The sequence below is a fragment of the Gracilinanus agilis genome, chromosome 2 (assembly GCF_016433145.1).
Source record: "Gracilinanus agilis isolate LMUSP501 chromosome 2, AgileGrace, whole genome shotgun sequence".
NCBI lineage: Eukaryota > Metazoa > Chordata > Mammalia > Didelphimorphia > Didelphidae > Gracilinanus > Gracilinanus agilis.
In genome coordinates this window covers 366,625,022-366,680,441 of record NC_058131.1, presented here as the reverse complement: position 1 = coordinate 366,680,441, position 55,420 = coordinate 366,625,022, and the positions used below count along the sequence as shown (strand labels likewise).

The 55,420-nt window shown below is 37.4% G+C and overlaps 1 protein-coding gene across 2 annotated transcripts; it reads left to right on the top strand.

Annotated features, from left to right (window-relative positions):
• Positions 1-16,768: 16,768 nt before the first annotated feature.
• On the top strand, positions 16,769-52,716 carry LOC123235542 (gamma-aminobutyric acid type A receptor subunit pi). 2 transcript variants are annotated; one of them, XM_044661690.1, is made up of 9 exons: positions 16,769-16,824; positions 17,569-17,687; positions 23,596-23,663; positions 25,679-25,896; positions 27,409-27,491; positions 47,609-47,746; positions 49,858-50,010; positions 50,699-50,886; positions 52,414-52,716. In XM_044661690.1, exons 1-9 carry the CDS (start codon positions 16,769-16,771, stop codon positions 52,714-52,716), a joined length of 1,326 nt encoding a protein of 441 aa, XP_044517625.1. The 2 variants fall into 2 exon arrangements, with proteins under 2 accessions (XP_044517625.1, XP_044517627.1); XM_044661692.1 differs by lacking the exon at positions 50,699-50,886 and having other exon boundaries at positions 52,414-52,424.
• Positions 52,717-55,420: the final 2,704 nt, after the last annotated feature.

The window sequence follows — 55,420 nt, the reverse complement described above, 5'->3', positions numbered from 1 at the left end:
GAAGGAAGAGAGAGAGAGAGAGAGAGAGAGAGAGAGAGAGAGAGAGAGAGAGAGAGAGAGAGAGAGAATGAGAATGAGAATGTAGGGAGAGAAAGAATGCCAGAGCAGACATTCTGGATTTAGATAAAAATGTAATGATGGGAATGAGGGTGAGTGATCCACACCACACACAGCCCTGTCTGCTGTATCAGGGAGTAAGATGTCAAATACTAGACTCCAGAAGGAGATCCAACATTTCATAATGATTAACTTCTGGTTATTTTCTTCCTGTTCAAGTTGAAGATTTGTGGTTTAATCAATAATCTGATTTACTTCTCAGTTTAAGAGGATTAGATCCTAGATATAAACTGGAAAAGGCAATCTTCTTGTACCTTGTTCCATTTGTCAACACCTTGGATAGTGAATTGAGTGCCAAATAAGCAATTATGGTATATAAATGTAATGGAATTGTATTCTATCACTAGAAATTGCAAAATGGAGAGAGAAATTGGAACAACTTCTATGAATTGATGTGGAGTAAATAGAACCAAAAGAAAGATTTCTACAATGACAATGACTTTATAAAAAAAAACAACTTTGAAAGACTTTAGAGTTCTGATCAATATATTGACAAATCACAATTCCAGAGGAACAGAGATGAAGCATGCTACCCAATTCCTATCAGAGAAGTGATGGACTTACCAGGAAGATTGAGATATATATTCTGGGACATGGCTAATGTAAAGTTCCTTTTGTTGCTTATTCCTATTTGTTCTGAAGTTCTTTTTTTTTTTTTCAGTTGGAGGGAGAGAAGTAGAGGAAACAAAGTTGTTAATAGTAAAATATTTAATTAAAAACTCTTCCAAATGCAAAAAAGATAATTTTTGTAAGTGCATAGGGGCAATAGGTTAGGTAATAAGTTAGAGTCTGGAAACTAATGAGTAGAGTCCACTTTAGATGACTATTTTCCTCTGTGGCTTCTGAAGCGAAACTTCTAGAAACCCATGATCTTTCAGTTACTCCTATTGACTCATATGTCTGTAAACCTTACATTTATCTCAGAGTCATCCATGACCCTAGTATGGAGTGATTAGGCCCTCATCACAGTAGTAAATGACCTGACCATTGCCTGTAAAAGGGGAAGGAGGAATATTCCCCTGACCCAACATAGTATTATTAGAACAGAATCCAGAAGACCAAAGTTCAAATCCTTTTATTCTACCACTCAGTAGTTATATGACTTTGAGTAAAGTACCCATTGGCTTCCATTTTCCTCATTTGTAAAATGAATGGGTTAGAGAAGTGATTCCCAAAGTGGGCACCACCGCCCCCTGGTGGGTGCTGCAGCAATCCAGGGGGAGCAGTGATGGCCATAGGTGAATTTGGGGGTGGTGAATAACTGTAAGGGAGTGGTGATAGTATGTGACAGGGGGTGCTAAGTAATATTTTTTCTGGAAAGGGGGCAGTAGGCCAAAAAAGTTTGGGAAATAAATGGTCTCTAAGATCTCTTCTGGAGCAGCCAAGAGGCAACTTAATGCTAAAACACTTCTAGGCATAACATCCTGGTGTTTAAGCCATTATTGTCTCTTCCCTTCCAGGGAAGTTCTAATTAATGACATGGTCTTAGAACACTGTCCCACACTCCAGTATCATGTTCTCTTCCCAGGAAAAATCCACTTGATTAGTGTGAATAATGAATGCTGTGAAGTGGTCTCATGTTTTTGAATATGCACTATTTGAAGTTTGAAATATGTAAAATGTGGTGGTGGCAGATAGGTGGTATAATGAATACAGTGCCATGTCTGGACTCAAGAAGACTCATCCTCCTGATTTCAAAACTGTTCTAATATTTCCTAGCTGGGTGACTCTAAGCAAGTCGTTTAACGCTTTTTGCTTCAGCTTCCTTATCTGTAAAATGAGTTCAACAAGGAAATGGCAAAACCACTCCAGTATCTTTGTTAAGAAGCTCCAAATGCAATCACAAAGAGTTGGCCATGACTGAAAATGACTGAACAAAAGATTCTTTCTTTTGTTTGTATTCTATGATTCTATCATCCTTACTTGGAACCAATTCAGTGATGTTCTCTGCCATTTGAGCTGACCAACTTTGATCAAAATGCTGAGATAAAATTGTTAGGTGTCAGGAGTTTAAATTCATTCAGCAGGAAATAAGTAACAGGGGTTAATAATGTTACTTATAGATGGTTTTCATGCTGTGGAAAAAATAAAATGACATCAATCCAAGGGCATTTTAAGTGATAAAGAAACATGAATGGAAGCAATTTAGTAGCTAATCTAAAGAAAGGAGGTTGTGGAAAAGCCCAAGAGAGTTGTAGATCTCAGAATTTTGTCTTTCCTGAAAGTTCCTTAGACTCATTTTAGATTTAAAAGGGATTTCAGCAAATAGTCAGATCTAACTCTCTCATAAACTCCCTCTGATTTACAATGAGATAACTGAAGTCTAAAGATGATTATTGGCCAAACAGATGAAGGTGTTCATCTCTTTAGTGCTATACTAGTTCAAAGGCAAGCATAGCTTACAGGATGAGAGATTTGTAATTGAAAAGCACCATAAGATTAGCTAGTCAGACACCTTCATTTCACAGATAAGGAAATCAAGGCACAGAGTACTAAAGTAATTTTCTTTAGCTGAGATTAGAAACCAAGACTTCTGGCTCCAGTGATCTAACTAGTAAGTTTAGGGTCTCTTTGCAGGCATGGATTGAAATCCAATTATACTTTTAGAAAATTTGTTCAATACAATTTCTCAGTGCTCTAGACAACTTTCTAAGGCTGTAAATTGCAGAGAAAATACCACTTTATTGACCGGAGGAGTTTTGTTTGTTTTTTGACAAAGAGTTCCCTGTAGCAATGACATTACAGTTCCAGTCCCTGCCCTGACATTACTTCAGTGGAAAAAAAAAAGCCATTCTGTTGGGAAAAGGGAGAAAAATGCTAAAATAGAGACATTTTTTGATTTATGAATGTTGGGCATGGAATGCTAAAAGATAAAAGTCATAAAAAAATTTCCTTGGTAGGACACCGAATATTCTGAGAGACTCTTAGGACCTGGGAGAATATGGAATGTGGAATAGTTTATGGAATAGTTTAGTTCAAAATAAGTCTAGAAATAATGAAACTCAGATTTCTATATCTGTTTAAAATTGGCAAAGCACGTTAGCTCATGTGATCCTCACAACTCTATAGAGTGGGAATTTATAATTATCTTCATTTTACAGGTGACAAAACTGAGGCTCAGAAAAGTTAAGTGATTTGCCCAGGGACACAGAACAAAAAGAAGGTAGTGAGTGATGTCATTATTTTTGAGGCCACTTGCTACCTGGTCCTTGAAATTCTAGGCTCTAATAAAAAATGCAGTCATTTCAAAAAGAATCTCCCCCTGAGGATATTGCAAAAGACCACAGAGTTAATCAATAGTTCAAAGAAGGGAAGAAGAGGCCAATATATTACACTCTTTTGGAAAAAGACACTATGGCCTATCATATCAAAGGAAGTCCTCCCCAACTGGTACCTTGGAATCGATAAAGTCTCAAAATGTTGTCTAATCCATCCTCATGGTAGCTGTCACCACCATACAGAAGAACTCCTTAGGGTTGGTGAGGAGGAAGGAAATCAAACCCCTCTCTCAACAATTTGTATCTAAAACATTGTGACCCTTCCCAATCATTTTATGGTCATAAGACTTCTGAGAATGCCTTTACTTGGTCCAATAATTGGATCTCAGACTAGATAAAGAATGGCTGATTTCCACCATTTTATCTGACTCTCACAAAATTCTGTGAGATAGGTCAGAGGAGAATCAGGATTATTCCAATCTCTGTGTAAGAAAACTTCCCTCTGAAGGGATTAAATAAGTAGTGGAAGATCACACAAAGCTAGAAGGTGAATTCAAGTCTCCTGACTCATAAGACAGGGTTTCTCACAATCACTGATAAGTGCTGCATTAATTTCCCAACAGTGAGAAATGTGAAGGTCTGTTGGAAAGAGTTTCTGGAAATCTTTAAGATGAAAAAGAGATATCATTCTGAGTTTATTTAGTGGCAATCTTGCCTAAAGCCTGGAGGAATGAACTGTGTGACCTCAAGAGAATTCTTCTAGCTTGAACCTTCCATGTTTTCATCTTTCCCCCCCCCCAAGTCACCACATTGGCTTTAAAAATATCTTCAAAGTTGTCCTACTTTCTGACCTAGGCTGTATAGGTAACCTTGCAAACAGTTAAATCAATTTGCCTGGAAGACTCCCAGGCTGCCTCCTCTAAGAAAGAGGGCTCCCCGTGTGGGAGGAGGGTCTATTCAAATGGGAGGGACTTTCAGGGGAGGAGAACTGAGGGGACTGGCAGAAAGCATTCAAAAGCCCTAAAAGCCCAACAGTCCCTGAAGTTGATCTATGACTGCCTGAGCTGGCAAGCTAGGGGTCGATGTTGATTGGCAGTTCCTGGTCAGCAGGTTTGCCAAGGGAACGACACTGCTGGCCTTGGAGCATGACGGTGATCTAAGGAGCACTGACTTCTACTTTCCAGGGGGACAGAGCTTCTGCATCACTGGACACAGGATGCTGCCAGCTCTGGCTAATGAGCTGCACTGATAGAACTATTGGGCTCTGAAGGGGAATCCTGGACACCCAAGCGACCAGCCACTGGATAGCAGGTCCAGCTGGTGGCCCTACCTTGCCCCATTTTGAGGAAGAGCTGATTTCCTGTGAGTAAAGTTCAGTGTTGGCAAGAATACCTGATTCTGGTTGGCTCCGCTGGTTTGGAAACCAAGACCAGATCTCCCAGTCCTCACCTCATTGTTGGGCTCTGAGTGGCTGTCTCAGTGGCTTTCTAATTTATCCCATTTAATTTATAATGTTGGAGGTGGGGGAGCAGGGGGAATGAGTACTAATGCCTTGAGTGGTTCTGAGCTACTAACATCAGCCTAGACGCCTCGTGAACCCTATTTACTCTGCCAAAACGCTTTCGGAATTCACTGCCATTTTTTAATAAACCTGGACTAGGCAGGGCGGAGAGAGGGGGGATAGTGAGGGGAGGAGGGGAATATACTTTTTTTAGAAACAAACAAACCTGGAGATGATCGCTCAGGCACATTCCATGGGACTGAATAATCCTAGCCACAAAATGGGGCCGGGGTTGCTTAGTGAGTCTCACAAGGGAGAAGTGGAAGAAGGTAGGACACACCTGTGTGCTCAGGTCGCACTGAGACTGCAAGCTAAAATTCAAGGAAGAGTCAAGCCACTGGAAATTTTCTGTAATAGGAGGAAAACTGTGAGATAAAAAGGACACAGAAGGTGAGATAGGAAAGAATATCCAAAAAGAGAAAGAGCATGGCCAGAAGAGTCAAAAGTTGCAGAAAGGGCTAAGGAGAACTGAGAAATGCATTTATAAGGCTTAGCAAATGAAAGGTCATATTTAACCTATGAGTTAAAATTTCCATAGAACAGTTTCCATAGAATGGTGAAATTAAATGCCAGATTTCAAGGGGTTGTGTAATGCAGGGTTTTTGATGAGTGACTGGGCAATAAAGAACTGACAGCAAGTGTAGATATTCTTTCTAGGAGTTTTGTAAACACAGGAAAGATGTAGTATAATAGTTTAACACGGTGAGTTGTAATGGAAAAAGTGATGAACTTGGAGTTGCAAAACCTGAATTTGAAAGTTGGTTCTCTTTTACTCCATTTGTGACCTTGGGGAAGTTGATTCACCTCTCCCAATACCAGTTCCCTTATCTATAAAATGAGAGAGTTTGACTAAATCAAATCTAAGATTCCTTCCTGCTCTAAATCTATGGTTCTGTGTCTCTTGAAAGATATAAAAGCAGAGATAAGGGTGTTTGGTGATCCTCTGATTTTTAATATCAAATTCAGCAAAAATTAGTATTCTCATCAACAAGAAGCAGAAGAACATATACTTCTTTGATTGTTAATGACATGGATCCCATACAATTGTGGAGTATATCATAAATGAATTTTAGACTTTGCCTAATTCTTTCATTTAATAGATGGTGGTAATGGGATAGAGTAAAAGAAAAGTTTGCTTAGGCATTCAGTAAGCAAATCTAGGTGACTATGTTGAACCTTGTGAACCTGGATGGACCTGGATAATTAGCTGTCCTGTGTTTTTAATTTTTTCTTTCTTATAGGTACTGACTACCCTCCTGTGTTAGCAGTAAAGAATATCCATACTTTCCAAAGGACAGGATACTCCAGGCCCCTGGCTCCTTGTCTCTTCCATCTTCAAAGGTTCTACTAACCCTCTGAATGAGAGAATCAGGGACTTGTAATAGCAACTACTAATAGGACTAAGGAAAAATTTAGGAAAAAGTTCACATGGGCAGAATAATAGGGCGAATGTATAGGATGGCAAATGGTGTTCTGACAGTGTTCCAATTTGAAGAAAGTGTATGTTAGGCTAAGGCTACTTTAGTTGAATCACTGATCACTGAGACTAGAATCTTAGGAAGTCCTGGGGACAACTCCAGTTCATCTCTTTGACTCTGGGAAGTGGGCTCAATCTTGTCTTTAGTCACTGTTATCTCCTGTTCCTCCAAACTTTACACTATGTCTGGATTTAGTTCTAGGCTTGCATTTGTGGAAGGACTGAATTTTTCCAAGCCCTTGGCAATGTTATCTCACTGCAGCCCTGAGAGGAACCTATGATAAGTACATGCCATGTTCAACTCAGAAGCAATGGATTTTGGACCAGAGCATGATATCACTCCAAGAGAATAACAAATTTAAATGTTTTCCTTGCTTAAAATTGTAAGACAAACTACTTCCTCCCACAAGTTCAAGTAGGAGTCATTTTTTGGACATTTTTTTAAACTTTTTAATTACATGTAGAAACAATTTTCGACAATTTTTTGACATTTTAGAATTCAAGTTTTCTCCCTCTCACCTCCTCTCCATCCACAAAGCAATAAATAGTCTGATATAGATTATATCTGTACTTCCATATTGTTCATGTTATGATAGAGGTCACAAAACACACATATAATAGAAATCTCATAAGAGGAATATAGTAGAAGATGACATGCTTTGATCTATACTCTGCCTCCAACAGTTACTTCTTTGAGGATAGCATTTTCATCATGAATCCTTTGTGGTTATCTTGAAGACTTGCTTTTCTGATGATAGTCTAGTCCTTCACACGTGATTATTTTATAATATTTCTGTTTGTGTATACATTGTTCTCCTGGTTCTGTTCACTTCACTTTTTATCAGTTGATATGTCTTTCCAGGTTTTTCTAAACTCATCCTGTTCATCATTCCCTATGATGCAATATACCATATTGCAATCATATACCACAACTTGTTCATCCGTTCCTCAAGTGATTGGCCTTGGTTTCCAATTCTCTGCTACTGAAAGAGCTACTAAAATATTTGGGTACAAATAGTTTCTTTTCTGTTATCTCTAGTCTCTTTGGGATCCAGTAGTGGTATTGCTGGGTCATTTAACCAGTTCTCTATACTTTTGAGAGATGAGTCTTTTATAGGATATACTTACTATACATTTTTTTCCCAAATTTGTTGTTTCCCTTCTAATCTTGGTTGCATTGGTTTCATTTGTATAAAGTCTTTTTAATTTAATATAATCAAAATTATCCATTTCGTTTTTTGTAATGTTCTCTATGTCTTGTTTGGTCATAAATTCTTCCCTTATCCATATGTCTGACAAGGTAAATTTTTCCATGTTCCCCTAATCTGTTTATAGTATCACCCTTCATTTCTAGATCAAGTACCCATTTTGACATATGTATACTGTATGGTATGAGTAGTTGTTCTATACCTAGTCTCTGCCATACTACTTTCCAGTTTTCCCAGCAGTTTTTGTCATACACTGAGTTCTTTCCCCAAGTTTCTATGGACATTAAATGCCATGTGTTGATTGCTTAATCTACTACACTGATCTTTCATTCTTATTTCTTAGCTAATACTAGATTGTTTTGATGATTACCATTTTATAGTATAATTTAAGATCTGGTACAGCCAGGTCTCCTTCTTCTTTATTTTTTTATTAATTCCCTATATTCTTGGCCTTTTGTTTTTCCAGATGAACTTTGTTGTTACTTTGTCTAGTTCTATGAAATAATTTTTGGGTAGTTTGATTGGGAGTAACTTCTGATTGAGGTTACTAATAGGAGCATTCAGTCCTATAATTTATGAGAATTACACTCAAGGTTTCTACTCCTGATTGATTGAATCTTAATTCTTCCTTGAGAGATGTGATGGAACTACAAGCTGTATTTATAGAAAGAAGAACTGACTCCAAATTTCATGTATGCATCAAATTTTAGCTGAGTCTTAAAAACATAAGTAGGATGAAGAAAGAAGGAAAGGTATTCCAGGAAGAGAAAACAAGATGAACAAAGCCAGAGATGGAAGCTTGAAAGTAGTTCTCATAAACTGAGAAAAAGTGATTTTCCATCATTTTTCCATGTACAAATATGAGTACTTTACAACTAGAGGTAGACAGCTAGAAGGGTGGAGGGAATAGGGAGATTGGAAGCATTAAGGAATGTGCTGACCTAGCTCATTTCACAGACTAGATCTGAGATGAGAAACAGACCCAGACATGTAAATCTACACCTTATAATTAACTGACTGAGGTTTTCTCAGGACAGACTGTGGAATTGGCAGGTGTGGGGGAATATGCTTTCCTAAAGCATAAGCCAATCCATAGAGTTACAGAGGGGTAACATTACAAAGAGGTAACTATATGAATGGGCTCAGTCAGTCATAACCTTGTTTCCTGTTTCAGGAGAGGCAGAACTCCCATCCTGTACAGGCCTTCAGTGTGGGCAGTGTGGGGAGGAGGTTGACCCTGTCTAATATAACTGGGAAAGAGCAGTATAGAGGAGCAGTGGAAAGTGTGTTAGGCTTGGAGGGTGATCAGAATGGTGAGGAGGCTGAAAATCCTCCCAAGAGGATCCAGGGTTAGTTGAAGGAGCTGTGGATGTTTATTTACCCTGTAGAATAAAAGACTTAGGGGGAACAGGATCTCTGGCTGCAAGTATTTAAAAGGTTATCATGGGGGAACGGGATTCAGTTTGTTTTGCTTGGCCCCAGAGGGCAGAACTTGTGGTTTGGGGTGGAAGTTAGAGAGAGGCAGATTTGGGGTCATCCCCTGAAGAACTTGCTAATAGTTCAAACTGTCCCAAAGTGGAATAGAATTACTCATGAAGTAAAGAGGTCTTCAAGTAGAAGCTTTATGATTATTTGTTGGGAATAGAGGTGAATCCTGTTCAGATATAGCTTGGACCAGATGATGTCTGAGGTTCCTTTCAGCAGATTATGTAGTTTTCTCACTCAAAAGACCTTGGTTCATATCCTAATGGATACTAGTTAGCTGTGTAACTATAGAAGAATCATTTAACTTCTCTAAGCCTCACCTGGAGGGTATTATCTTATCCAGAGATCATAATATTTACTACTTATTTCAAATGGAGGTAGCTAGTTCAGATTAGCAGTAGAAGAGAAAAAGGAATGTGGTGGGGAGAGGGCAGAGAACATGGTGTTCCTCCCTGCTTCGTAGGGATGTTGCAAGGAAAGTACTTTGTAAACCCAAAAGTGCTACATAAATATTATTATTGTTATTACTATCATTATCTAGCAGGCCACCAAAGCCACTACTTTCTTGGCAATATCATCATTTGGCAAGAAATACTTTCAGAGGAAGAACCAAAAACCTGACAAGGCACATAATTATTCCCTTACACGTCTAAGTCTTTCAAATATCTATAGAGTCATGTAAATATTAAATTAAATATTTTATAAAGTTTTATTAATAATAACTAAAGTAAAAAACTACCTCAACCAGCCCCAGGTTGGGAGAAAAAAAAAAAAGCAAGAGACAGGGCCACGCCCAACTACATACAAAACATGACCACGAAACATGGTGGAGAAATAAAAGGGAATTTGGGGAAATACTAAAAGGAATTCTGGGGGACGTAGTTCAAAAGATATAAAATTTCCACTTATACAGTCACAAGTCAAGTCTTTTTTTTCCTCTAAAAAAGATATAAGGAAATATTAAACAGTGGTAGCTCATTTTTTCCAACAAATACTTAGTGGATGCCTTCTATATGTAAAACATTGAGTACCATGTCAAGCAAAGCACACCAGTAGAATCACAGAACAGGGGGGTTGGCTTCTGACTTCTTGTTGTTATCAGCTGAACCATACCCAGGAGGTAAAAGCGAGGCACCTATGTATACTATTTGAGGGAACCTGAGTAGACCTCCCTGCTTCCAAATACTTCCTCATTATGTTGTCTGAAATCTTCTATGGTACTCCCCGATGATAGCGTCAACCCCTCTAAGGTCAGATTCCATCTATGTATTTAGCTTGTATTTTTTGTTTAATACATGTTGCCTTCCCCATTAGAATAAAAGCTTCATGAGGACAGGGATTGGTTTTGATTTTTCTTTGTATTCTAAGCATTTTATACTGTTCTTGAGACAAAGTAAATGGTCCATAAATACTTTCTGGCTGATTCTCAAAGAATCATAAAGTAGCAGGTATCACTGTGAAGTATGGAAAGTCTGTGCTCTCCTTCCAAACTGAAAGGGCTAGAGTTGAAATCCTTTCACACTATACCTAGTGGGCATGCTCTAGGGTAGGACTTTCTCCTCTAGCCCCATCTAGCTTCCCCTCTCCCTTTGGCTAACAGGGACAGTGTTTAGCTCCCATATCCTGAGTAGGCAGACTCAGTGGCAAGAGAGTTCCAATCAGTTTATTCCTTTTTGGAAAATTTAAGTGAATCCCAAGTCCAAATTTTAGAGTTTTGTTTGGGAGATTTAAAGCATAATTTGTAAACCTAAACTAGTCATCAGAAAAGTCTCATAACTTCCTATGCCAGAACTACAGGTCTTAGCATATATAGATAGTCTGTCAAAGACGAACACTTCCACAGGCCTTCTCCCCATGTGCACACTGATCACAAGTCCCATTGAAATGATGGGAACAGACTTACTTATTAAAAGAGAATCAGAGGGGGCAGCTGGGTAGCTCAGTGGAGTGAGAGTCAGGCCTAGAGACAGGAGGTCCTAGGTTCAAACCCGGCCTCAGCCACTTCCCAGCTTTGTGACCCTGGGCAAGTCACTTGACCCCCATTGCCCACCCTTACCAATCTTCCACCTATGAGACAATACACCGAAGTACAAGGGTTTAAAAAAAAAAAAGTAAAAAAAAAAAAAAAAAAGAGAATCAGACTAACAAACTACCATTGGAGAAGAGGGAATAGGACAAAGATTTTTATTACTTGCATCTAAGTGGGTAGAGGAAGATGGGCAAAGCAGATAGAGTATAACCAACAGGCTGGAAATCCATCAGTGAGTCAGAGGATGTCTACTCCAATCATGGGAAAATTTCCCACTGCAAAATGAGCAGAGGAGAACAGTGGTCATGAAGATGACTGAAGCCAGCACTATGGAGCACTTGGTCAGACATTGAAGAAATCAGGGTCACCCTCTGTATCCCAGGCCATGGCCTCTCAGCTTGACTTTTGTCCTGCCACTGGACTTCAGTGACTCTGGAAGAGAGAGTGAGGCTGATGACTTTGCACAACTCTGCCTCATTTAAATCCAACTCATGCAGGAGTTGAGATATCACCCTGTTATGTAATCTATCCTCTTCAAAATGAAAGACAAGCAACACAGCATCCTAGTTTGCCTCCATGTTAACCCCTGATCATAGTAGCAAATGAGTTTATCAATCCCTTTCCTCCCCCTGCAGATAGTGTAAGAATACTGGGATCCACAAGGAAGGATATTGGAAAAGTGAGGAAATTGTGCATGGAAGTGAGAATCATAGGATTATCAATTTTGAGTAGGAAAGGACTTGGGCATCAAGAGGAAACTGGTTAAAGAGATGTTAAATGATTTCCCCAAGGTCACAAAGTAAATAATAGAGGCAAAATGGAATCCAGATTCTCTGCCTCCAAATCTATCCACTGTACCAAGCTGCACCTCCAAAAGAAGAAATTTGTGTACTGTTATAGAGAAAATAAGTCTGCTAACTAAATCTGCAATGTATATTTTCTCTATAACAGTACTCATGATGCTACAGCCTACCTGGGGAGATAGGACATATTCGATAAATAATTTAAGTCAGAGATATTGTGAGCATGGGTGCAACTCCTAAAGGTTAGCTATAAGTCAGCAGTAATGTTTTATTAGACATTGGTATGAAATGCGGTCTGAGCTCAAGGTGATTCTAAGGACTTAGCATTGTAGAATCGGTGCTGAAAGGTTCCCACTGTGGGATTAGTCATCATTCTCTTTCCCACTCCCTTCCTCAGTAATGTCCCAAGTTCCCCTGGTTAAGAATGAAAATCAGCTTCAGGGTCTTTTTGTCAGATTTTCTGTAGGGTCAAAGGCACCCTCTAGGAAGAGCACAGCCAGCTGTATAATCTTCATAAATCTTTTGTCTTAGATAAGGACCTCTTGGAAACCATGAGGAATGACAAAAAGTCATTTTTGTCTTTTGGTTCAGAGTCTGAAATTCTCCCCTGAGGCATTCATGTTCCAGCCACCTTAAAAGATTCTTGCTTAAAGTGAGGCCTCCTAGGCTGAGGGGGTGAGAAATGAAAGACACTTCTTTTAGACGCCCACTCCCTACCAACGCAAAAAATGTTTTCAAGGTTGGCCAGAGTCCAGAGGAGTGCTAAGGAAGTTGGTTGGGGGCCAGCTCCTATTCCTGGCACAGTGGACAGAGCACCTATGGTTTCTTGTAACCAGAGGAGTTTCACTCCACCTTCTTTTGCTCCCCTCATTCTCCACCCTCCCTTAAATTGCCTCCCACCCCCACCCCTAACCCTCAACCCCCAGGCCAAATCAGTCAACCCTGGGAATTTAGCAGACTGTGTGGTTCCTGCATCTGTGCAAGTAGAGCTGTGATAGGATGTGTGGAAACAGGCAACCTGCTGGGTCAGTTGGTCACTGAATCTCAGCTGCCTTTCCAGCCCCTCTGACTCCTTTATTCACTACCTGCCTCCTCTCCAAGGTAGAGGGTTAATGAATGGATAGCTTTTTGCATGTAGTCCCAGTCTCTTGGAATCCCCTGCAAGCATGTAATGAGCTGAGGATAACGTAGGTAGACAAAGAAAGAAAACATGTATACTATCCTTAAGTATTTGAAAGATTGGCATATTTAGAAGGATTCAACTTGTTTATTTTGCCCTACAGGGTAGAAGTTAGGAGAAATAGGATGTAGCAAATAAATAAATAAAAATAAAACCACTTTGGTCAAGAGAATGTGGTTTTGAATCCGGATGTTGATACTCATGTAGGTGATCTTGAAAAGTCACTTAACTTTTCAGGTTATTTCCTGATCTGTAAAATGAGGAGATTGGACTAGATGATATCTAAGACCCCTCCTAGTTCCAAATCCTATGAGCCTATAAGTAAATTGCAGAGAATCCAACTTAATAATTAGAATTGTCCAAAGTGAAATGGGCTGCCTCAAGTAATGAGTTCCCCATCATTGGAGTTTATCAGTGAGAGAATGAATAATCAGATGCAAGGTATGTTGGGAAGAGAATTCCTATTCTGGTAGCATTTGAACAAGATGGCTTGTAAGGTCCTTTTTTTCTCTTGAGCTTTTATTCAATTTAATTCAATGAGAATTTACTGAGCAACAACAATGTGTTAGAATGTAGGGATACAAAACCACAGAGTTAATACCCTAAAGAACTGTTACAACTCTTTGGAAATTTTACAAAAGAAGATATAAGAAGCATGTAACTAGAGATCACCTGAAAAGGTCTTAGGTGTGAGGTGGGTAGAGGGGGAACTTCCTATAAAAGTAAAAAACTCTTAATAGGTAGATTTATTTCTGGGTCTTTCTCATCCCCTGTCTGTCCTTGATCCTCTTTCATCTAGGTCTTATGGAATTCTCTTGGTTTGGGAAACACCAAGACCCTTGGATCAACCAGTTAATTTTTTTAAAAAAGTTTTTTTAAACCCTTAACTTCTGTGTATTGGCTCCTAGGTGGAAGAATGGTAAGGGTGGGCAATGGGGGTCAAGTGACTTGCCCAGGGTCACACAGCTAGGAAGTGTCTGAGGCCAGATTTGAACCTAGGACCTCCTGTCTCTAAGCCTGACTCTCAATCCACTGAGCTACCCAGGTGCCCCTTCAACCAGTTAATTTTTCCTAATTTTAGATTCTCTGTTAATCTGTGAATTGAAGTGTTTTAAAGGTTGTCGTGTGAATCATTGAATCCAATTCCTTTATTTTAGAGATGAGGAAAGTAAAATCCAGAGGAATCAAGAGATTCTTCCAAGGTCATACCACTAATCATAGAATTTCCTATAGAAGGTTCAGGTAGTGGACAACCTGGACAAAAATCTGAGTTTCCTGGCTTTTGTTTAGTATTCTTTTCCATTGTGCCACATTTACTGTTCTGGGCTCTAAATTCAGTCTCCTCCTCTTTTCCCCAGGAAAGCCTTTTTCAGAATGTAAGCTAGATCATTATTCAATGTTTATTGGCCCTTTTCTGTTTATAGGTACCTTGTCTTTTCCTTGATTGGTTCAAGTGAAAAATGACTTAAAATCCAAGACCACAAGCCATACCCCTGGATGCCCATTGGTGGACCTTAAGAAGAGCCTTTGAAAAGAAGGCCATAACTCCACCCACTCTTCCTCTAAGGGAGGAGCCCTCCGAAGCTCAATCCTATTTCCATCTACAAGCTAGCATAGTACTGTAGTTCAGCTGCTCTCCCACACAGGTGTTAATTCTAGAAGGAAGCAGCTGTGTACTGGAAATCTGAAAGCAAAGAGGAGATTCTTTGAAAATGGAGAGGACTCTGGGGTCCCAGGAAGCCCACACAGTTCCTTCATGTGCAACGTGAAGGACCCAATGGACCTGCCCTTAAATAAGCCTCCTTGCAGCTTCATGGTAAGTGATAGAGCTATCAGTTTTCCATAGTTAGGGAAATAGATCCTAGCCTATTAAATCTAGAAGAGATCAACCCCTCCTTCCCATTTTACAGAAAATGAAACTGAGGCCAAGAAAGGTTGCCTGAGGTCATAGTATTTAAATTAGATCACCAGAGCTTCTGATCCTCAATCTTTTGGGCATACTTCCCTGCTTTCTAAAAAGAAAGAAACTTGGGTACTCCAAATACTAACAAAAGAGGAGATAATCCAACCCCAAACCTAAGAGGACTTATGGGTGGACTACACCAGAAATAGAAGACCAACTTCAGATGACTTTATCTTCTATGTTTTTCCTCAATGAAACAGAGGAAATAGGGTCCTTCTTGACCTCCATCTCATCTAAGTTCAGCTGCTACTTTTTATTGAATGGGTGTTGTGTTGATTCCTTTTGATAGATAACCAGGAACCAGGGAAACTTTTTCTTGTTTCCTCATCAAAGTAGGAGACTGGAGCTTAAAAGGATAGCATGTCTTCAATGTCTGTTTTAGGAAGAGTTGAGAAAATAGGAAGGGAGAGAGGGAAGATGAAGACTATCTCTCCTTTTCCCATGGGACCTATCTTTGCTTCTTAGGAAGAGAATGCCAAGTATCTTAGTTGACCCTGCTTCTCGCTAATAATTGCCTCAAATCCTAGTTGTGTGATCCAGGGCAAGTCACTTAACTTCTTTAAGACTATTTCTCTTGTCTATAAAATGAGAGTATTGAATCTCAGAGCCTCTGTGGACCCTTCTAACTATAAATCTATGATTTTTTTTTATCCTTTCATCCTTTTTTAAGGATTCAGGGAGTTGGGAGATACCCTTTTGCCATGAATCCACATCCAGATCCCACTCTCCCTTTCATTACTCCTGATCTCAGTGGCCAGTTCCAACCATTATATGAACTCAGATTTACACAAATTGAGGGAAGTCTGTTAAGCCAGAAGGCAGAAGATGGGATAGCACATTCAAAAGAATACTGGACCAAAACTCAGGAAACCTGGGTTAAGGTGTCAGCTTTGTCATTGCCTTGCTCTCTGATCTTAAGCAAATTGTTTCCTCTTATGGCCCTTAATTTCCTCATCTGTAAAATGAGGGGAATAATTATATATAAACTGTTCAGTCCTTTCTAGTTTTAGCAACATGTGAATCTTTGAGGATTCTGGGAAAGGAGGATAAAGGTAGGCAAGTAAAGGACAAAATGCCTGTACCCTATTATAATCTCCTTGGGTGAGCCAGAAGGCTGATAAACTTGATAGATTTTGATCTATTTGATCTGTTTTGATCTAAAATTGATAAAAGGGGATAGACTTGAGGAAAGTCTTGAACTTAGAATCAGAGGAGTAGCTTTGTAAATTGGAAGTAAAAGGCTATTTCTGGTCCATGAGAGAAAGATAAAAGGAAGGAAGGAAAAAACATTTGTTAAATAACTAATTATGTGTCGGGCACTGTGCTAAGCATTTTACAAATATCTCACCTGATTCTCACAGTAACCCTGCAAGGTAGGTACTATTATGATCCCATTTGTGATTGATGAAAGAAAAAAGTAAAACTCTGAAATTCACTTTATTCTGGGAACCAGGGTGGCTGGTGCTCAGAATGACCAGATCTTCATTATGATCTTGAAAAGCTTGGCTGCTCCAGAGAGGCTCCATCCTAAGTGGACCTAAAGGCCTGGCATTCAGACCAACCCACCATGCCACAGTTTTTCCAGAACATGGGGGTCCTGAAATCCAAAATCCTGGGGAAAGTGAAATTTCTATGTGGTCCTCAAATTTACATTCCCCATCATAATGTCCTTTTTGACTTCACAGGTGGTTCGCATTTCTGCCTCATTGTGAGACAAGGCTCTCAACATGAATTACAGCTCCTGTCACTGGATCTTTGTATGTCTCTGTATTTTAACTCCAAGGTAAACAGAACTACCACAAAACCACCTTAGTCAAAAATGGTTGTATGCCTATGAATCTTAAATGGTGGGCATGGCACCAAAAGTTGGCAGCTCTCTGTTTCATCAAACAAAGGCCAAACAAAGCATTCATTACCACTAAGCACCAGACTTGTGAAACTTTGTGCAGTATAGTTCATTGGATTTACTCTCAAAAAAATTTCCCATGAACCAAGTTTCTTTTAATGTCAGAACTTGGTTGTGTCTTTCCTGTCTAGAAGGAAAACACTCAAGGCTTTTAAATATGAACTAAATTATACAAATTGATACCTGAGGTACTCTTTATCTATGGCATATATTCACAGTGAAATGGAGTGAGATTAGTTGATTGTCACTTAGCATTAAAGGACATTTGGGAATTTCTCCATGAGAGTTACTGTGCACCTCTCTCTCTCTCTCTCTCTTTCTCTCTCTCTCTCCTTCTTTCTCTCTCTCTCTCTCTCTCTCTCTCTCTCTCTCTCTCTCTCTCTCTCTTTCTCTCTCTCTCCTCTTCTCTCTCTCTCCTCTTCTCTCTCTCTCCTCTTCTCTCTCTTTCTCCCCTTCTCTATGTCTCTCTCCCTTTTTCTGTCTCTCTGTCTCTGTCTTTCCCTCTTCTCTTTCACTGGGTAAAGCTCTCAGTTTCTATATGTCTGTCTCTATAACTTAGTAAGGTTCTCTCTCATACATACACATACACAAATTGAGTAAACAAAACTTGCTTTTTTCCAGAATATGCATCCTGGGGAATCAGTCTAATATTGAGGCCAACAGGAATGACAAACTCTCACTGCCTGGCTTTGAGAATCTCACAGAAGGATATAACAAGTTCCTCAGGCCCAATTTTGGTGGTAGGTTATCATACCTTTCAGTGGTTATCAATAAAAAAAATGACAAGTACAATACACAGAGGATAGAAAATATAAGCTTTTTTTAATTTTACTTTTAAAAAAGACTGACAGGGAAGAGGAAAATGGAAAGCATGAGAATACTCCCCAAAATTTTTATATGGCGTTGGACATATAAGTTTACCTCTTCATTCATCTATAAGATTAGGAAATTTTTCCTGTTGTATTCACATTTCAAGTTTTCAAAGCACTTTTACATGTATTCTCATATCGATTCTTAGGACAATCTTGTAAAGTAGGCAGGACAAGTCTTGTAAGTCCCATTTTAGAGAAGAAGATATTTAGGATCCTAGAGATTTAATGATTTTTCCATGGCCACATGGGTCAGCATTTTCTAAAAAATCAGAACTTTTAACTATACTATTGTTCTGGATACTGCCCTTCTATAGTAGCCTATAATATGACATAGGGAAGAAAGGTCATTGCTGATTTCAGCTCTTATTGGTACACACCCACTTAGCCCAGTCCATCCAGATAGGTGGGATCCTAGGGTCCCCCAGATGTCTCACAAAGTGTAAGAGCCCAAGCTTTCCTGGCAAACACAAAGTGAACATCTCCTACCATTTCTGCTTTGGCCAAAATTTCCTAGGAGGAAGCTGCCCTCTGGTGGCACAGTTTAATTTTATTACTAAAATGGAAGGGGAAAAAAAGAACAAAAGAAATGGTCAGCTATTTAGGAACACTCAAAAACACAGCAAGCTTGTAGCTCCCAGGGTATTCACTATCCATCCTCTGAATTTTCAGGGGACAGGAGTGCCTCTGGGAGTCTCACCCACTCCCACCCGCTGGCATTCTGATACACAAAACTTCTTTTCCTTGAGATTAACATTTAATTACTGTTTAACCTCATTGGAACTGGAGGTTCATTTCCAAGTGTTTTATATAAAAATTCAATGCTCTATTTTCTTAGGCACTGGCAACCAGGTGGCACAACTAGATAAAGTGTAGAACCTGGAATCCCAAAGACCTGAACTCTCAAATCTTGACTCAGACACTAGCCGTGTGACCCTGGGCCAGTTTCTTAACTTCTCTCTGTCTCATTTTCTTCATCTGTAATAATACCATCTACCTCAAAGAGTTTGGAAGACGATCAGACAAGTTAACATATGTAAAGGCTTTGCTAACTTTAAAGTACTATATCAGTGTTAGTTGTTATTTGTTGTAGAGGCAGCTAGGACTCAATGGTTAAGAACAATGGGCTTGGAATCAGGAAGGTCTGAGTTCAAATCCAGTCTTAGACACTTCCTAGCTGTATGACTTTGAGCATACAGTAGGCTCTGTAAGCCTACAAGAGAACTAGGTGGTTGGAGTACTGGGTTTGGAGTCAGGAAGACCTAACTTCAAATCTAGCCTTAGATATTTCCTAGCTGTGTGACCCTGGGAATGTCACAACCTCTGATTGCCTGACAAAAGGATCCACTGAAGAAGGAAATGGCAAACCTCTCCAGTATCCTTGCCAAGAAAACCCCATGGATAGCTGTGGTCCATGGGTTCATGAAGAGTCAATTAGGACTAAACAACAAAATTTATTAGATTAAAAGAATGCTTTGCTTGTTTAAGACCTAGCAAGTTGTTCTAAGGGTTTTGTAAAATGAAGATTCCTTTCCTTTTCTCTTACCTTCCTTTCTCTGGTGTTTGGTGAAAATCTATCAGTTAAGGGAAGAACCCTCAGTTCCTTTATTTCAAGGGAATACTATTAAGGACGGCTCGTTACCCTGGTCTCTACATTTGTTCTCCTTCCCAAAACTGCCAGGATACAAGAAGAGCCAATTTCCCCTGGACTGTCCTCTAGAAACCTGCTTCCCAGACTGAGTGGGTGCCCTGAGATACAGGGAGCCACTTGTCTCCAAAGCTGGGATATTCATGCCCCTTATTGGTCTGGGGAGTTCTAGAATTAAGGCTGTACTTCACCAAACTCTTCCATAGCTCTTTATTCAGAACTGCATTTTCTGACAATCTACATTTTATTTAAATTTAATAAAACATTTAAAACATACTCCACTCTCTCCAACCCTGATTTTGGCATTTTAAACATTAAATATCAATAACAGTTAACTAGATCTTAGCCTCAGGATCCAAGTTGACTAATTCCTAAATGCATTAGGGAGGTCGAGTTTTCCATTAGAAAGTATATTGTCCAGGAGTCAGAATATTTGGGCCCCAGGGCTCTGCCACTAATTAGGGAGTAAAATTTCAAAGGTATCTTTTTTTTAACAAGGGACTTAAAATTGTCTAATCAAGGGGTTCTTAACTTGGGTTCCATGAATAGATTTTGAAGGATATATAAATTTAAATGGGGAAAAACAGTTACATCTTTATTTTTACTAATCTCCCATTGTGTTTTATCATTTCGTTTCACTATGAATTTAAAACAACAAAAACATATTCTGAGAAGGGTTTCATAAGATTCTCCAAACCACCAAAGAAGCTCTTGATCTAATTTAATTTCCTCATGTTGGTTATAGATTGAGAACTTCAAGGGACTTTAGAAGTCATCTAGTCCAACTCCCTCATTTTAGAAAGGAGGAAAAAGAAACCCAGACTAATTAGTTAGCTTGTACAAAGTCACACAGGTAGCAAATGGCAGAAGTGAAATATAAACCTGGGTCTTATCCCTTCAGGTTCTTTCCATTGGACTATGCTGAACCACTTCATATTCTAGGCAAGGAAATTGGGATCCAGAGAAGGGAAGGAGTCTTCAAACCCACATCATATTGCTAATTAGTGGCAGAATCAAGATCTGAAGGACCTTGAGGAAAATCATTGACAAAGTACACTTAGCACATATCCAGTGACAGTCTCATACCCTTGGTATAATAATAAATGCACAAGACTTGTACTCAGGAAAGACCTGGGTCTGAATACAACTTCGCAATTTGTGTAACCATGGACAAGTCTCTTAATTTCTCAGAGCTACAGCTTCCTAATGATACTTATTGTATTTGTCAAAAGAATCTTGAGGCTAAAATGAGATAATGTATGTAAAGTTCCTTGCCATAGTTAAGATATGCAGTTATTATTATTATTATTATTACTATGTTTATTATTATTATTGACTTCAACAAATATCTTCTGGTCCTTAAGAAGGAACTATCACAGTGGGCAATAGAATAGTGTCCATATTTTCCTTTTCCAATACATTAATTTGGCAAAGCCAACAAATATAAACTCTATGATAAAACAAATACAAGAATTAAATTCAGTAGAATGAGACTTTCTTTGTCTCTATATGCTATTATACCAAATTCAGTGCCATATACATTTTAGGAGGTGGTAGAGGAAGTGTCCAGACCTGTGATTTCTTCTCTGGGGTGAACTCCCAGTTTGGAAATTCTCTCCCAAGCAGATCAGAGAGTTGCTTAAAAAACTGGAAAGCTAAGTGACTTCACTACAGTTACATAGCAAGTTCATGTCAGGGGAAAAATTTGAAGTCTTTCTTGATTTAAAAGACTACCCTTCCTTCAACTTCAAAAGCCTGCCTCTCACCTACTGACACTTAATGGATGTTTGTAGAATCTAAATGAATGAAGTTTAGTGAATAGAGATGGCTTATATCAAGGCAGGGTCATCTGTTAAGATTTCCAATCCTTGTCTTTCCCTCAAAGAAAGAAAACAGAAAGGAAATGGAGATTTATCTCGTCCCTTCCCGACGAGCAAAACGTGTCACTCCTCTGGGCCTCAGTTCCTTTGCCTGAAAAATGAGAGGATCTTAAGATGAAAGTTGCAAAGGACCTTGAATACACATTTTCTCTGAAGTCTTCATTTTATGATTTAGAAAACTGAGATCCAGAGAGGGGAATTAACTTGCCCATGACCATCTAAGTTGAAAGAAAATAGAAAATTTAGAATTGCTCTTGAGATATTTTTACTCCAAATCCAGCGCTTTTTTTCACTCCATCATGCTGATTTGAGCTCTAGCTCTTGTATTTTGTATTCTGAGAATAAATGGTAGCCTTTATTTTTCTAGAAAAACCATGATGGTACGAATTTCTGCTGAATCTCTATAGTAGTTGTCTCCAGGTTTTCTATATACCTCTCAATTTAAAAAAAAACTGAACACCTAGTATCTATATATTTACTTATTAGAAATTATATGCATTTACTACTTTACCAATAATTACTGCTATACCAAAATGTTATAAAAGATAGAAAATTTTAAAAGAACAGAACATTTAAAAAAATTTACCTTAGAGTCAATTAGTTGCAACTAGAATTTTCTAAGTAGGACAGTGACATGGTTAGGATAGCCCTTTGAGAAAATCACTCTTGTAGGTATGTCAGAATCAGTCCTTGCCCTAAAGCAGCTTACAGGCTAATGTGGCAGACAAAATTTTGGAGGTACAAGAATCTTGAGGCAGAATCCAATTAGGAGATTTTTGTAATAGTCCAAAAGAGAGTTAGGTGATAAGGGACTGATATTGTGAGATTGATGGAGGTTATTGAGATAGAAAGCATAAAATTTGGCAACTGACTAGATCTGTGGGGTGATAGAAAGTGAGTAATCAAAAATAACACCAAGGTTCCTGACGTGCATAACTCAAAATATGGCAGTGCCCTCAATAGAAATGGAAAAGTTTGGAAGAAGGATATATTTAAGGGGGAAAAATTCATTCACAACCCATACATGCCTATTCATCCTGGGCTATTCACCCTTTTCAAATAAAAAAAAAAAACGAGAAGAGAGTGGGGACTACTGCTTTTCAGTGCAAAGCCAGTGCTGAGAGGTTCCTGCTACAGTCATGAGGTAATATGAGGATGGAGTGTGGGGACAATAGAGTAGGTGGATTACAGGGAGTTTTTTTGTTTACTATTTGGGTAGGAATAGGGTTATGATACAGAATGGTAGCCAAGGATGTGCTGATAAATGTTTAACAACCAGCTCATGGGAAAAGGGGAAATTACATACAACACATTTTAAGTCTAATCTTTATTTTTAACATTTGCTTCATCATTTTGTTAAGTCTGGACAATTACCGAAACAATAAGCTCTTGATTAGAACTACTCTGAAGAGGTTCAAGTTATGTGTAGCCTCACTGGACCAATAGTGGGAAGTGATGGAGTAAGAGTGTTTAAGAGGATTTTAGAGTTGTGTTGGAGATGAGCCTGTGATTGGCTATGGTTGGCTAAAGGGAAAATGGCCCATTTTTCCCTTCTCCAATTGATTGATCACATATACTCTGGGGAGTCAAGCCAAGGTCCTTCTGGCTTTATTAGAGGCAGAGAGGTACCCAAAGGAGCAGAGTGTGGGTTCTATAGTCAGGAGAACCTAAGTTCAAATCTGGCCTCAGACACTTAATGACCCTGGGCAAGCCATTTTACCAGTTTACTTCATTTTCCACCTCTCTAAAATGGGTTGTTATGAGGATAAAATGAGATAATAATTGTGAGTCATTTAAGATAGTGTCTGACCCATAGCAGGTGCTATATGTTAGCTGTTATTATTCCCAAGCCATCAGTTTAGAGACTGTGGATGTAGCAGTGTACTACATGCAGAACCCCTTCCTGGCAAGATGTGACAAAATACCTCATCATCAGATCCTGAAAGAGGTAGTGTGAGGTAGCGCATAAAAAGCAGACCTGAACGAGAGGAGGACCCAAGCTCAAGCCCCACCTCTGGCACCTCCTGGCCTGGCAGACTCTCTGGTTAGCTCTCTGGGGCCATCGGTTGAGAATAAGGTGGCCATGAGCAGTGATCGAATCAACTTATTCATTGTCTTCTACCAGGGAAATCATAGGCACAGCCATCATCATTTGGTCTATAAACAGGAACTGCTAATGTACCGATTAAAAGAAAACATCTCACACTTTGGTCCTGATGTCATCCTCTTCTATCTCTTTCTTCTTCCCCAGGGGAACCTGTTCTAATAGCACTGACTCTCGACATTGCCAGTATTTCTAGTATTTCAGAAAGTAACATGGTGAGTGCCTTTCTTTCTCCCCAATGCCACGAGAGATTGATTTTTTTTTTCATGCTTAATGGGTAAATGGTCTCCAGTATTATAAAAAGTTTTAAACATCAAGACCTAATCTCAGTTTAGGCTAGAGGCTTTATCAAGGAACCCAAAACAGTCAAAGACACTTTACAAAGCAGATTTTGGGAACAGTAGGGAAAGGAAGGGAAAGCTTGTCAAAGTCACTATTATTCACTGAGCCTTCCCTAGGAATGCCCAACCATCTGAGTGTTTATTTAAGGTAGCAGAGTAGGAAAATGGAAAGAAGTTAAGTAACCTCCAAGCAGACTGCAGCCTGTAGGGTTCTCAGCAAAGGCAAGAGCTCCCAGATGGAGTAGGCTTTGATTTGGGTGACAGAGCATTCTTTCTTAACAGGGAATTTACAGACACAGTTTGGGGCAATTTGAGCTTATGGGGATTCTACGGAGACACCTTGGAACTTATCAGGATTCTACACATGGTTGCTTCTTTTGCATATCAGGAATCTGATCTGGACACCTTAGCTTCCCTTGTTAGTATGTCTGGTCTGGACATTGTCTGGAACAGGTTCAACTGGTCATATCAGGGCTTCCAGCAGTCTCTGGGGCCTGGGACTCTGCTGTTGGACTTCAGGGGTGTGGTACATTCTTGACAATCACACTCTACATTATTATATTTTAAATGTCCGTAGTTATGTCCATATTAATAGGTTTCAAAGGTCCAACACATAAAAACTTAGTATTTTAAGAGAGAGAAAGTGTGGGGTGGGGAAAATACATTGGGGAATACTTGATATCATATAATCCCTGAGAGTGGGAAAAATGTATAATAACTTGCAATTAATATTTTTCAATAGTTCTCGAACTGAGGCAAAACTAAAGAGGGGAACAAAGTGACATAATGGTCAGAGTGCTTGGCCTGGAGTTAAGAAAACTCCTCTTCCTGAGTTCAAATCTGACCTCAGACACTTATCAGCTGTGAGACCCTAGCCAGGTCACTTAACCCTATTTAACTCAGTTTCCTCATCTGTTAAATGAACTGGAGTAGGACGTGACAAATCACTCTAGTATCTTTGGCAAGAAAACCTCAAAAGGGGCCACGAAGAGTCAAATATAACTGAAAGTGCCTGAATAATAGTTTTTACAAACCAGATGAAATTAGTTCATTTGCTGGTATAGTAGAAAGCATTTTAATGGAGTTGGAATCATGGAATTCAAATCCTAACTTTGGACAATTCACTTAACCTTTCTACAACTTCTTTTTTTTTTCATTCAGAAAATAGTATAAGTAGTGTTGGCACTACCTACATCACAGGGTTATAGTGAAGAACACATCCTGTAAACCTTAATATGATATTTAAATATGAGTTAGGGCCCATCTTGAACTAACTAGGAGTAACTCAAGCACTCAACATATGGGCAAACAGTATTTGGTGTTCGTATCCAAAAAAACTTTGGACTTAGAATAGAGGAATATAAATGTTATGCAAAGGACAAGTTAAAAGGTTTAACCAGGCATTATGAAGAAAAGGGTCTTTGCTTACCTCTTCAAGTTACTAAACAAAATAAATAAGGTCCTCTGTTCTCTTGTTGACACTGGCTGCCACACACACTGCCACACTGCTCTTGAACAAATTTTTTTTTAAACCTTTACCTTCTGTCTTGTAACCAATATGTATTGATTCCAAAGCAGAAGAATAGTAAGGGCTAGAGGCAATGGGGATCAAGTGACTTGCCCAGGGTCACACAGCTAGGAAGTGTCTGAGGTCAGATTTGAACCTAGGTCCTCCCATCTATAGGCCTGGTTCTCAATCCACTGAGCCACCCAGTTGCAACCCTGTTGAACAATTTTATTAATAAATGTCTCTCTTGGACTTTCTTTGATCTTAAATTTAGGGCAATGTGAAAGAAGATTAAATTTTTCTCTAAAGTTTCCTTCCAAGGCTCCTTTTACCCAAGATAATGACTTACTTACTCTCATGCCTATAAAAACTGTCTCCTTAGGACTACACTGCCACCATCTACCTGCGGCAACGCTGGACAGATCAACGGCTGGTGTTTGAGGGTAACAAGAGCTTTACTCTTGATGCTCGTCTTGTGGAGTTTCTCTGGGTCCCTGACACCTACATTGTGGAATCCAAAAAGTCTTTTCTACATGAAGTCACTGTGGGGAACCGATTGATTCGCTTATTCTCCAATGGAACTGTCTTGTATGCTCTCAGGTACATCTGACTGTTGGTACAAGCAAGATGGTAGCAATCAATGGATCAAGGGTCAGAGCAGGTTTAGCTGTTTTCTCAGAAAATTTAAAAATGAAACAGTTATACATCACCCTACTTTTCTCTAAGGCAGTGGTTCCCAAACTTTTTTGGCCTACCGCCCCCTTTCCAGAAAAAATACTACTTAGCTCCTGGAAATTAACTTTTTTAAATTTTAATGGCAATTAGTAGGAAAGATAAATGGACCTGTGGCCATCACCGCCTCCCTGGATTGCTGCAGCACCCACCAGGGGGCAGTGGCACCCACTTTGGGAATCACTGCTCTAAGGAGACAGTAACTTTCCTTGTCAATCTCTGTTTATGTCCTTACTCCCTATAGAAATGGAACCATCCTGTAGAATTTAAGTTACCACAAATATATAGGATTCGGTGGACCTAGGACAGGAGTCCAGGAGACATCTTTTGTATGGTGGCTGTTTGTCCTTTCCGAGGACACTTTTCTATAGACATTCAATCAGACATCCATCAACCTGAGGCCAGGTCATCTCCATTTTAATACTACTAGAGCTGAAAGACATCAGAGATTTTATCCAGTCCAACTGTCTTTTTATACAGATGAGGAAACTGAGGCTCAAAGAAACTAATTGACAATCTCAAGGTCATACAGTTATTTTAACAATGAAAGCATAAATAGAACCAAGGTATACTGATTCTCAATCTAGATATTATGGAAAACAGACTCTCCTTGGGACTGAGTTCAAGCTCTTAAAGCTGAAATATCCTAGGAAGTACCAGTCTAATGCGTTGCAGAGAAATCAAGAAAGAACTGGATTTCTTTTGTACTCTTCATTTCTCTCTTTCCAATAGAAATAGGGGATGGGAAGGAGTAGAATGTGAAATTTCAAGCATTACACTGAGTTCTGTCCTTGTATAGGAATTTAAACATATCAAATGGTATCATAATAATAATTGTAAGCCTTAGACTTCATATCCAGGATGTCAGTTTTAGTGAAGCAATATCGTCCAGGAGAAGGAGAATGGTGGCAGTAAATATGGGCTCTTTTCCTGACTGACACTAACCAGCTCTGTGACCTTAAGCAGTTCATTTAACCTCTCTGTGCCTTGATTTGCTCATCTGTTAGATGGAGGTAATAGTCATTTTCCTTACTACCACAGCTCATGGAGAAGATTCTTAGAAAAACTTTCAACCGTTATACAAATGGAAGATATTAGCCAATGCTTTGCTTCTAAATTAGGAACGCTTCAACTTGCACCTTTTGGGACCTGTTTCTCCTGATGTTCCTTTAACAATATCTAAGCTTCAAGCAGAGGCATTGAAGTGTCATTTGTCACCCAAAACCCTAGTGATACTTTCAGCACAGGTCCAAACCACATGTTCACTTCAAGAATCAAGCTGAGTCCTTGGGGCCTCACTGTTGGAAGAGAAGACATACTTTGTAAAGCATCCCCTTAGGACATGCTTTCTGAAACTCAGGCTCTTTTCCCCCCCCCCAGAATTACTACTACTGTTGCATGTAACATGGACCTATCTAAATATCCCATGGACACACAGACGTGCAAGTTACAGCTGGAGAGCTGTGAGTATAATATCCTATGAGCCCTTGAGATTATTTTCATGGCTGACTTTAAATCTGTTTAATAGCAAGAAAAAAAAAAGAGCATCAGCTGTATATAGTGTCTGTTCTTGATATTAATCCAGGATGACAAGAGCCCCTCTGACTGCTTGCACCAAGAGATTTGGGTAAGTACGCTAAAAGAGAGAAATCTTTGACTTTTATACCTTCTTTGGAGCACAATCATGTGTAGTTACCAAGTTTTTTCTGGATAATCTTGGCCCTCACTGTCAAAGGAAATGTTTTTTAATAGTTATTTTCCTGTGGCAGACTATCAGCAATCTTTGCTGCTCTACGTACTTGTAGACCTATAGTACTTCTAAAATAAGAAAATGAAGGAGACAGGCTATCATGGAAAGCCCCAATCCACAGTTTTCCCACATAGCATCTCTATCAGCTAGATAGAAGGAAAGAAAGAAAATGAGAAACTTGAATGAAAGAGAGTGAAATGAATTTGAATGGAGTGAAAATAAAACAGATTTCTGGGAATTCACCACACAGAATAACAATAGCTAACATTTATATAGCATTAATGATGCTCCAGGCACTGGCCTAAATACTTTATAATTATCTTTTTTTGATCTATCCAATGGCCCTGGAAGGTAAGTCTATTATTACCTTTATTTTACAGATGAGAAAACTGAGGCAAACAGAGCTTAAGTGATTTGTCTAGGGTCACATGCCTAGCAAATGTCTGAGACTGGATCTGAGCTTGGGTCTCCCTGACTCCAGACCCAACTCTCTATCCACTGCCACTCTTAACTGCTTCTAAGAGAACTGTTAATAAGATATATTTATAAAGCACTTTGTAAACCTTAAAACTTTATTTCAAGGCTAGCTATCATCATCATTAGTATTAGTAGCAGTAGCGGCAGCAGCAGCAGCAGTAGTAGTAGTAGTAGCAATAGTAGAAGCAGTAGTAGTAGTGGTGGTGGTGGTGGTAATGGTGGTAGTAGTGGTAATAGTACTTGTAAAGGCAGTGGTGTGCTAGTTTGATGACCAGCTCTCCAAAGGGAAAAAAATATATATTCTTGAAAGTCTAGTCAATCAACAAAATGATAACTTGGGGGCATCTAGATGGCTCCGTGGATAGAGCCCAGACCTAAAGATGGGAGGTCTCAAATCCAACTCTGGTCTCAGACACTTCCTAGCTGTGTGATCCTGGGTAAGTCACTTAACCCCCATTGCCTAGCCCTTACCACTCTTCTACCTTAGAACCAATACACCATAGTGATTCTAAGATGGAAGGTAAAGGTTTAAAAAACAAACTATGAACTCAAACACTGACTTACTGTCATATTTGCCGATTTTCCAAAGTAAATAAACATTCACCCTTACCTTCTGTCTTAAAATCAATACTATTTGTTCCAGAGCAGAAGAGTAGTAAGGACTGGTCAATTGGGGTTCAGTGATTTGCCCAGGGTCAAACAGCTCAGAAGTGTCTGAGGTCAGATTTGAACCTAGGATTCCCCCATCTCTATGCCTGGTTCTCTATTCACTGAGCCAACTAGCTGCCCTACGTGGCAAAATTTTAACAATTGGCTTGAGTACAAGGTGGCTCTAGCACTTCCTGCTTCTGAGATCATTTATCAGTAGCTTGGGAGACTAGTGAATATAGGCTAACAGGGTTTAAAATGACAGAAAGGGTCATGGTTGAGATTTTCCTTCCCAAAAAAATCCAAACTAATGTCTAATAGGCAAACTTTTTTGTCCAGCCTTTGAACAAAAAAAATGTATGAAGTATTTTTGGTTCAGGTTTAGTGTCTCATAGATCCTTACTTGATAAGAAGCAAGCAGTCTGAGCTCCTAAAGAGTAGTTTCAAGCTTTCCTGGCTAAAAAATTACTTAGTCTTTTTGTTTGTTTGTTTAGTTTATAAGCCAGCATGTTCAGAATTACTGTTTAGTTCTGAAAAGTGAGAACTTTGTGGTTGTTGGAAAAAACACATGGTGTAGCAAAGCAGAGAGACAACAGAAAGGAGAGTTTTTATATGAAAACCTTTCTACTATTTTATATTGTTAAGGCATTAAATCATTGAATTAGAAACTTCTAGATTTAAAGATGATAAAATCTGACTTCCTGGACCTTTGACAATATCACAGACAAGCAATCATCCCAAATCTATTCCTACTCCTCCAGTTAGAGCAAAGTCCTTGAGCTTGGTTTTGTTTTGTTTTATGATATTTTGGTAATTATATTGCAATAGACTTGGTTTCCTGTGAAATCCTACATATTTTTTTGTTTTACATATTTAAAAACATGATTCAGAGAAAAGATCCAGAGGCCCCACCAGATTACCAGGGGTCCATGAAACACAGAAAGATTAAGGACCCTTGAATTAAAGGAATCTCTTAACCTGAAAAGTCTCTCCATTCCATTTTTAGACAGCTATAATTAATTATAAATTTTTCATGTTCATCTAAAATCTTCCTCTCTATAATGTTCTTCCACTGATACTAAGCAAAATAAATCTAATCCCCCTTCCATGGGATAGACTTTTCACATAACTGAAGTTATTGTACCTCTAAGTTATCTAAGCTTCTAAGTCTTCTCAAGGTTCAAACTAGGATCATGGAATTAGAGCTTCAGGGAATGTCCACAGTCTTCTATATCTCTATATTTTACAGATTGGGAAATTGGGCTCCAGAGATGCTTAGTGACGTGTCTGTGATCACACAGTAACAGAACTAAGATTTGTAGCCAGGTCCTGTAACTCCGACTGCAGCACTCTTTCATCTGTACTGCACTATTCTTTGCTCTTTATTCAACCAGTCAATCCTCTTGTGACCTGATCTGAGTTCCTCTCATGTTTAAGGTTGCTCTCCTCTAGACAATTCAACTCAACCCAATAGGAAGCTATTAAGCACTCACTGTATGCTTAGAGTTGAAGATAAAAAGACAAAAAAATGAAAAATAGTTCTTGCAATCAAGAAGTTCATATTACACTAATCTATTCAAAATATGAACGAATAAATAAATAAATACAAGGTAACATGAGAAAAGGCAACTTACTAGCAATTTGGGAGAATTAGGAAAGGGCTTGTGTAGGAGTCAGCATCTAAGGTGAATCTTGAAGCACACAAAGGTTTCTAAGAGGTAGAGGAGACATGTTCTAGCTAATCAGCATCCCAAAGCACAGTACTCCAGATATGGTCTGACGATTGTATAATGAAATAGAATTATCACCTTCTTAGTTGTGGACCCAGTACTCTATATAAATTCCACATTCAAGTGCTCTGAAGATCCTAATTATTCACCTATTGCCTAAAATAAATTGACTAATGGGGAAATGAGGACAAGAAAATGAACCCAAAAAATTCTGAAAAAAAATTTTTTTGTAGAAATTTGTTTTTACACCAAGATCTAAGGAGTAACCAGAATTTCATTCTATATTATTTCTGGAGTGTTCAGAGAGGATTAGCACCTCTGGCAACTGTTGCTAAGCCCTTTTCAGGGCTGTTTATCCATTGTTGGTGTCCACCTGTCACCCAACTGTTGATTATGGTTCCAAGAAGCTGTAGTTATGCATAGTGGCCACATCCCAGTAAAACCTTCTTGGCAGGAGGACTAGACCATGTTAAGGGTAACCAACAGCCCTCAAGCTTGTCACTGGGTTCGGGGAATATTTATCCTAAGCATTTAAAGACTTCTCCTGGCAGAATGGGCAGATGGGAACAATTTGTTCCAACAACCATCAAGTCAGCTGAATCAGGCACTGTGGAGTAGAACTTGGTCAGACAGCAAAGATGCCAAAGTAATCCACTGCAGCTCAGACCATTGCCAATCATTCTGACTTTTGTCTTGATTGTGGACTTGGGTGACTCTGTAGGTCTACAACTTTGGGCAACTCTGCCTCATTTAAATCCAGTTCATGCAAGTCAAGATATCACATTGTGATATCATTGGTCCTTTTTGAAAAATGGATAACCACTTTACTCTCCTCTATAGACTGAGTGGATTTACTCTCCTGATTGCATATGTGGAGAAAGGTATAAAATGAATAGCTTTGTTGATGCAAGTGAAAGTGCCCAATCTGCCTTGAATCTAAGCCAGATGATAGGGACAATCTCAACAGAGTCAGAATAAGAAAAGAGTTACCAAAAGAATGTAGGAGGCAAGTTGTTAAGTCTAATGCAACATTTCCTTTCTGACCATGGCAACTGGGGACATTTTGGGAGATAGTACAATAGTTGCCTAGATCTAGGCCAATGATTCCCAAAGTGGGCGCCACCGCCCCCCAGTGGATGGTCCAGCGATCCAGGGAGGTGGTGATGGCCACAGGTGCATTTATCTTTCCTATTAATTGCTATTAAAATTTAAAAAAAATTAATTTCCAGGGGGCTAAGTAATATTTTTTCTGGAAAGGGGGTAGTAGGCCAAAAAAGTTTGGGAGCCACTGATCTAGGCTATTGAACATCCACAACTTTACTTACTAATCCACCTAGCCATACTTAGGGATGTATCCATTCTTTTAATGAGGTATAGTAAGAAGAATTTAGACTGATTTGTGAAGAACTAGGTTTGAATTCTACCTCTAATACTTCCAAGCTGTGTGACCATCAGTTATGCCATCAGTTAATGTAGACAATAATATCTGAAGTATCAGACTTCCATAGTTGTTGTGGAGATCAGATTAGATATGTGAAAATGCTTTGTAAATCTAGAAGCCTAATATAAATGTTATTTTTATTAGATTTTTCCATTTATAGTTCTTTCATTGCTTTATGCCTAGCAGAATTTTCTTTAATTTGCTTTCCTTTTAAATTAAATTTTATTTTTTCAACTAAGAAAAATCAATTTTCTTTTCTTCCCAACTCATACTTGCCCACTGAACAATAAACAAACCCTTGTAACAAATGTAGTCAAATCCATTCCCACATTGTTCCTGTCTGAAAAGTATTTGTCTCATTTTGCTTCTAGAGTCTGTCACCTATCTGTCAGGAAGTGGGCAGCATACCTCATCTTTGATCTTTGATATTGGTCCTCTGATTATTGCATTGATAAAGAGTTGTTAAGTCTTTCAAAATTATTTGGGTTATTTTTTAGTGTTGTGGCTGTGATGATATAAATCATTCTCCTGGTTCTGCTCACTTCACTCTGCATCCGTTCATATGTCTTTCCAGATCTCTTGGAAACTGATACTTTCATCATTATTTATGGTAAAATAGTATTCTATTATATTCATAGTCCATACTTTGTTCAGTTGTTCCCTATTTCCTTGGAACCCCTTAGTCTCTGGGATTTTTTTCCCATTTCAGAAATTGCTTCTGAAATATTTTTATACATATGGGTCCTTTTCCTCTTTTTTTGATCTCTTAGGGATGTACCCCTAATACTGGAGTGCTGAGTCAGTGGTTATACAGAATCTAATGACTTTTTTGAACATAGTTCCAAAATGCTTTCCAGAAAGGCTGAATCAATTGATAACTCCACCAGCCATCCATTACTGTGCCTAGTTCTAAAATTAAACTTTCTTTTTTAATTAAAAAACCCATTTTTTTCTCTTCCTCACTGATTAAAAAGGAAATAAAAATAAAACTTTGAAACAAATATGCATGGTCAAGCAAAACAAACTTCCCATTGGAAAGGGAGAAAGAGAGAGAGAGAGAGAGAAAGAGAGAGAGAGAGAGAGAGAGAGATCTATTTCTGCATCCTGAGTCTATCACATGTAGTCTAGAAGTGAGTAGCATGCTTTATCATCAGTTCTCTAGACTCATATTCATTCATTGTGCTGACTGGAGTTCTTAAATCCTTCAAAAGCATTTGTTTTGTCTTTACAGTTGTTAGGATAAATTGTTTTTGTACTGCTCACTTTATATTAGTTCATACAAGTCTTCTCAGGTTTCACTGAAACCATCTCTTTTATTTCTCTTATGACATGAGAGTATTCCATTATACCCATATACAGTAATTTATTTAACTATTCCTAATGTGATGGACAACCTTACTTTCCAGTTCTTTGCCACAACAAAAAGGACAGCTACGAATATTTTTGTTTACATGAGTCCTTTTACTTTTCAATTTTGAGATATAAAGCCTAGTAGTGGTATTGCTGGATCAAAAAGTATTTATGATTGACTGAAGTTAAGAACATAGATCCATTTGCTTTCCAGAATAAGTGTATCAATTCATAGCATCTCTGACAGGGCACTGGTGTGGCTGTTTTCGCATAGCCCCTGCAGCATTTGTCATTTTCCTCTTTTTTTCAACTTTGCCCATCTGATGAATACAAAATAGAAACTCAGCTTTTGTTTATATTTTTCTAAGTATTAATTATTTTGAGCATTTTTTAACATGGCTATTGAGAACTTGGATGTTTTTTTCCCTTTGAAATCTTCTTGTTCATATCTTTTGGCCATTTATCATTTGGAGAATACACTTAGGCTTATGTATTTGAATCAGTTCTTTATATCTTTTGGAAAAGAAACCTTTATCAAAGAAATCCACTACCATGATTTCTCCCAAGTTACCTGTTTCCCTTTTAGTTTTAGCTGTATGCAGCAAAAATTCTTATTTTTATGTAATCAAAATTCTCCACTTTCTCTTCTGTGGTAGTCTCTATCCTTTGCTCATGAACTCTTCCACTAAAATCTAATTTCTTAGTTCTAAAAGTTAATTTTTTTCCTTATTCTTCTAAATTGTTTATGATGTAAACCTCTCTGTATTCATTTGGACCTTACCTTGGAATAGGTGTGAGATGTTAGCTCTATACCTAGTTTCCACCAGACTGCTTTCTCACTTTCCCAGGTTTCTGATAAATTTTGAGTTTTTATTCCAGGAACTGATTTCTTTATGTTTATCAAACACTATACTAATGTGTTTATTTTTTTTCTATATGTAGTATACCTAAACTGTTCCATTTCACTGATCAATGTATTACTTTCTCTTTATTTATTTTTTAAATTTTTTTAGAAAATTTTCCATGGTTACATGATTTATGTTCTTTCTCTCCCCTCTTAAACCCCCACCCCCCAATAGCCAACACACATTCCCACTGGGTTTTACATGTGTCATTGATCAAGACATATATCCATATTATTGATAGTTGCACTGGGATGGTCATTTAGAGTCTACATCCCAAATCATATCCATATCAACTTATGTGTTAAAGCAGTTGATTTTCTTCTGTGTTTCTACTCCCATAGTTCTTCCTCTGAGTGTGAATAGTGTTCTTTCTCTTAAGTCCCTCAGAACTGTCCTGGATCATTGCATTGCTGCTAGTAGAGAAGTCCATTACATTTTATTTTACCACAGTGTATTAGTCTCTGTGTATAATGTTCTCCTGGTTCTGTTCCTTTTACTCTGCATCAATTCCTGGAAGCTGTTCCAGTTCACTTGGAAATCCTCCAGTTCATTATTCCTTTGAGCACAATAGTATTCCATCACTAGCAGATACCACAAATTGTTCAGCCATTCCCCAATTGAAGTGTATATCCTCATTTTCCAGTTTTTTGCCACTACAAAGAATGCAGCTATAAATATTTTTGTATGTGTCTTTTTTCTTATGATCTCTTTGGGATATAAACCCTGTAGTAGTATGGCTGGATCAAAGGGCAGACAATCTTTTAATGCCCTTTGGGCATAGTTACAAATTGCCATCCAGAATGGTTGGATTAATTCACAACTCTACCAACAATGCATTAATGTCCCAGTTTTGCCACTTCCCCTCCAACATTCACCTCTTTCCTTTGCTGTCATGTTAGCTAATCTGCTAGATGTGCGGTGGTACCTCAGAGTTGTTTATATTTGCATTTCTCTAATTATAAGAGATCTAGAACACTTTTGCATGTGCTTATTGATAGTTTTGATTTCTGTATATGAAAACTGCCTATTCATGTCCCTTGCCCATTTATCAGTTGGGGAATGGCTTGATTTTTTGTACAACTGATTTAGCTCCTTATTTATTTGAGTAATTAGACCTTTGTCACAGATTTTTGTTATAAATATTTTTTACCATTTGTTCATTCCCTCCTAATTTTGGTTGCATTGGATTTGTTTGTACAAAACCTTTTTTAATTTAATGTAATCAAAATAATTTATTTAACATTTTGTAATTTTTTTAACTCTAGCTTGGTTTTAAAATCTTTCCTTTCCCAGAGATCTGACAAGTATACTATTCTGTGTTCACCTAATTTACTTATACTTTCCTTCTTTATATTCATGTCATTCACCAATTCTGAATTTATCTTGGTACAGGGTGTGGGATGTTGATCTAGACCCAATCTCTTCCATACTGTTTTCCAATTTTCCCAGAAGTTTTTGTCAAATAGTGGATTTTTGTCCCAAAAGCTGGGCTCTTTGGGGTTATCATACACTGTCTTGTTGATGTCACTTACCCCAAGTCTATTCCACTGATCCTCCCTTCTGTCTCTTAGCCAGTACCATATTGTTTTAATGACCACTGCTTTATAGTACAGTTTAAGATCTGGTACTGCTTGGCCACCTTCCTTCACATTTTTTTTTCATTATTTCCCTTGATATTCTTGATCTTTTGTTCTTCCAAATGAACATTGTTAGAGTTTTTTCTAATTCAGTAAAAAAGTTTTTTGGTAGTTTGATAGGTATGGCACTAAATAAGTGAATTAATTCGGGTAGAATGGTCATTTTTATTATGTTAGCTCATCCAACCCACAAGCAATCAATGTTTTTCCAATTGTTTAGATCTAGTTTTAATTGTTTGGAAAGTGTTTTGTAGTTGTGTTTGTATAATTCCTGGGTTTGTTTTGGTAATAGATTCCCAAGTATTTTATATTGTCTAGGGTGATTTTAAATGGCATTTCTCTTTCTAATTCTTGCTGCTGAGATGTGTTGGAAATATACATAAATATTTGCTGATGATTTATGTGCATTTATTTTGTATCCTGAAACTTTGCTAAAGTTGTTGATTATTTCTACTAGCTTCTTAGTTGATTCTCTAGGATTTTTTAAGTAGACCATCATATCATCTGCAAAGAGTGATAGCTTAGTGTCCTCATTGCCTATTTTAATACCTTCAATTTCTTTTTCTTCTCTAATTGCTATTGCTAGTGTCTCTAGTACAATGTTAAATAATAGAGGTGATAATGGGCATCCTTGTTTCACTCCCAATCTTATTGGAAATGCTTCTAATTTATCCCTATTGCATATGATGCTTGTTGATGGTTTAAGATATATACTGTTTACTATTTTTAGGAAAGGCCCTTCTATTCCTATACTTTCTAGTGTTTTCAATAGGAATGGGTGTTGTATTTTGTTAAAGGCTTTATCAGCATCTATTGAGATGATCATGTCATTTTTGTTTGTTTGCTTGATGATATGGTCAATTATGTGGATGGTTTTCCTAATATTGAACTATCCTTGCATTCCTGGTATAAATCCTACCTGATCATAATGAATGACCCTCATGATCACTTGTTGGAGTCCTTTTGCTAGTATTCTGTTTAAAATTTTTGTATCTATGTTCATTAAGAAGTTTGGTCTGTAGTTTCCGTTCTCTGTTTTTGATCTACCTGGCTTTGAGATCAGTACCATATTTGTGTCATAAAAGGAATTTGGTAGAACTCCTTCTTTGCTTATTATGTCAAATAGTTTGTATAGTATTGGGATTAGTTGTTCTTTGAATGGTTGATAGAATTCACATGTGAATCCATCTGGTCCTGGGGATTTTTTCTTAGGGAGTTCTTTGATGGTATTCAATTTCTTTTTCTGATATGGGATTATTTAAGTATTCTATTTCTTCTGCTGTTAATGTAGGCAATTTATATTTTTGTAAATATTCATCCATATCACCTAGATTCCTCTATTTATTGTCACATATTTGGGCAAAATATTGTTTAATGATTGCCTTAACTTCCGCTTCATTAGAGGTGAGGTTTCCATTTTCATCTTTGATACTGTTAATTTGGTTTTCTTCTTTCCTTTTTTTCTATTAGATTGACCAGTACTTTGTCAATTTTACTTATTTTTTCAAAGTACCATCTTCTGGTACTTTTATTAATTCAATTTGTTAATTGAATTAATTAATTTATTAATTTATTTATTAATTCATTAATTAATTTATTAATTAATTTATTAATTCAATAGTTCTTTTACTTTTGATTTTATTAATTTCTCCTTTAATTTTTATGATCTCTAATTTAGTTTTCATCTGGGGATTTTTCATTTGTTTGCTTTCTAGTTTTTTTATTTTCATGCCCAATCAATTGATCTTTGCCCTCCCTAATTTATTAATATATGCACTCAGGGATATACATTTCCCCCTAAGTACTGCATTGGTTGCATCCCACATATTTTGGTAGGATGTCTCATCATTGTCATTCTCTTATATGAAATTATTAATTGTTTCTATGATTTGTTCTTTAACTGATTTTGGAGAATCATATTATTTAGTTTTTAATTAATTTTTGATTTGCCTGTCCACGTGCCCTTACTGATTACTATTTTTATTGCATTATGATCTAAAAAGGTTACATTTATTATTTCTGGTCTTTTGCATTTGTTTGCCATGTTTCTATGCCCTAGTACATGGTCAGTCTTTCTGAATGTACCGTGTGCTGCGGAAAAAGTGTATTCCTTTTTGTCCCTATTTATTTTTCTCCATATAGCTATTAACTCTTGCCCCTTTCTTATTTATTGTTTTCTAGATCTGATATGGGAAGGTTCAGGTCTCCCACTAGTATAGTTTGACTATTTATATTCTCCTTGAGCTTTGCCATTTTCTCCTTTAGAAATCTGGATGCTATACCATTTGGTGCATACATGTGGAATGTTGATATTTCTTCATTGTCTATACTCCCTTTTATCAGGATGTGATTACCTTCCCTATGTCTTTTAACCAGAGCTATTTCTACTTTGGTTTTGTCAGATATCATGATTGCAAATCCTGCCTTCTTTTTCTCAAGTGAAGCCCAATAGATTTTGCTCCAGCCTTTTATTTTTACCCTAATATGTCTACCTGCCTCATGTATAGACAATATATGGTTGGATTTTGGTTTCTAATCCACTCTGCTATTAGTTTCCATTTTATGGGCGTGGTCATCCCATTCACATTCAGAATTATAATTATCAACTTTGTTTTCCCCGAAATTTTGATTCCCTCTCCTTGTCCTGCCTTTTCTTCTTTCACCATTTCCTTCTACACCAGTGTTTTGTTTTTAATCAGTCTCCCTAATCCCCTCCCTTATTTTACTTCACTTTCTCCCTCCTCCCTTCTTATTCTCCTCTTATTTTTCTTTAGTGTCCTTTTAAGCTACCACCCACACTCTCCCTCCCTAGTATTGCTTCCTTCCCCACCAGTCCGTTTGTTACCCTTTTACTTCTCTATAGGGTACGAATCAATTCTCTGCCCCAATGGATCTGATTGTTCTTCCCTCTTTGAATTAATTTCAATACTCTTAAGAAAAGTATTTCCTGTCTCCAACCTCTTTACCCTTCCAGTATTGGGCTTCTCCCCTGCTCCCCTCATGCGCTTCTTTATGAAATATAAATTTACTCCATTTTGTCTCTTTTCCCATTTCTCTTAATAGTATCCTCTTTTTTACCTCTAGTTTTATATATATGTATATGTATGTATGTATGTATATATCTTGACAATTCATCCTATACAATCTGTCACTGTTCCCTCTAGGTATACTTCTTTTAGCTACCCTGATGATAATAACAATTTTTAAGAGTTACCAATATCATCTTTTCTTATAGGGATACAAATCATTTGAACTTATTGGGTCCCTTAAAAAAAAGGTTTTGGTTTTTTGTTTGTTTGTTCTCCCCTCTCTTAATTACCTTTTGGTGATTCTCTTGAGTTCTGTGTTTGGACATCAAATTTTCTGTTTAAGTCTGTTTTTTCTTTATGAATGCGTGAAAGTCTTCAATTTTATTAAATGACTATACTGTCCCCTGAAAGAATATAGTCAGTTTTGCTGGATAGTTGATTCTTGTTGTAGACCTGGCTCCCTTGCTTTGCGGAATATTTTATTTCATGCCTTCTAGTCCTTCAATGTAGATGCGACCAGATCCTGTTTGACCCTAACTACGGTTCCCTGGTATCTGAATGACTTCTTCTTAGCAGCTTGTATTATTTTTTCCTTGGTCTGGTAGTTTTTTAATTTGGTTATAATATTCCTGGGAGTTGTCAGTTGTGGATTAGATGTAGGAGGTAATCTGTGGATTTTTTCAATCTCCACTTTTCCCTCTTGTTCAAGAATGTCAGGGAAGTTTTCTTGGATAATTTCTTCTAGGATGGTGTCCAGGCTTTTTCTTTTGTCATGATGTTCCAGTAGACCAATAATTCTTAAATTGTCTGTCCGCAATCTGTTCTCCAAATCTGAGGTTCTGCCAAAGAGGTGTTTCATATTTTCCTCAAATTTTTCATTCTTTTGATTTTTTATAGATTCTTCCTGCCTTGTGAAGTCATTTACTTCTAGTTGTTGAATTCTAATTTTTAAAGACTGAATTTCATCCCTGGATTTTTGGTCATCCTTCTCCTTCTCATCTGACTCATTTTCAAGCTGGTCAGTTTTGGCTTTCAAGACACTATTTTCCTGTTTTAGTTCATTTATTTCCCTTTTCCAAATGTTTTCAGCCTTTCTTGCTTGTTTTTTGAATTGTATTTTGAGTTCTTCCAAGGCCTGTGCCCAATTTGCTGGAGTTTGTGGTTTTGCTTGGAGTTCCTTGATCTTCTTCTGTTTTATTTGCTCTTTGTTCACTTCCTATAAAGAAGCTGTTGATTGTAATTTATTTTTTCTTTTTTGTGGTTTACTCATATTTTTTCCTTCTTTAACTCCTGTAATTGGCTATAATCTTGCTTCTCTGATTTATTTGCTGTATCTTTGGGTTTGGTCTATTTTGTCCTGAATGAGCTTTTTCTCTGCTGATTGTTTAGGTTAAGTGGATGGTTTTAATGAGTTCTAATGTAAGATCTTCCCCAATGACAACAGAAGTTTTTAGCTACTTTCTCTGCAGTCTATGAGGGAGAGGTATTGGAGTTTTCCTGCTCTCTAAAGACTTCTTATCTGCCCTATTGATGGGATTAAGCCAGGGCAGGGTTGATCTGTAGAGCTTGATGTACTCTGAAACCAAAACCCTGAGAGAAGCTGGGGGAGGGGCAAGATGGAGCCTTTTTGCTGAGTCTAGGTTGCCCTCTCTGAATTTCTCCTCCAACCACCTCCTTGATGTCTGTGTTCAATGCCCTGAGCCTGGCACCACTGTGCCAACAAGGCCCTCTCTTCCAACTAGTACATTTGCTCACCCAGAGATCCTAGGAGCTACTGGAGACTCTGCACAGCATGTGGGGAAGGGGTCCTGGGATCTTCCTAACCTCAAACCCAATAGTTCAAGAATTCAGTCTTTTTTTTTTTTTTTTTTTTGGTGTACCACTTGAACTGAGTCCAGCAGGAGGATCCCCAGCTCTGTCCTATTGTTAGATTTGGTTTTCTTTCCCCTCAAAGTGCTTTGTTTTTTATCTAAGTGTGGAAGGGTATGGAGGTCTGAAGTTTTGCTCCATCTAGGCTGCCATCTTCCCAGAATTCCCTGATCAATGTATTTCTTAACCAGTACCAAATAATCGTGATGAATACTGCTTTGTAGTATAGTTTGAGGTCAGATACTGCTAGGCCCCCATACTTTCCTTTTTTTTTTCATCATTTCCATTGCGATTCTTGACCTTTTGCTCCTCTAGATGAATTTTATTATTATTTTGTCTAGCTCTATAAAATAACCCTTTGATATTTTGACTGGTATAGCATTGAATAAGTAAAATATTTCATATAGTGTTTATTGATTTTATTATATTGGCTCAGCCCCATCCCCCCATGAGCAATTAATATTTCTTCAATTATTTAGGTCTGTCTTTACTTCCTTATTTTACTACCATAATCATGTAGTTCCTATGTTTGTGTTGGTAGGTAGACTCCCAAGTATTTTGTACATTCTGTAGTTATTTTAAATGGAATTTCTCTTTTTATCTCTTGCTGCTATGCTTGATTAATAAAATACAGAAATGCTTTTAATTTATGTTAATTACTTTGTGTCCAAAAACTTTGCAATAGGTATTTCAATTAGTTTTTAGTTTCTATAGTTCTTTAAATAAACCACTGTATCATCTGCAAAAGGTGATAATTATGCTGCTTCTTTGCCTAAATTTATTCTCTCAACTTCTTTTTCTTCTCATTACTATTTCTAATATTTTTATTACTAGATCAAATAGTAGTAGTGATGATAGACACTCTTGCTTTGCTCCTAATTTTATGAGGAAGATTTCTAATTTAAACTCCATTATAAATAAAACTAGTTCTTAGTTTTAGATTGATGCTACATGGTATATTGAAGAAAGGCTTCCCTTGACTCCCATGTTTGTATTTCGGAGTTTTTATTGTTATACAATATTATATGTTATACAATATTATATGTTATACAATATTAAAAACTAGAGTTGTGTTTTGTTTTAGTGTGCTTTGTGAAGCACAAAGAGAAAGAGAGGCAAGGTATTATAGGCATTGGGAACAGTGTAAGCAAAGATACAAGGCAGAAGGCTACATCATATATTAGAATATTAGAAAACACAATATAGGTTGTTTTGACTTGAGTGCACTGAGAAGTCAGAGAAGCAAGTTGAGTGAAGCTCAGGCCTTTCTGCCTACAGGTATACTCTTTTTGACAAAATTCCAGTGGTAGTTCCTAGAATTCCATACATTGTTGATAAAAAATTCTTGGTTCTTGAACTCCTTTATCAGGGTTTCCACATCATTATTGGAGTCCCTATCTTTATATCCATTCCATTTTCTTTCTTATCAAAATATTTTGATAAAAAAAGTTTCTGTTCTGAGACCTATCAGGGCTCTTGCTTACACTAGTTTTGACTAGAGAAAATCCCTCTGCCCTTGTTTTGTTTTATCTTCCTAGATGACTTAACCTGCATTGCCTAGTTCCCAAAGGTGATACAGAATAGCAGTTACAGACATAGGAGTTAATGTGAAATAATAGTCCCATGCTTACCCTACCCATGCCCTTTATAATTTTTTAAATTTGCACATTGCCCTAGTCCTTCATCTTTGTTAATTAAAAATATCCAATCATTTTTAGCTCATCCTTATTGTAATATTGATATATTTTGAGAATATTTGGATGGTAAAGGGAAACAGACTTGTATGTGAATTTCTTTCAGTTCTCTCTCTCTCTCTCTCTCTCTCTCTCTCTATATATATATATATATATATATATATATATATATATATATATCAGTATTACTGGGATGAAGAGAGAAATTCTCTGTAAAGATGACTTATCAGAGAATGAGCAAGCACTGATAGTTAGAGGGATGACTCTACTAGTGGGTAATGTTGATAGTACCCTTGGTTAGATAAGCCCAGACCCTCTTCAGGCAAAAGCCTCCCCCCTGGGTAAAACACGGTACCACAGGGGGTCCTGCTCAGAAATGGAGTTTGGCTGGGCTGCTAACCTCTCAGACCTCTTTGTCCCTTTGTGTCCCCTGAAATAAATCTCCCTTTATCTGACTGCAAATTGATTTTATTATAGTAGATTAAAGTAATTGAAGGTGGGAAAAGAATGGAGGTATTTGGGAAGCCCTAAATTCTAAATACCACAAGGTCCTTCCCCCTGGCCAGCCAAAATGGCTAAAACCAGATATTCACCTTCCCTTCCCCTAATTATTATTCTATCTATAATCTATATTACTGGAAATATTATTGGGTCTTCATGTAAGGCAGGTACAGGGTTAAGAGTCTTCAGGGTCTGTTCCGAGCATCTCAGAGGGATCCGCATACTCCTCAGGAATGAAGAGACCTCAATCCCTTTAAGTTGATAGTAGAAGCTGACAGGAACACCAGGATTTGGGGTATGGTTGTTCAAGAAACCATTTGGGCTGGCTCTTGTTCAGTCACCAGGCGAGCTAATTGTCCTCTTGTCCCCAGATCTCCAAACCAAAAACCCCCAATTCAGGTTCTTCCTTCCCACAATGCCTTGCTTCAGCTCCAGCTGTCAGTCTGTATCACTCAAGTTCCTCTTCTCAACATTAAGGCAAAGGTTGCCTTAACCCATTCTGCCCTTACATTATTCAGAACCTATTATATTTCTTTGATCATTTGATTTCCCTTTCTTTTGGATTTTCACAATTCAACTGTCTTGAGATGAAGCAACTAAAAATGTACATGCTATTTCAAGTATGGACATAGCATGAGTGTAACATTATGAATTCTGTTTTATTTCTCATGTCTTTCTATTCTAGGAGTCACTATATAACTGTTAGCTTTCATCTTTATGGGTGATTTTCTCTGGGTTGTTGTTCATATTGTGGGTCCTTGGAAAATTCTCATGCATTCGATTGTATTATAAGTTGCCAAAGGTCTTAGGCATAATGGTACACCAAGGGGTTGAGCAATGACAATTGTCTAGAAGTTGGTAACATCTGTGTCCCTAACATTTTCTCTGGTATGCCTGAGCCTGGCATTTGGGGGTTCTGTTAATTGGCAGTGAATTCAAAAAACTTTTTCAGATTTATAATTGCTAACCTTGAGTGGATCATCTTATAAGCATTGTTTGGCTTATTTTTCTCTAAATTAATTCATTTCTTCACATATTGGCCAATCAATAAAATTTATTAAGAGCCTATTGTGTGCTAGGCACTGTCCCAAGTGCTAGAAGCACAGTGATGAAGCTTAATTTGCCAATCTGCTGTCCACTCATTCAATTGCTGCAATTTCTCAACACTTTATTCCATCATGTGGAATTAATGAGTATTCTGGATAGCTTATAAACATTTGCAAATTTGGAATTCCACTGTTATTGGCTTTATTATCACCTGAAATAGTCACTGGACTTGAGTGTCTAGTTGATTTTGACATTTCATAGAAAGTCTGCCATATTTTAAGTTCTACTATATATAATTCCAATGAAACTACATTTAAGTGGACACTGTGATAGTCTCATGATAAACACCAGAGATTGCATATGAAATGAATTAACCTCAATCCTTCATTTGTCATAAACATCCCAAAGCAACCACCACTGAAGTCACCACTAAACTGTAGAAACTTCAGAGAGCGGCATTTGTGATCGGTGTCCAGGGGCAGCCACTCAACAGAGATAATTTCTCAAGGTATCAGATACAGCACATGTAAGAGATGAAAAATTAGTCAAACACTGGAGGCCATTGAGTATTCTTTATGTAAGGGCACAAACGGGCAAACATTAGAGTAATGGAATCATTATGAAGCAGCCATCATTTTTCAAAGGTAGACATTTAATTAAAGATTTCAGACAGACAGATTAATTATCTTGTTTATTAAATTAATGCAATAGCTTTCTTGATGCAGTGCAGCTGTTTGGTGGCTAAGCCAAACTTCAGGTTATCAAAAAGATAACTCATTTTTTTCCCCACATGGAAAAAGTAATTGCCCTTGACGTGTTCTACTTCAGCTTGTTCCAAATCCCTGAGGCTGGATTCTTAATACAACTCGGTGGCCTGCCTGCTTAAACACTACCTGTGCTTCCCTAGTGGGGGTGGGGGGGAAGAACCATTCACTAAATGTTCAACAGCAGGCAGCTGGTTAATAGGAACCTTGCCAAAAAGATTTTTTTTAAATCTATCCATCAGAAAATATTTTTACAATCCTACAAATATTCCCCTGGGCCTTTCAGCATCTCATAGTGTTATCATACAGGTTTATTTGATGTTTTTGAGCATCTGCAAAGCAAAAACCACATAATTTCAGAGTAGGATTTAGTAGGATTTATGTCTTCTGTTTTTACTTATATTCTGACTTTCTTTCATCAGTAGCTTCTTTGAAATTTTTTGAATACTTATATCATTAGATGACAGTACACAAGGGGTGGTATAAGGGAAAGAATAAACTGAGCTTATATCAGAGATTTAGCAAATAGACACATCCTCTCTGCTGGAAAGAGATTTTGATTTTCCTTGAAAGCTGTCTCCCACAGTCAATGCACATAAAATTAAAATCTGCTGGCCTTTAAAAATGGATCTATAATTTTATGAAAGTAAAATGGTTTTTAGGTGTAATAATGGCATGTGTTGTACAGTCATCAAAGACATATAGAGGATTTGCTTGCATGTATGTTGATGGCTGGGTTATGGGCATACAGTAATCATAAATAATTGGGCCAGTGAAAATATCAGAATGTGAGAATCCTCAGGGAATAATAACTAACATTTCATGCACATAGAAGAAGCTCAATAAATATTTGCTAAATAAATAAAAAGAAGGGAGGATATCATGTGTAGTGTTTTGGGGTTCAAAACATCTAGAACAAATATCAAAAGGGGCAAGTGCAATTATTTTTCAGTGGCATAGTCAGGCCTGCCTCTTGAAGTGTTCCCCTATGTGTCTCCACAGATAACATTTACTATGGTCTTGGTGAAGATGCCTTATACCCAGCAGTTTCTATGGGCCTGGGAGTTGCATTGGTAGAATTTATAGAGAGTTGCCACTCTTATTCCTTTTTTTTTTTAATTTTATTTTAAACCCTTAACTTCTGTGTATTGGTTCATAGGTGGAAGAGTGGTAAGGGTGGGCAATGGGGTTCAAGTGACTTGGGAAGTGTCTGAGGCCAGATTTGAACCTAGGACCTCCCGTCTCTAGGCCTGACTCTCAATCCACTGAGATACCCAGCTGCCCCTCCACTCTTATTCCTAATCCAAACTATTTTCTCTTCTTCCAGATTATCTTTCACTTCTGTGTATTTACATTCTCAATTAATTGCTCTATTTACTTTGGTGAAATTTAGCACTGAGTTTTCAAGTTTTTCTATTCTGCTGGTTATTTCCATTATGTCAGTCATGAGTATTTATTATTTTTCTCTTGAACCATTTGGCAACATGCTGCTATTATTCTAAGCTCCCTTGGAGTTCCACAGGACTTTCTGCCTCAGCAGGTATTGATTCATTTTCATTCATCTTGCAATATTTATTCAGAAGTGTTTGGATTTCTTAAGATGATCAGGAGGTCATATTATTCTTTTCCTTAATAATATCTTTTCTGTTTATTTGTGCTCAAGATCTTGAGTTTAATTTTTCCTCAAGTCTTTGGTAATTTCAGTCCCTTTTCCTTTATATTCCCCTGTCACTCAATTTCTGTCTCCTTCCCCTTTGATATTAGTTTCCTCAGGGACTAGACTTCAAAGTTGTCTCAGCTTCCTCCCAAGCTAGGGAATAATGGCATTTTCAGGCTCTCCCTCAAATGTCATCTTGTCTAGATGCCAGTACCCTCTCCTTCAGACCTGATCTAATTCTCTAAATACCCTGACTTTCTGCTCCAGTTCCCAATATTCTTCATTCTTTGATTGAACCTCACTATAGCACAACATGTTGCTACCCAGAAGCCTAAGCAGAACATATTTCCCACTTCCTACAATAAAGGGTAAAGGAATGGGAAGAGTTGAGTTCTATTTCAAGCCCATGGGTTGGGTTGTATAGCTCTGCTAGAACAGGATGACCATTAGGGGAGGGGATATAGAATGTGAGTCCAATAGGGATTAGGAATCAGCCTTATTTCTTTAGGTTTGTTGGTTATTATCTCTATAAAGTTCTTGATATCCTAGAAAATGGGAAAAGCTGAAATTATTTTACCTCACATACATAATTCCTATTTGGGAAAAATATGAGAGGTTGAAAAGATCAGGGAAAATGTCAAGTCCTCCATGTTACTGGTCACATGATCCAGAGGCCCTCTAACCCAAAGGAAAATTGTAACTATACTTCTCCCCTCTAAAAAAATAAATAAATAGCCCTGAACAAATGAATATATGAGTAGCTGGTATGTTGCCTCTCAAGGGAATTCCATAGGTCTCTATGATGATCAGCACGTTATGGGTTTTTACCTGAAAATATAAAGTCAAAGAAAAATGTTTAAAAAATTATCACTTCATTTTTAACTTGGCATAGAAATTTCACTCTAAAAATAATTCCAGGATTATTAAGGAAGAATCCTTGGGCTTACTTTGCTATGCTCTACTAAGAGACAACTTTGATATTTAACACCACATAACCCTTATTTTTACAATAAAAATCATAACCATAAATAGGATATGACTTATATGACAACATCCCACTGACACTGATTTCTTTTTCCAGGGGGTTATGATGGAAACGATGTGGAGTTTACATGGTTGAGAGGGAATGACTCCGTCCGTGGCCTAGAAAATTTACGACTGGCTCAATATACTGTGCAGCGGTATTTCACCTTAGTCACTAAGTCCCAACAGGAAACAGGTAAATGAGGGAGATGAAATTCAATAAAAGGAAAAATTACTGAAATGAGGAGGGATGATAAAGATAGGGTAGGATTACTGAATGTAGAAGTATCTTCAATTCTCCTTTTTACTTTTTTCATTGCCCTTCTGGATAGAAAAGTCTCCTGAGAAAAAGAGAATTGGGCCTGTCCCTGTCCATTTAAAACACAGAAGCAGAATAACTCTCTAAGGAACAGAAGACATTTCTAGGCCAATTCTGAGGCAAAGTGACATTTTTCCAAAGTCATTTTCTAATACTCAGTGAAACCCTGGGGCTCTCACATGCATAAAATTCACCTTGAAATCACTTTGTTGAAATGATATTTCTTCTGTGTTTTATGGGAGGATTGGCTCTCTGCCACAACAAAAATTAATACTGCATTGATAGGTGAGGAAGCTATCAGAAATTCACAACATCAGCAAGGTTATTTCCACACTGAAAAAGGAATGATTTGTTTGTTTCACAGTGTTTCAGTAATTAGATATCCTACCAATCTCAGGTCTGTCAATAATCTTTCCTTAAATATGCATATGATTTCTCAGATATAAAAGAAGAATGTGGTGGTTTTTTTTCCTCAATACCCTGTGATAACATCAAGGATCCTTACTACCAGCAATGTTTATGAATGTCAAAAATACATATCATATTGAGTAAATAGCATTTTTGAGATCTGGGATCTACTTACATTTTGTAATTTTTCAGGTTTCAGTATGAGCCAAGATTACTTTAATTTTAAATATCACAAATAATTATTGGTAACTGGCAACTTCCATTTTAAATAAAAAAATAGAATTATTATATAAAGTCACAAAAGATCCAAGATTTCATGTAAAGTTGATTCAATGTGGAGATTAAATGTTCCTAAAGATTCCTTTATAAGTCAGGGGAAAGGGTTCAAAAAACAAGAAGCAGCATGGTATATAATAAACATAACATTGGCCTCAGAATCAGTAGACCTAGGTTCTATTCCTGATTCTACCATTCTCTGTATGACCAGAAGTTGAGCCCTAGCCTCAATTTCCTCATGAGCAAAACGAGAAAGTCAATGCACTCTGAAGTCACTTGATTCAATCAATAGGCTTTATTTTCCATAAAAAGAGTCTTTGTGTCTTCAAAGACTTTTGGGGCATTTTAGATACTTGGTCTAAGTTTAAAGTCTCAGGTTTCCATTTTTGCAAACAGAGCCTCCTGTGCTGTCGATCATACCATACCTTCTTCAGCTCTATCACCAACTTTCCCATGACCAATTAGATCTCTCCAACTCCCCTGGTGTAAACTCTGCTTCTTCATGTGGTCTATTGACAAAATGATTGCTCCTGGCTTTGACCATCTCATCCCCTTCTTTCCTCTCCCCATTGTTTTGGGGAAAACCTGTACATGTTCTTTAGGTAGAACAAAGTCATTGCCTGGCTAGACCGATCTACTGTAATATACAGGCAGACATTTTCTAGATAGCTCATTATTCAGCATTCTTTTATTCAAAATTATTTAACTTCCATGATTAGAATATGATAAGTGCTCAGAATGATGGCCCAGAGTTAATTTAAGTGCTCTTTGCCAAAGAGGCAGGCCTCAGGGCACCTAGGTGGTACAGTAGATAGAGTGCTGCCTTGGAGTCATGAAGCCATGAGTCCAAATCTAGCCTCAGGTATTTACTATGTGACCCTATACAAATCATTTCTGTCTGCCTAGTTTACTTACTTGTAAAGTGGATTAATAATAACATCTACCTCAAGGTTTTTGTGAGGACAAAATGAGATATTTATAAAGCACACTGTAAACCTCAAAGTCCTATATAAAAGCTAGCTATTATAATAACCAAAGAAATATTGAATTATGATTAATATAGTCTTAGGACTAATATCTTTTTTTGAAAATTGGACTTTTGATCATGCCACCACATACGATAAATCTCTATCAACCTGAGTATTTGGTTAGCCTTACTACTGTGTTTCTCAACCATGTCAGAGAATTTACTCTATTTGTTGTAAAGTGCAATTTCATGTATTATAACCCTCCCAGTATATAAGGTTCAATCTATTTCTAAGTGAATCAATATTATTTTATTTCTCCTGTTTTCTCTATTCTAGGTAATTACACCCGACTGGTCTTGCAGTTTGAACTTAGGAGAAATGTCCTTTATTTTATTTTGGAAACCTATGTTCCTTCTACTTTTTTAGTCATCTTATCCTGGGTTTCTTTCTGGATCTCTCTTGATTCAGTACCTGCAAGAACTTGCATTGGTAAGCTTCCATCATGAAAATGATAAGTTAAGAAAGATATCTCAACTGACCATTCAACTTTAACATTGTCAATGTCCTTCCTATTATTATTACATTGGCATCCACAGGTCTCATGAGGTGGTTTCTTTGTAGGTTTGGCTCATGAGACAGTATTACATATTTTCAACAATGGAGCCCTAAATCTAGAAGGAAATATCATATTTTCTAAATATAGGTATTTTGGGTACTAAATACCTCCTCTATCCTCCAAGGCAAAATGGCTATTTTTTTTATTAAATTTTTTCAATAAAAGAAAATATAACTTCTCTCCCTCCAACATCCCCTCACCCCCACATACACTGAGAAAGAAAAATAAAACTCTTGTTACCAACACATGTATAGTCAACTAAAATAAATTCTAAAACAAATTCCTACACTGGCTATATCACACCCACCCCTCAAAAATATATCTCAATATACAATATAAATCCATCACTTCTGGATAAGAAGATAAGTAGCATGTTTCCAAAGAGAATTAAAAAGGGGGGGGGGACATTCCCATACAAAATCAATTGATTGTAGACCTGTTTAAATTGTTCTTGAATTTTTCCAGAAAAGAACTCAATTCTATCTCTATATGGAGAGAAAGAAAAAAAACTTGAAGTCTTTTTACCTGGCATGAGAATATTTTTCCTCTTTCATTTTGCAGGTGTTACCACTGTACTGTCAATGACAACACTGATGATCGGTTCTCGGACATCTCTGCCTAACACCAACTGCTTTATAAAGGCCATTGATGTATACTTGGGAATCTGCTTTAGCTTTGTTTTTGGAGCCCTGTTGGAATATGCAGTTGCCCATTACAGCTCCTTACAGAAGCTGGCAGCCAAAGACAGAGTAAGAATTTTTATTTTAATAATAAACCCCTGACAGGGATGTAAAAATATAAATGATCCCCAGATCTAGGACCACACTGGCAAAACATCAGAGTTGATTATTCAGATTATATCCAGATGGGAGAAATGGTGACCAAGAGTGGCCCAATAACACAATGACTTGATTAGATGCTAGTATGGATGATTTTATAAATAGCCACCAATCAATCAATAAATATTTGTTAAGTACCTACTATGTGCCAGGCATTGTCAAATTAAATGTTAAAGATACAAAAAGAGGCATAAAAAAGTCTCTGTCCTCAAGGAGCTTACAGTCTAATGAGGGAGACAATATGCTAACAAATATATACAAAGCAAGCTATATACAAATAGGAAATAATTGACAGAGAGAAGCCATTACCCATTAACAAAGAAGGAGGGACAGGGAGAGGGTTGAGACTCATACAGAACTCCAGGATGAGGAAATCATCTCTACTGATGCAAGAGAGTACCTTCTTCCCAACTTAGAAAGTTGTCTTCTAGAATACTGAGAGATTCAGTGATTTGTCCACAGTGCCACAGACAGTATATAGAGGAGCAAATACTTGAACCCACATCTTCCAGATTGTTAGGCAAACTCTAAATCCACTAAACCAGTAATGGGTAAACTTTTTAAAGAGGGGGCCAAAGGAGAGGAAATGCTCATCTGTCAGTCTGTTTCTAAGACAGCTCTTTTGAAGTTTCATTGTATTGTATCCTACTCATTGTATTCTTCAGATTAGGAATAATGTCAAGTGGCGGGATAGAACATTTCAGGGGGCTGTATCTGGCCTGTGGGCTGTAGTTTGCCCAATCGCTGCACTAAACCATGCTGCCAAACAAAGAAGACGACTATATAAAAGAGCAAAAATACTGATTTGATTACTTTTATGTGCAACCTGAGAAAGGTATATATTGATTAAAATCAATTAAAATAAGCCTCTGGGTTTGCTTTTTGATACTCACATCATACAAATGTTGCAAATCCAAAAGTTTTGTTAAGCTTGGTAAATTGTTACTGAGATCAGTTATTTAAAAGGTATTCCCCTGCCTAACTGACCCTCTATCCTTGACCTCCCCTTGCTGTGGCCTGAAAAAGGTATTACTCATTATAATTTTACAAAGATCAGAAGTTTACCACGTAGGTTACTTCCTAATATTGTAGTCTCTGAGGCAAAGACCATATGGCACATGACTAATGTCTATTAGCCCTCTTAATTAGTTATCCTAATTAACCAAGTTATCCCTTGATGTGGGCAAAATTATGATTTCCATTTTTTATCCCAGGAAACTAGAGACTGGTAGTTTCCTATGTAACAGATAAGTCATAGCACCCTAAAATCGGAATTTTAGAACATATTCCTTAGCACTAGATGTCACTTTATTTACCAAATTTATATTTAAGCACAATGGCTCAACATTTCTCACTTCGACTTCTTTATTTAATTATCCATCTATTTATTTTTCTCAGTCAAGTATTTGTAAGCTAACTGCTTTCTCTTTAAACTAGGGGACTTCTAAGGAAGTAGAAGAAGTCAATATTACTAACATCATCAACAGCTCCATCTCCAGCTTCAAGAGAAAGATCAGTTTTGCCAGTATCGAAATTTCCAGTGATAATGTCAACTATAGTGACCTGACAATGAAAACCAGCGACAAGTTCAAGTTTGTTTTCAGGGATAAAATGGGTCGAATTGTTGATTACTTTACAATTCAAAACCCTAGTAATGTAGACCATTACTCCAAATTATTATTCCCTTTGATTTTCATGCTAGTCAACGTATTTTATTGGGCATACTACCTATATTTTTGAGAATCAAATGCTTTGAAATTTTCTGTCATAAGTAATTAGAAATTGACATTTTAGTCCTAATTGCAGAATAACTTTATGGTGCCACAAATAGCCAAAACATAACATTTTAGGAGTCATCCTTGAAAGGTGACCCTGATATTTATTATAGTATATCATATCCCTTCTGGTGTTATCTAAGATCTTGTGATGAGAACACCAACTTGTTTCCTTCTTTTTATTTTGAAGGACATCTTCACAGTACCCTGAGATGCCATGCCATAGTTTTCTATATGATAAATGTCATTGAACTCTCATAAACCAGTGGTATTTAATAATAATAAAAGCAAGTAGGAGGTATGGTAGAGTGCTGGACTTGGAATCAAGAAGACCTGGGTTCAAATCTGTCTTTAGGCACTTAATCCCTGTGTAACCTTGGGAAAGTCATTTAACCTTGTTTGAATTGGTTTCCTCATCTGTAAAATGAGTTGGAGAAGGAAGAGGCAAATCACTCTATGATCTCTGCCAAGAAAACCCCAAATGAAATCATGAAGAGACAAACACGAATGAAATGTCCAAAGAACAACATTTCCTGATAATAACTTATGTTTACATAGCACTTTCTATGTGCTAGGCATTGTGCCAAGCATTTTACAAATATTACCCCATTTGGTCCTCACCAAAGTACTAGGAGGTAGGTGCTATTATTATCCCCATTTTACAGATGAAGAAACTGAGGCAAATAGATGTTAAATGACTTGTCCAGAGTCACACAACTGACCTGAGGTCAAATTTGAACTCAGATCTTCCTCATTCTAGGTTCAGCATTCTAACCATTGTACCACCTAGCTGCCTGTGTTGTACATTAAAATTTGCCAAGTGTTTTTTCACATATACAAAACTATTTGAAGAGATCCAAGTGAGAGAGGTTTCTACATTGGAGGAATATGTTATTTGCCAACATTCCAGAGTTCCTTGTAATCTATATGTAACATATTCTCAGAATTTCTTGCAAACACATGCAATACTTTGGAAGTATATAGGCAGCTCATCTCAGAATCACTGTGCTAAAGCTAAATTAAAATGACCTTTGTCACACGTTTCAATAGCTCCTTCCATTCAAACTTCACATATAAGTGAAAAAAATGTTTGGAGCATTAAGACTCTGAAAAGTAAGTTTATTGATTCTATTTGTATTGATACGATACAGTGAATCCTCCATATTGGAACCACTCTCAGGTCAGTATTCCAAAAACATCTTATCATCCATGGACCTTATCACTTCTCATAAGGAAAATATAGCATTTGTATCTCACCTGAAAACAAAGCGACTATCTCCTCTCCAATATCCATGATAGACATGGAAGTAGTTCTTATATTACAGAAAACCCAAGAGACATTTTAGTAACAAGTATAGTGTCAATTTCTAGTTACCCCAATATAACAACATCACAAACCATATATGCTATTCAGTAAGTTGCCTCCCTAAACACAATACTTTCCCCCAGTTGAAAAAAAATGGAATCAGAAAACTTATGTTATGTTTGGTTTTGTTTTTCTTTTTTTTTTTTTTTTATTGCCTTTGGCTTTTTTAACCCCACAGTCAATTTTCAAAATATACCTCTTCCCCTCTTAGAATCCTTTTAATTTTAAAAAAAAAAAGGTCAGCAAAACAATCACTTCCTACAGTATATACAGCATTCTATATCCAAAGTTCCCTACCACTCTGCTTCAAGGAGGAAAATGTGTTTTATCACCTATTCTCCAGAACAAAGAATAGTTATTGCAATTAATATGAGTTCAACGGCCTTTGGAAATTGTTTTCATTTACATGATGGAAATCACTGTATATTTCTTCTCATGGTTTTGCTTACTTTGCTCTACATCAATTCATATAAGTCTTTCCATGTTTCTCTAGAATTCCTTCTATTTGTTGTTTCTTATGATATAATGAAATTCCATAACATTTGTATACAAAAATTTGTTCTTACATTTCCCAATGAATGGGTACCATTTTGTTTCCAGTTCTTTTTGCAAACGTAAAAATGCTATTACAATTTTTTTGTATATATTGTAACTTTCTGGTGTTTTCTTTTCTATATGCCTGGGGTCTGTGCACAGTGGTTGTGTCACTGAGTCAAAGGGTATGAAAACTGGAGCAACTTTTTTCTACATAATTTCAATTTTTTTCCAGAACTGAACCAACCATAAGACCTATATTTTAATCTTGACTCTATTTTTACTATCTGTGTGAGCTTGAACAAGTAACTTAGTTCCATTAGACCTCAATTTCCTCACTGGAAAAAATGGATGAAAGAATACTTTAAGTAGATGGTCTCTAAGGTCCCTTTTACCTAAGTCCTATTCTCCTCTGAGCCTTCCAAAAAGAGATTTTTACTAGAACTCTAATGACCAGGAATAGGATTCTGTATTTCTCATGTAGAAGGTATGTTCAGGACATTGAAAAAGCTTTTTTATTAATCCTTTTATTGTCTCCTTAATGAAGTATTCAATCCCCCTGATAAACTCAGATGAACCCCTGGCCCTGGGTAACAACATTACCCCTTTTACATCATATACAGATGATTGATTCCCTATCAGTGAGTGGAAAGAAAGAAAGAAAGAAAGAAAGAAAGAAAGAAAGAAAGAAAGAAAGAAAGAAAGAAAGAAAGAGAGAGAGAGAGAGAGAGAGAGAGAGAGAGAGAGAGAGAGAGAGAGAGAGAGAGAG

What these genes read in the sequence shown, in the direction of transcription:
- LOC123235542 (XM_044661690.1), top strand. Translation starts at nt 16,769, where the DNA reads ATGAATTACAGCTCCTGTCACTGGATCTTTGTATGTCTCTGTATTTTA. An exon ending in CTCTGTATTTTAACTCCAAG is followed by an intron (nt 16,825 to 17,568) that starts GTAAACAGAACT and finishes GCTTTTTTCCAG; the next exon opens with AATATGCATCCTGGGGAATC. An exon ending in CCTCAGGCCCAATTTTGGTG is followed by an intron (nt 17,688 to 23,595) that starts GTAGGTTATCAT and finishes CTTCTTCCCCAG; the next exon opens with GGGAACCTGTTCTAATAGCA.